The sequence below is a fragment of the Mustela nivalis genome, assembly GCF_964662115.1.
Source record: "Mustela nivalis genome assembly, chromosome: 14".
In the NCBI taxonomy this organism is placed as follows: domain Eukaryota; kingdom Metazoa; phylum Chordata; class Mammalia; order Carnivora; family Mustelidae; genus Mustela; species Mustela nivalis.
In genome coordinates, this window is record NC_139033.1 from 42723659 (window position 1) to 42776965 (window position 53307).

The window sequence follows — 53307 nt, forward strand, 5'->3', positions numbered from 1 at the left end:
GGTTCAATACTAAACTAGTCCATCATGAAGGCTTACGAGTCTGGGTCATTTGCTGCACATTTTCACCTTTGATCCTGGCCTTTCCTCCCCAAGTTTCTGTTCATTCAGAAAGCATTTTTAGAGTGCCTACTTGCTTTCACACAAAAAACTGCCATCTAGGCAGCTGTGTGAGTTCCAGGCAGGCAAGAGGAAAGTCTGACTGGACACTGAGGAGGCTGTGAGGTGGACAGGGGAACCGAATGAAGGCCTGAGCTGAGACAGTGGTACGGACAAGGCAGAGGGGACAGAGAGCACTTCAGAGGTATTTGGGGGGTGAAGGAGCCAGTGAAGTGAGGAGGACCCCCCAAGGCTTCTGGAATAGCTCCCTTGCAGAAACGAAGCCACCAGCTGAGAAAGGGAACAGAGGAATAGAAGCAGGCTGAGGGGAGAGATAACAAGGCCCATCTGTAGCCTGTTTCCTTCAAGAACTACCAGGGTGGAGCTTTCTAGTCCCCAACTGAAGGGACAGTGCATCTGAAGCTCAGTCAGAGGTCGGCACTGGGTGGGCAGATCGGGGTGTCAGCACGCACAGGTGGTGGTGGGAGCTGTGAGAGCTCAATCCTAGGAAACTGAGACCACTCCCGGGAAGTAGACTGAGGGAGAAGAGTGGACCCAGGGAGGAGCCCCGGCTGGTCCTTTGTGCCCTGTCACTCAGCCTCCAGTCACCCTCTATGGTGCTCTTAGAGGCCATGGCCAGAGTGGCAAGCGGCTTGCTCCCTAGTCTCCCTTGCCAGGTGGATGCCCTCTGGCTTCTGCCCACAGAGCCATGAAGGGAAAACAGGAAGGTATGAGGAGGACAGAATGGACTCTCTTCCTGCTTCTAATTGTTGTCATTGTCACTCAAGTCACAGAAGATGACCACAGTGCCAGCCTCAGACTTCTTCACTGACTCCCAGCCCTGGCCGATCAGAACTACCAGCATCTACAGGCTGAGGGCCATGCGTGAGGGTCCAAGGACCGCGCAGCAGAGCAGGGCTTCCTGAGAGCCTCTCGTCACCGGCGTCGGTGGTGAGGGTCATCCTCACTCTTCCTTTGTTGCCCAGCCCTGTGGGAGCAGCGGCAGTGACTGACCGCGCAGTCACTGATTTGGGCTCCCTCAACATTCCCCTTCTTACTCTGTCAGCTTCCCAACATCTGTGGAGCCAACAGCCCACTGAACACCCTCTCTTTGGAAGGTGGTTTCTGTTTTTCTAATTGGATGCTGATGGACACAGACCGCTAGGGCAGGCGGAGGGAGACCTTGGAAGGAAGGAAATGGAGAAGGTGGGAGAAGGAAGGCCCCAGCAGGAACCGGAGTGAGAATGAGGACAGTACCTCGTGGCAACAGTGTAGCAGAGAGCCTCAGGAAGGAGGAAGCGATAAACTTTAAAAAAACGAAGGAGATGATATGATCCAGCAATGCTGCTTCTGGGTATGCCTCTGAAAGAACTGAAAACAGGGTCCCAAGGAGGGGTTTGTATATGTGTGTTCATAGCACACAAGTGTCCATGAACAGATGAGTGGAGACACAGAATGCGGCCCATCCCTACGGCGGGATGTGATTCAGCTTTAGCGAGGAAGGACCTTCTGACACATGACAGGATGGATGAACCTTAAGGACATTATGCTTATGAAAGACAAAAAGGTACGTAGAGCAGTCAAATTCATGGAAACCAGAAAGTAGAAGGTGGTTGCCAGGGCTGGGGAGAATGTGGTATAGAGTTAGTTTTGGAAGGTGGTTATGTAACAGTGTGAATGTACTTAACCTTCTTAAACTGACACTTAAAGATGGTTAAGACTGGAAATTTTATGTGACATGCATTTTACTGCAAAAAATAAATAAATAAATAAATAAATAAAGTAGAGCAGAGAGCTCCGGGAAAATAAAAATTAGACATATCAATTTGTAGGAGAGAGGCTCTATGAGTTAGTGGAGGAGAAAGTCCGACGGCTGTGGGTTGAGGAGCAAGTGTGAGATGAGGCAGTAGAGACTGACTCTTCTGGGAAGTTTGGACAAGCAGGGGAAGAGAGGTTGGACAAAGGCTAAGAGGACTGTGAGGCCAAGGGAGGTCAAAAAAGAAAAGGTGGAGAATGTTTAGAAACTGAAAGCAGGGGGCGTGTAGAGGAGGAGAGGTGACCTGTGGTGCTATGAGGGAGCAGAGGAAGATGGGGCCTGGCCTTGGGGCCTTGGGCAGAAGGGATGGCTGATTCTCTGTTGTGGGAGGACAAGCAGGGAGGAGGGGGGCATACTGATACATGTATAGATGGCAGGGACATGGGGAGAGCATGTGTGATGGTCTGGAGGTTTTCTCTACAACGTAGGAGGCAACAGAGAGGGACCCTGGGCAGGTGAGTTTGGGATCACAGGTCTGTAAGTACTCTCTGCAAGGCTGAGAAATTTTTCTCTGGAAACTAGCTAAGCATGAAGGTGGAGGATAATATTGAGCCAAGGTTGGGGTGTTGTCTGAGAGAGGTTACAGAGAGAGAGAATACAGGGGAATCAGAAGTGCTGGTAAGAGCAGGATTTAGATGATCAGCCACGGAGTCTAGGGTGACTTAGGGAGATGGAGAAACCTGGGAGAACTAATAAAAGGTTGAAAGAAAAGAAAAAGATCATCGGACTGATGTTTCCAAAAGGCCAAAGTCATTTGTAATGGGAGTAAGAGAACTGGAAGCTGGGGAGGCTGAAGAATCACAAGCAGAAAGTGGGCTGGGGAGGGGCAGAGCACTTGTCTGAGATGGTAGGATTGGTGCCATTCAGGGGGACAAATGCACTGGGGGTCACAGGCCCTATTGAGGGGCTGCGTTAAAGAGTTGGGATGGAAGGCAAGACGGAGCCAAGTCCGCAGAGAACATCTCCCACTGGATGGATGTCTCACTGTGGCTCATATTTGTGGGTCCAACATCAAGCCCAGCATACTTCCCCTCCATGGGCCACTCCTCTCAACTGTGCCACTTCTGTAAATGCCTCATCTCTCTAGAGCCATCGTGTCATGAAGGAAACACGGGTCTAGGAGTTAGGACAGCTGGATTCAAATTCCACACTTATTAGCCGGAGACCATAAATGATTCTCTCAACATCTCTTATAGAACTTAGCTCTGCCTGGTTGCTCTGAAGACCAAACTAAATGGGCATGTGAGAGCACCCAAGTGTGTAATTAGAAATCTGATAAATGCTCAGTAGATAACAATGGAACCTGAATATGATTTTACCTTCACCCCCTACATTGAATGCATCACCAAGGAAGACCCAATCCCTGCCCTTTTCGACCCTGGCCCTTATGAATTATCTCCCCTACCTTCTCCACTGCCCCCCCCCTCAGCTAACTGGTCACGTTTTTGTCTCCCTCCTCTTCCAATGCTCATCATTCTTACAAATGGCTGCCTAACTTATCTTTCAAAAACAGCACTGATGTCATATCATGCCCTCATGTCAGGGCAGTGGAAGGAAGCAGTCACCTTCAAATCAAGAGTCTAGCAAACGTTATTTCTCTCATTTAGGTTCTTTATCTGCTGGGATCTGGGGAGGTGCCGTAAGAAACCAGCGCTAGTGAAAAGCCAGCATGAATTTCAGGAGCTTTTAGTCCAGAAGGGGCCTAGAATCTATCCCCTATCCAGATTTATAGTTGGAACATTATAGTTGGGGGCCCTGAAATATTTTATTTAACTCTAGTGAACCTGCTCACTGTCTCTATATGTCACCCAACTCCTAGAGTCCTCACTGGGAGGCTCAGATGAGGTAAGGGAGGTTCTGCCCTCTTATCCCTTTCCTCTGTCAAGGTGAGATTTCACAGCCTGACTCCCCAGACTCTCCACGAGGTCGCCTCATTTTATTCCTTCCCTATTTTATTCCCCAACCTAGATATTAATTTTCTTTTTCAGGTGTGTTAATTTTTCCCTCCCCATTTGGGCTCCAAGCTCTTCCCCCCCACCCTCTTCCCAGGGAGGCAACAAAGGTACTCACTCAGTGTGTCCGCTCACTGAGTGAGTGAATTCCTACAAATCACAGCCTTAGAGCCAGAAAGAGCCTGTGGTTCCCTAAGTCTGACATCCTTACCATTCTCTGGAGGTGCAGTAAGACTCGGACAAGTGAGTGAATGAGTCCCCTGAGAACCCGCAGTGGGCAAGACCAGCTAAAACCCAGCTGTCCTGACTGCTGGGCCAGAACTCTCCCTTCCACTGCCCACAATGACAGGCCGGCCATCTGCCCACGAGCTAGCTGACTTTGGCCTTGTGTGTACAATGCTGGCTGAATCTTACTGTTTTTTTTTTTTTTTTTTTTTTTAAGATTTTATTCATTTATTTGACAGAGAGAGATAACAAGTAGGCAGAGAGGCAGGCAGACAGAGAGGAAGGGAAGCAGGCTTCCTGCCAAGGAGAGAGTCCAACTCAGGGCCGATCCCACTGAGATCAGGACCTGAGCCAAAGGCAGAGGCCTCAACCCACTGAGCCACTGAGGCGCCCCCTTACTGTGTATTAATCAGCACCTTCATGGCTGACTCACCAGCTGCTCAGAGAACCCTACCCCAGGGACTCACCCGAACCTTTCCCCCAGCCTTGCAGTGTTCTCTATCTAATCTCTGCCCTCATTTACTGGGGACCTTGACTGTGTTCCTCACCCATCTGGTCTCCTTCCCTCCCCTGACGCACGAGGAATACCAAGGAGTTGGTTCTTAGGTAGAGGGTTAAGTAGGCGTGACACAGTTATCTGGACTAGAACTCGCTTGGATTTGTAATTAAAGTCCATCCCCATATGGACTAACCTCTGGACTGAGAGCAATGATTACATAAGAAATGATTAACATAATTTCCTGATATAATATACATAAATTCAAAAAGGTGGTAGGTGGAAATTGAAGCTACCTACCTATGAACAAAAGTTGTTAAGTAAATTTTATGAGGAAATGTGTGAGGCATTGAAAGGGATATAAAAATCAATACACTTCCCTTGACCTTATGGAGTTTGTATTTTACAGAGGAGATAGAATGCGTGCGCCGATTACTGTAACACTAAGCGTGAGGTGACAAGTACTGGGGAGGAGGTGTGTGGGAGTGCCGTGGGCCCCCCGGAGTTCAGGGAGAGCATTCCAGACAGGGAAAAGCTAAGAAGGTTTGTGTAGCAGGCTTCATTTTATCGGAGCCTTCAAAGATAGCTAAAGGTTTTTGTTTGTTTTTAATGGACTATTGTTTTAAGAGCAATTTTTGGGTGGGTCTGTTGGTTAAGCGTCTGCCTTCAGCTCAGGTCATGGGTCCTGAGATCGAGCTTCACATCCGGCTCCCTGCTTGGCAGGGAAACTGCTTCTCCCTCTGCCCACTTATGCTCTCTCTCAAATAATGAAATCTTTAAAAAAAAAAAAAAAGAGCAGTTTTAGGTTCACAGCAAAATTGAGAGGAAGGTACAAAAAATTCCCATATAAGCCAATCCCTTTACCGGCACAGTCTCCACCATTATCCGCCATTATAAATAACACGTGGCACATTTGTTATGGTCAGTGGTCAGAGGTCAGACCTCTGTATCGACACATGACCAGCACCTGAGGTCAAACACCATGGAGGAAGTTCAAAAGATTGGCGTGGACTTCCTATGGACTCAGACAATAAGTAACATGCACCCCCCATCATAGTACCATATAGAGTTACTTTTGCTGCTCTTAAAATTCTCTGTACTCTTGCCTAATCATCTGCTCACCCTGCCCCACCCCATCTTGGCAACCACTGATTTTTTTACAGTTTCCAAAGTTTTGCCTTTTCCAGGTTGCCATATAGTCCGAATCATACAGAGAGTAGCCTTTTCAGATTGGCTTCTTTCACTGGGGGACATGGGTTTAAGTTTCTTCCATGCCTTTCATGGCTTGATAGCTCATTTCTTTTTAGTGCTGGATAGTGTTCCATTGTCTGCAGGTACCCGCTGATCTACCCAGTCGCCTACTGAAGAACGTCTTGGTTGCTTCCAGGTTTGGGCAATTATGAATAAAGCTGCTGCCAACATCCGTGTGCAGGTTTTTGTGTGGATGATTGCTAGGGTGTTACTAGGTAGACGTGCATTCCACACAGAGGCGCGTTTAAAATCTCAGAGCTTGTTCCATTGGCAGGAATTTAGAGTATGAGAACGTAAGAGTAGACTGGCAGGTTGGGAGCAAATGTGGAAGTTTGACTACCGTGCTAAATAATTTTGACTCTGCTTTGTGAGTAATGGGCAGTTACTGGAAGTTTGGGGAGGGAGTAAGAGTAGTGACATGACCAAAGTGTGCTTTAGAAGTATCATTCTAGAGCGGTATCAGAAATCAGGTGACCAGTTACGAGGGTAGAGCAAGAGCCTGGACGAGTTAAACCATGAAGAGGGCCAAACCCGGGACAATGGGATGGGAACGGAAAGAAAGGGGCAGAGAAGAGAGCATTACAATTTTGAGAGGAAGAGGGAAGAGTTATTCTAAAGTTTTAAGAATGGTTAGTTTTAAAAAAAAAAAAAAAAGGTGCTAAGAAAATGTAAAATGATCTTTACTGGTCAAGCAGAGTCCCAGAAAGAGAAGAGTCTTAGAAATACAAACCACCTGCTTGAGAGCGGGCAGTTCTATTCTGTGAGCCTTGCCCACTCTGGGCTGAACGTCAGGCCAGAAGAAAGGGGAATGGTGAGGTCTGGGGAGTTTTACTTTTGAAAACAGAGATTGGAAGCCCCTTTAGACTATGACCTTTTGAATTCTATAAACTATGTGTTGCTTTCTTACAATGAACTCTTTCCTGTGCCATGGGAGTAGCTATAAAACTCTTCCGAGGAACAGTCATTCACTTTTCTTTGACTTAATTGTGGCTTTGGCGACAAGCCTGGCATGAGGAGGGGAGCCCTGCCTTCATGCCTGGAGTTTGCAGCAAAGATGCGAGAGGATTGCCGTCTCTGAGTAAGCCCAGGAAAGAGGGAGCCTTGGGGGCTGGGCAGTAGAAAGATCTGAGACTTCCTGACCTGGGAAATTGGTATGTTTAGCAAAGACTGAGAAACCAGGAAGAAAAGCATACGTGGTTTGTGAGGAGGTGAAGGGTTCCATTATGGACAGCTTGGGTTTGAGGTGCTGGCTCTAGGAGGACAGTCTAGTCATGGGGAGCCAGATCTGAACTAAAGGGCTCAGTGGTTGAAACCAAGCTAGGGACAAAGGAAAATAAGCTCTGCATTGGGAGGGGTGGCCAGAGAGGCCTTGTGTGAGCGACGTGACTTCTCACCCAATCAGAGAAAGAGGGTTTGCCTACCGCCCCTGCTGACTCAGGCTAAGTTGATTTGACAAGACAGTGTCCCGGGTTGGGGAGGAACAGCCTGGCAAAGGTTTCCTTGATGAAAAAGGAATTTGACTGAACAAGATGTTCCAGTGATTTCATTGCAGGAACAAATCTGTGCATTTGCAGTGGAGAAAAGTTTCTGCTTCTGTCAGTTGATTGCTCTCAGAGAGATGATGCTTACATTCTAGGGAAGGAATTAATCTGTCTTGTTGGAGTTTAAGCCTGCCTGTGGTTATAGCATCTCGCTACCTCTCACCCCCTTCAGGGCAGCAAGTACTCATTCAGCCAGTGGACTTGAGAGCAACAGGTTAGGGAAGAAGGAAAATCAGATTATAAAATAACCCCCATAACGATAACACATTTCCAGACAGCCCCTCACCCCAACCTCTGCCCCTTTGCTTAGGCGTAATCCCTTTCATTCATGGGTTGGCTTTTAACTCAGATCACTTTCATTTTCAGTTTCCCTTTGTCTTGAACATTCCCTTAAAGGTCTTTTCCAGGTAGGAAGGCCTCTCCTATATATCACAGACTTTTTTTTCCTTCTTCCTTTGCTTCCTTTCCTTTTTTTTTTCATTCTTCCCTCAATATACAGGGAATCTGATTCCCGCAGGATACTCTGCTAAATGTGTTTGACCTTAGATGAACAGTCCAAGACAGCTCTGGACACCAAGGACATTTGCAATCAAATAGAGGAAATAAGATTTTCACATATTTTACCATTACACAAAGGTAGAAGAAACCAGAAAGTAGTACCATAAGACATGGTCAAACACCATGGAGGAAGTTCAAAAGATTGTTTCTGGCAAGAGAGATGGGGAAGACTTCCTGGAGGAGAGGACATTGCATTGAACCTTAAAAAAACAGAGGCAATTTCAACGTGCAAAAATGGGGCATTTTATCTGTATTACGTCAAATGTATACACTTAACCACTTTCATGTTTCTCAGTCTCATTTCAGAATGAGTAAATCACTGATAAGGGATTTGTAAAAGGGAAGCTGTTGGTAAATAAGCATTTGAAAGCATAGCACAGAGAGAGAACTGCCCAGTTGTCAGCCGTCAGTTTGCATAACTGTCTATAGTGATGTAGTAGAAAGAACATAAATATCTTTCTGATGGCTGGCTGGATCCAATTACCCTTACTTCTGTTTAATATACATTCCAGTGCTGAAATTTGGGACTTTATCATCCTTGTGGATGATAAAATGGTGGATTTACTCATATCCCTATGTTGCAGTTGGGGAAGCTGGGTTTATTACAACCTAGGTCACACAGAGGAATCAAAATGATAAGTCTAGATGACAACGGATTATCAGTCTGTGACAAGGTTGTCACCAGTCTGTGGGGGAATGAGAAAAATAAGGAGGCTGCAATGAATTTGGTATGAAACACAAGGATTATCTTTTACCCAGAGATTAAATTGCTGGTCTTAAAATGGCTTGATAAAATGAGATGATGGTAATAGTTGGTAGGATGGAGGTATTAAAACTAAAAACCTTCTTCCTTGTCAAAATAAAAGGCTCTTCTTTTATGAAGAGTCCACAGAAAATCAGGGGAGACAACAGCATTTTACTGGCCCATGAAATCTTAAGACTAAATGCTCCAAGTAATAAACTTGCTGCTTTAAGGAGCAAAGGGGTTTTTGTTGTCATTGTCATTTGCTTGTTTGTTTTGTATGTAGAATAAAATAAGAATTGAAGGGAACATGGAAATCATCTGCTTTGCGTAATCTCCTCATTTTACACACGAGGAATCTGCAGCTCAAAAACATCCAGTGGCAGGTTGCCTGCGTGGCTCAGTGGGTTAAAGCCTCTGCCTTCGGCTTGGGTCATGATCCCACCGTCCTGGGATCGAGCCCCACATCGGGTTCTCTGCTCAGCAGGGAGCCTGCTTCCTCCTCTCTCTCTGCCTGCCTCTCTGCTTACTTGTGGTCTCTGTCTGTCAAATAAATAAATAAAATCTTTAAAAAAAAAAAAACATCCAGTGGCTCGCCCAAAGTCACCCGTCCTGGTATTTTTATGTTTTCAAGTAGCCCTATTTATAGTGTTTCTGATCTCTGCGTAAGTGTTCATGATAAAAAAAATAAATAAATAAGGTCCATGGGCTCTTATCAGACAGGATGTTTATAATAACCACAAATTATGTATAGTAAACTTTAAGACATTTTTGACATTGATTCCTTGAGTCTAGCTGCTATTTATACATACTCACGAAATAATTGTGCTTTATTGTTCTCACTCAAGAAAGATCTCAAGAGCTTACAAGATGAGGCAAAGCATTGACCTGTCAAAATGCCCTTCCCATGCCTTCTCACCTGTACAAAAGCAAAACATTCATACCACTCATTAACTACTCTGCCCTAATAGTTATTTTGAAATGGGTGATATAACCGGCTCCATGGGCTTCAAAGTTGTTGGTTCATTTGGCTGGAATTTACTTCCTGCCTCCTTCGTGTTCCACACTGTGCCAGTTCACCATGGGGATCAGTAAGACCAGCCTTGTCATCTAGAAAGTGGAAGGCTAATGGAGAAATCTCAGCGGTGGGTTATAGATGTTGGGGATGCGAGAGGGCTGCCATTCTTTGTGTTTGGCCTGAGGAATGACCCAGTGAAGATGGCATTTCAGGGATGCCTGTCTGTGATGTACGAAGCAGATGGGACAGAGAGGACCCAAGGGTAGGGGTTGTCATAATCAGCACGTGATTACTGAGCACCTGCCCTGGCTGAGGACAGAAGGGAGGATGTGAGAATTTGCAAGGAAGCAGTGCCTAGAAATTGACAACTTCGGCGATAAGGGACATAAGAACAGTGAGTCAAAGATCACCCCCCCCCAAGTTTTGGAATTTTAGGTGATTGAGAACTGGTGATAGCATTAGACAAGACAGAGGAGTTGGGAAGCAAGCCTCCACCTTGCTGAACCCGTTTGGGTCCTAGTACAGCTTGCTTCTTGGTGTAAATCTGTCTGTACTTTCAGGATCCTATATGTCAGTGAATTCTTCTGAAAGCCGATACCAGCTCTTTTTTTTTTTTTTTTAAGATTTTATTTATTTATTTGATAGACAGAGATTACAAGTAGTCAGAGAAGCAGGTAGAGAGAGAGGAAGAAGCAGGTTCCCTGCTAAGCAGAGAGCCCAATGTGGGGCTCAATCCCAGGACCCTGAGACCATGACAGAGGCTTTAACCCACTGAGCCACCCAGGTGCCCACCGATACCAGCTCTTATATGGTAGCTTCTTTTTTTCTTTTATTAATTATAGACAATTGCATCATAGAGAAGCAAAAATGATGTTGTCAATTTCTGCATTATCCTTTTTGACTGCCTCGGTCAGGAGTCGACAAGGTTTACATTTGTTTTGGCCGGCAGGAGAGGCCTAGAGCCTGCGTGGAGGCAGGGAAATTTGCAGCATCCAAGTCTCTTTCCAGAATGAGGGTGGCTCACATCGCTAGTTCTATTCTTGGACATAAGAGCTGGAAATTTGGGTGTGCACTGCCTTGTCAAGCCAGAAACCGCATGTACTGGAACGGGGCTATAACAACAACTTTGACCGTGCTCTGACTTATGACTGAAGAGATGTTGGGCCTCTTTCCAGATTTTAGGCCTGGAAAATCTTCGCACTGCAAAGCAAAGCCAGAGTGTGATGATCGTTCTTTCTCACTGGCAGGTATTGGACTCTGATAATTGGGCTTCATTCAGCCTTCGTTCTATAACCCTTTGATGTGTCTTAAACGTTCTAATATAGTCAAAGAAGGACTAACAAAGCATAGTTGCATTTATGATAATGCAGAATATATTATTCCTAATTTTTTTGAGGCCCTTATATCTAGTAAACGAGGTTCCACAAAAAAGACATTAGCTTGGTTGAAAGGCACTCACTTTCACTTTTATCAACATTTACCCCACACTGAGCTGTGAACAGCGTTTCCCATATCTTGTAATTTTTGTCTCCTATAATGCTTTCTTTTATGGGAAACCCTACCACCCCAGAATTAACCTTACTCATTTGTTTCATTTGTTTATTTTATAGAACAGTCGTATACTGAATACGCGTCTTCAAACCACACGGTGATAATGCTTGAAATTTATAGGACTGGAAGTCTGAAGGTAGCCACTGACCCCTCTGCTTGAAGTCACTTTAGTGAAAGTGAAAGTAAGAGTAACTAAACGTCAAAAGTAACCAGCAACTTAGGGACTCACATAACTGGAAGGGAAATCCCCCTCTCCTTGTGTTTTGCTTTTTCAACCCAGGAACCATATACCCGTCACATACTTTGTCTTGACATTTCCCACTGTCTTTTCTAAATAACATAAACAAACAAGTTGATTTGTCTCTTCCATGTGGGGATATTGTGGAGGCATTTCTGAGCAACTGATATCGTAGTTATTTGCTGGCATTCGTGTTAGGAGCTAAACCTTAGGTGTATGGGTGAAAAGTGAAAACTTCTAGCTTGGATAACTTCACTCTCTGAGAAGGGCGTTCTGCGTCTATTTCTCAGGGGTAATAAACATTATGCCAGAATATCAGGTAACATGCTGATGAACTAGAATAGAAGAAGCACATATCTAGCAGCACAATCATCCAGTTGGTTCAGCCGTGAGATTTATTCACAGACGGGAGCATTCTTGGGGATATTCTTATTTTGGCACTTTAAAAAAAAAAAAAAAAGCTGTCCACTCTGTGGTACCTTGATATGTATGGCAGCCTGCGCTGGTTACTTTTACGTGTCCACTTTGGCTGGACCACAATGCCCTTGTATTTGGTCAAACGTTATCTCGAACATTTCTGGGAAGGTGTTTTGGGGATGAATTAACGTTTGAATCCTCGGACTTTGGGTAACCTCCTAGTGTGGGTGGGCCTGGTCCAGAGAAGCCCTGCGGAGAACAAAGACTGACCTCCCCTGTGGGAGAAGGAGTTCTGCCAGTAGACTGTCTTTGGGTTGTAATTCTTCCCCAGGTTTCCAGCCTGCTTATCAACTCTGCAGATTTCGAACTTGCGCCTCCACAGTCATGTAAGCCAATTCCTGAAAATTGATATATACTCAATCAGAGAGACACACACATGTCTGTTGTTTCTGTTTCTCTGTGGAGAACCCTAATATACTGTCCTAACAAGCTAATACTGTATGTTTATTATATCTCAAGAAAGCTGTTTAAAAAAAATCAGAAGATTACCTTCAAAATGTTAACAAGAATTACTGATTTGGAGTGTTTTAGGTTTATTATGAGGTCAAGCTCATTCGGACTTGTGATTTTTTTTTTTTTTGGTGACTGTGTTGTAGAGGCTGCTTTTAGGCAATGGGCTTGACTTATGGAAACTTGAGCAAGGGACATGGGCCCCCAGCAACCCCCCAGCTGAACACAAATAGTCTCATTAAGTGCCCTACCTGGAACTAGCCAGAGGCCCTGACTAACCAATGGGCTACTTACAACCAGGCAGTGACCTGTGGACTGGGATGCTCTTTTCCTGACCCAAGGTGGGAGTGAGCTCACATGAGAGGCAAGCACGGAGGTCCCTGGGACTCTGGGGGTCTGGGGCAGTCAAGACAGAGGGGAGGAAGGAGACCCAGCCCTCCGCCAAGGGTTTGATTGGGGACGAGGGTGGACGAGGCTGAGATATACCCGTATGGATCCACTAACCTTCGTGTAAGGTGGATCTGGTTTAGGGCATCGGAAAAGATGACTTTCAGAGTGTTGATTGTTTACTGTGAAAGCATTCACCCCTTGCCTGTGCGCCAGAGGGCCAGAGAGTTCAGGAATGGAACAGTCTAGAGCTAGCTGACCTAAGCTTCAGGGCTTATGGTGATATGACCTTCAAAGGCAGAGTGGGGATGTGATAAGCCCCTGCTCCAGCCAGCGCTCGCAGAGGCTGTGGCAGAAGCTGTGAAGCCTGAGAGCCCTGGTCTCTTCTGGTGGGCACAGGTGTGTACATCTTTTAGAGGGGGGAGGATGGGGTGGGGAGCCCTGAGAGTCTTGCCTACCCCCCAGGTTGCTCACATAACTATGGATCATCACGATGCCATGCCCTCTGCCAGGTGCAGTCGGGTCAGAAACTATGTCGTAGTGGTCACTGCATTCTTAACACTCGATGCCTCTGCCACCACTGGGCCTGCTTGTTTGCAGCAGGCGGAGGCCTCGGGCACCTGCCGGAGGATTTACCACGTGCAGGCAGAGAGATGGAAGAGCAGATGGTGCTGGGCCAGATCTGACAAGCTCTAGTCTCCTGGGCACACACAGCACGGGACCCTCGGGGGCTCATCTTTTTTTTGTTTTTTTTTTTAAAGATTTTTATTTTATTTATTTGACAGAGAGAAATCACAAGTAGTTGGAGAGGCAGGCAGAGAGAGAGAGAGGAGGAAGCAGGCTCCCTGCTGAGCAGAGAGCCCCATGTGGGACTCGATCCCAGGACGCGAGATCATGACCTGAGCCGAAGGCAGCGGCTTAACCCACTGAGCCACCCAGGCGCCCTCGGGGGCTCATCTTGAGCACCGAGAACTTCGATGGCTCTGGACAGTGGGGGCTCTGCCCACAGAGGGACAGCAAGGATGTGGCTTCCAGGAAGAGCAAAGCCTCTGCTGGCAGTGCTGGTGGGCTGGGGAGTCATTATAGCCAGAAAAGGTAAGCACTCAGCACCCAAGACCTGAAAAAGAGCACTGGGGACAGGAATCTGTGAGGTCATCTCGGCCTGGGGCAAGGACACTGTGCAGACCGGCCCCAATTGACCTTGATGGAAGGGTTTGGACAGATGAGGCTCTGAAGGCTGTGTTTGCTAAGGCCATTTGCACCTTCTGTTTTCATAACATCTTTTTTGACTATCATTTGGAGGCTTTGGGGTCTATTTTGTACAGTAGGTGGGGGTTAAACCAGGTTAAAGATTATGAGGCAGTCCTAGTAAAAAGAATAGGCAGCCCATTGCAGGGCTTGAACTCAAGACCTGAGATCAAGAATCTGACCCTTAACTGACTGAGCCACCCAGGTGTTCCCAGTAAAAGGAATAACTTATCCCTGAAAAAAGAGCATTTATGGAATTTTAATGAAATGCTAGTCAGAGAATGTGGGACTTACAAAAGTAATTCATTTACGCCCAGAATAAAAATACAGTGTCCCCAGATCAATGAAAAAAATACATACAGGTCATCCTTTAAGAATCACTGAAATGTACAGTAAAATGACAACTCACAGAAAAAGGAACTCATGTTTACTGTGTTTTGCCACTGGCCTGGCTCTACACCACAAGTCTTTCTTTACATGTACTCCACGCAAATCTCACAAGAGGTATTCTCTTCTCTATTTTGTGGATCATAGGCCTGACCTTTACAGCTGCTAAAATAACTGTGGCCCAAGGTCACACAGAAAATTTTAGAGCCAGGAATTAGGCATAGAGAATTATTTTAATGATCTCCAAATGAATAAAATTTTATTTATTTTGCACTAAATTGAAGGGGATCTGAATGAGAGGGAAAAGTTCACTTAAAAGATACGTAAAGGAAATGGATTTTGATTACTTAGAAGTATGTATGGGATACCTCAGTGAAGGTAATAGAAGTCTTAGCAGATTACCTTATGAATCTTATTTTGATAAATAGGTAAGATTTGTTTCTTAATAGTACACCAGTTAGGGATGCCTGGGTGGCTCAGTTGGTTAAGCAGCTGACTTCGGCTCGGGTCATGATCCCAGCGTCCTGGGATAGAGACCCACATCGGGCTCCTTGCTCGGCGGGGAGCCTGCTTCTCCCTCTGTCTCTTCCTGCCTCTCTGTCTGCCTGTGCTCGTGCTCTCTCTCTCCCTCTATCTCTCTCTAACAAATAAATAAATAAAATCTTTAAAAAAATAGTACATCAGTTATTTTTTGGTAAAGGGTATCCCAGGCATACTTGAAGGTGCTCAAAAAACATTTGAGTTTTAAGATATTTAAACCTCTCCCCATTCAATCTGCTTGTCTATTAACTGATGGTATTTGTCAATAGCAAAAGTCAAACTTCAGATTCACCCTTGTCTCCTTAAGTTCCAAATTATGAGCATCAATTAAGTTTTACTACACACAAAAATATACTGTCTAGATAAAAAGGAGCATATCTAAAGTGAAGAGACAGAAGCTAATTAGCTCAGGACAGCACAGGACATCTTTAAAATAGGCTTTCATTCTCTAGAGCCATCTCTTGAACGTAAAGCCTTGTGGACGGGTGCCATTGTGATGATGATCTTTAATGAATGAACAATGACAGGGAGGCTGAACCAAACAAATGCCATTAGAGTGATGGGGAGACCCCTGGGCTGCCCAGAGTAGGATTGGGTCTGGGGGGAGATGGAATGTGTACAGAAAATGGACCATGGAGATAAGGTTGGAGAGAGAAAATGGGGCAGAGCCTGGAAAGTTTTGGTCCTCAGTATGAGGATCCTGAACTTGATGTTGAAAAGTTCTGGAAGGTTCTGGAGGATTAGTTAGAGTCACACTGCGGGATTATGGGAAGTGCACAGAGAATGAAGTCAGAGAAATTCGTTTTGATTTTTGAATCTGTAAACTTCTCAAAAGCAGAGGCTTCATCTTTATGTTATCTGTATGCTATGTACTTTATGTACATCTATATGTTATACATATGTGTATAAATCACATTGTGTCCAAGATATGCACTCAAAAACTGTTCCTCAAAATTGTTTATTCAGCCCAAACCAATGAAGTGACAAAGAAACACATGCTCAAGGCAAATTGCAAGGTGATTTTGGAATTTTTTGCAAACCTTTGTAGGAGATCTCCAAGAACACATGACCAACAGTTGGGATGGGTTACTTGGTGGCAGTTGACCTGTACCTGGCAGTTACTCTTAATCTAGTAATTTTGTGATAATCCTAACTTTGGGTTGTGAGCCCACTGAGGCAAAGAATAATGGAATGTGTGGTGGCAGAGACAACGTCCAAGACAGGGGGCGAGCTCATCTTCTTTCCGTCATTACCAGTTCAAATGAGGGACATCTGTATAGATTCCCCTTTATCACCTTCTCTATGGCTCAGGTCTGTATTTAGGAAATCTGAGGCTTAAAGAACTAACTGGCTGGTTGGCTGGCTGGCTTGCTTGATTATTTGGTGTTCCAATCCAACTTTACTAGTGGACACTGAAATTTAAGTTTCTTAGAATTTTCTTGAGTCAATACTCCTTTTTTTCACTACATTCATCCATTCCTCTCTCTGATTTCTTTTACTCAGCAAAATGGCCCTAAGGTCCATCCACATTGTTGCAAATGGCAAGGTTTCCTTCTTCCTTTGGATCAATACCAAGATGTGAAATGGGTCATGTAGTGGTTCTCTTTTTAATTTTTTGAGGAACCGCCATACCTTTAGAAAGCCCTAAAGTCAAAACTTGGAAGGCAGATAAAATCAATGATTCTTCACTTATATTTCCTTTAACACAGTCAACTCCCCCATTAACTAATTTTTTAAAATCTCATTGATCTGACAGAATTTCAGTGTTTGCCCAGCTAGCTGTCCAGAAGCCTAGACACAGAGTAGTGTGAGTTTCTCTTCATTTACCCTCTAGCTACAACACAGCTGCATTTCAAGTCACATCTCCTCAGTGTATGCCTGGACTTCCAAGGTTGAAACGTTCCTGGTTGACAGTGTCTGCTTGGATTGCAGTAAAGTCACCACAGACCAGAAAATCCTGCCATGTTCCACCTTTAGCAGGTGGAGCTCATTCTAACTTTTACACATCTGAAGTGGAGGGGGTTGACGCCTGCATGTGCAGGGAGGAAGTAGAAGAAACATATCACAAAGGGCTTTGGTAAGACCTTCCAAGAAAGATAAGGGTTCATTCAGTACGTTGAATTTACTTGAAATGTTTTACTGGAGTTGCTATAACTCCAAGCTGCTTTGTGAAATCACACCATGAAGACAAGTCTCATACAACAGGTCTTTCAGGCAAACAGTAAGAAGAGGGAATGGCTACTCCCTAGTTCCAGTGATTGGACAAATTTAAGCTTTGGCCATAAAATCAGTTCCAAGGTGGATTTCACCAATGCTTAGGGTGAGGTTGATCCTGGGACAGTTTTGATAGATAATCTCTTCCATGGCCTTGTATAAAGCAAATGGAAGTAAAATTATGCTAAGTGTCCCAGGCCACGGACTCCTCTGGGAGACTCTTGGCTGTCATTAAGACTTGCCTGACTTGAACAGGGTCCACAGTGTCAGCCACTATCAGAAGTCATTCAGAAGCACTGTCGCCTGAGGAGTGGCTGTGTAGTTCTTTACCCAGTGATTATCTTGTATGCAGAGAAGAGAAAGCCTATTGTCATTACAATCGAACCACAACCTCCTGCCCTCCCCCTGCCTCCCCTGCCTCTTGCCCCGGCCTCCTGCCCCTGCCTCCCTACACACAAACAAAATTAGTGCTAAACGAAATGTCCATTTACTTGGGCTACTACTGCACTTAATTAGCTGCTGGGAAATACCAAAAAATAACCCCCCCTTTTTTAAAAAAGTAAACTAACTCATTGTAATTCTCATTTTGCTTCTGTATAGTTAAATTTGAGCATCGTGAATGTCTCCAACCAATGTTTGCTTTTGTTAAACACTAAAAAAATGTGCTGAAGGCTATAACGATTCAGGTAAATGGGGGAATCATTTGCTGAAAGCCCACTCAACGGACGAGTGTGTGTGTTCCCCCCAGAATTCCTATATTGAAACCCTGGCTAAATGCCTTTGGGAGGTAATGAAGTCCTGAGGGGGGGTGGCTCGGGAACAGGGTTAGTGCCTTTACAAGAAGACTCCGGTGAGAGCACCCTTCCTCTCTGCCTTCTGCCCTGGGAGCACCCAGCCAGAAGACAGCCATCTGCAAACGAGGAAGTAGACCCTACCAGACCCTGCATCCCCTAGCGCCTTGACCTTGGACTTCCAGCCTCCAGAACTGGGAGAAATACATGTCTGTTGTTAAGCCCCCCAGTCTGTGTTTGTTTGTTCTAGCGGCTGCAGGGACTAGGACACCCACCCTGTGCAAACACTGTGCTGGGTTTGGAGTGACATTCCACAAACACTCACAACTGGGGGTGGGGGGGAGGTGGGTCCCTATATAATATTTTGAATACTAACAGGCCAGTGAAAAAGGTCGTAGCAGGAGTGCACGAGCGTGGGAAGAAATGGATCAGGCGCTTGGGTCTGGGGCAGACTTTCCAAGCGGGGCTGGGGGGGTTGGGGAGTGGGGGGGTTTTGAACACTGACCAGGATGGCTTAGAGGGAGAGTTGCATAGCTCTAGGCATTAAAAAAAGACCCCGAGGGCAGACATTTTCAGGGAAGTGCAAGGAGCTGAGCTGAGGGCGACCGTGTCAGTAAGTTGGAGGAAGGGCAGGGGAAGAGAAGAGGGGGCCATGTGCGAGGCCAGGCGGCCAGGCTAGGGGACTGGCAGGCCAGGAGGAGCGTGCAACCAGGAGCCCTAGAACTCATCATTTGCCGAGGCCCTCCCTCTCAGTCACCCACCTGCACTGACATACTCCCGAGAGGGAAAGTCTCCTAAAATTTTGTCCCACATTTCTCTCCCCTTCCTTTAGCCCAGGCCTGGATTGTACTGAACAAACCTCGGGATGGACGTTGGACGAAAGAGCCCATGGCCTGGCAGCTTGTGAGCTCTCTGAGTGCAGGGGTCATATCTTTTTATCCGTATAGCTATCTTTATATTCCCTCATGCCCTAGTGTTGGGCTGAGAGCCTGGCACTGAGGAGACTCTCAATAAATGTTTATTGAATGCATTAATACTTGCTTAGTGACCCAGTCAGGGCAACCAAGGCAAACAGCAAACAAGGTAAGCAAACAAATACTGGGGCTCTAAATAATCAGTCTCCAGACAGAAACTCAGCGAGGTATAGAAGGGTATTTATTACATCAGTAATAAGAGAAGACCTTGCCCGGGAATCAGCTCAGTATTTAAAACCCATTTCCCAATGTGTGGAAGAACAAGAACGCACGTAACTTATCATCAAAATATGTATAACTTGTAATCAGAATCAAGGTCTAGTACCCTTGACACTGGAACAAATGCATGATTCAAAATACAAAGCCCCACAGTAAAAAAAAATACTCTGTAAAATTTATAACATTCAGAGGGCTCTCCTCCTACATCCGTTCCTGAAAGGAATTTTTTTCTTAAGAAAGACAAATAGTTCTTTTTTCTTTTCTTTTCTTTCTTTCTTTTTTTTTTTTTTTTAAGATATCAAAGTCCCTGTACTGTTAGATTTGGGATTGCTATGTAACTTAATTAAATTAAATGTTGTTTCTGCTCATCAAAGATGAAATCTTTCTTTTCAGACTCTTGTTTTCGGAATAATGTATGTGCAGCCTAAATCAATATTCATTTGTGGGAATAGATTCTTCTTCTTCTTCTTTTTTTTAAGAAGAATAGATTCTTTTTTTAAAGATTTTATTTATTTATTTGACAGAGAGAGAGATCACAAGTAGGCAGAGAGGCAGGCAGAGAGACAGGGGGAAGCAGGCTCCCCGCTGAGCAGAGAGTCCAATGTGGGGCTCGATCCCAGGACCCTGAGACCATGACCTCAGGAGAAGGCAGAGGTCAACCCACGGAGATACCCAGGCACCCCAGGGAATAGATTTTTAACATAAAATTTGTCACAACAAATTAAGCTTTACTTTTATTCTAACATGTTTAAAATTTTAGGAACAAATAGAAAGCTAGAATTTGCTTTTCTCTAGGGATCAAAACCAAAGAGAAAGACAGCTAATCTCATTCTTCTACCCCCTTTAAGTACCATACGGTGAAGGAAGCACACAATGAGAAGCTTTCTAACAGATCCCTGGCAACTCCGGACGGCCTGAGTTTATACTCAACTAGACCTGAATCAATAAAAGAAGATGAGATTCAAGATACTCTTGTTCTGTGATTAGATACATTAGTTGTCTAATGGAAACAAATTCCGAACAAGAACTGAAAGTTGGAAGCGCACCGAGAGGGCTCTGCTCTGCTGCTTCTCCGCCAGCGCTCTTCCTTCTCCTCAGCCCCTTTGCTAGAAACAAACAAAACCAAACAACAACGACAACAACAAAACCAAAGAAGAAAAAAAAGGAAAAGAAAAGAAAAAAATCACCACCGCCACCACCGACAAAACAACCCAAAACCCCAAACAACCAAAAGCCAAGAAAACTGCGGTTTATTTTTAAATATATTCTGTTGGGAGATGTGCACAGCAATGAAAAAACATTTTTTTAAATAAAATAAGATAAAAACAGAAAGGGAGGCAAACCACAAGACTCTTAAATATAGAAAACAAACTGAGGTTACTAGAAGGTTAAGGAGGGCACTTTTTGGGATTGTACTGGGTGTTATATGTAAGGGATGAATAAATTCTACTCCAATACTACACTATATGTGAACTAACTTGAATTTTTAAAAGATGTAAAAAAAATTTCTTGGATTTTTTTCATGCTTAAAAGTGCAAGGGAAAAAAAAGATTATTCTGTTTATCTCTATTCTTTTTTTTTTTTTAAGATTTTATTTATTTATTGACAGACAGATCACAAGTAGGCAGAGAGGCAGGCAGAGAGAGAGAGGGGGAAACAGGCTCCCTGCTGAACAGAGAGCTCCATGTGAGGCTCGATGCAGGGTTCGATCCCAGGACCCTGGGATCATAACCTGAGCAGAAAGCAGAGGCTTTAACCCCACTGAGCCACCCAGGCACCCCTGTTTATCTCTATTCTGATTGTCCCTGTTGATTGTTTAAACTGAAAGTAATAAATGCTTTTGGTAAGAAAATTCAAACAATGCAGAAAAGTATACATTTGAACTAAAATCTCTCCTTCTTACCAGTTACTCTCCTCCTAGAAGATTCCTATTAATGATTTCTTGAATGTCTTTTGAGAAAAAAATGTCTTTTGAGAAAAAAATTGCTGATAGAGCCAAATTTTCCTCAAAAGACATTCACATACATTGAATTATTAATATATTCTCCTCTGCATCTTACTTTTTTCATTTAATAATATACCTCAAATATCTTTTTGTATCAGCATATATAGGCCTACTCTGTTTTTTTAATACAGCTCCCTAGTATTCCATTGTATAAAGGTACCCTACTATATTTATTTAACCTGTCCCCTGAGGATGGACATTTGCAACAATTTTTTGGTATTACAAATAATGGTTCTATGAATACTTTTTACACATATTTTGATGTCATCCTTCATATGTATTCATAAGGAACTGGAGCGAACATAGACAGTTGCATGGGTTGTACATTGAACAAAGCACTTCATCTATGTGGGCAACAGTATCTTTGTAGATATCATAATTTTAAATACTTATTATGATAATTTTCTGGCAGGTAGTATAAAGTGTCTTAAGGAAGGGTTTCTTTTCCTGATTTGCACAAAATCACCACAGCACCTGGGGCTAGATGACTATCAACAGAACTACTATGTCAAAGGGCATATCCACAAGGACTTTTGATAGATATTGTCAACTTTCCCTCTAAAATGTTTGTACTAATAGGCATCAGTTTTGACAGAGAGAGCAGTGGATCCTTTTTTTTTTCTTCTTAAGACTTTATTTATTTGACAGACAGAGATCACAAGTAGGCAGAGAGGCAGGCAGAGAGAGAGGAGGAAGCAGGCTCTCTGAGTAGGGAACCCGATTCGGGACTAGATCCCACTCCCAGGACCCTGGGATCATGACGGGAACTGAAGGCAGAGGCTTTAACCCACTAAGCCACCCAGGCGCCCCTGAAAGCAGTGGATTCTAAGGTCAAAAACTTGCTGTGTTGTTTTAAGCCATGATCAATGTTCATTTACCTGAAATTATAAGAAAGAATGAGAACAGGAGCACTTAAAAGCTACCCAAAAGGAGTGCCTGGGTGCCTCAGGCACTGAGTCTGTTAAGGGTCTTCGGCTCAGGTCATGATCCCAGGGTCCTGGGATTGAGTCCCGCATCAGGCTCCCTGCTCAGCGGGAAGTCTGCTTCTCCAACTACCTGTCCCTCCTTCTCACTCTCTCTCAAATAAATAAAATCTCTTAAAAAAAAAAAACAAACTACTAAAAAAAATCCCAGTGGGTATTAGGTGATTTGCTTATTACCTACTTTCCTTTCTTCTCCGGGGACAATCTAACGTCTAGTCTCTGAAAGGCACGGAGAGATCAGTGGGAGAGAGAAGCAGCTGCTGGAGACCGAAGGCCCACAGAGTGGATTCCTGTCTGTTGACAAAACTGTCTTCTCGTGTTCGTTTCTGGAGGAATTAAATGAGCCATGCTGGGAAGACACAATCAGCTGTGATGGACTCGCGGTGAGAGGCGGGGATCGCAAGATCAAAGACGGGATTGGGAAGCGGGCTGTGTCCAAGACGTCCTAGGACCACAGCCTCCTCCCATCGCTCCAGGAAGCGCCGGCGCTCCCAACCACAGACTGCGTTTCTCATGACAGAAGCACACATTGTCAAGCCCTTCTGGACATGGGCGCATTGTTCTGTCGGTAAAAGTGTGCCTGAAATCGTGTCATAAAATGCTTGACACATTTGTCACTCAGTGGGATTCTACTGTAAGCGTAAATGCAATCCCGAGACTGCCCAGTTTCAGAAGAAGGACTATACTAAGCCGTGTCCACGACGAACCGAAAATGGACACCAGAAAGGGACGGCAGGAAAGGATGGAAGCCGTCCCGGAAGGAAGGCCACGGAGAATGAGTGGCCTCTAGAGGTGAGTGGCCAGACGCGCGGAGCTGCTAGCTGGTCAAGGCAGGCGAGGAAGCCAAGCATGGAGTCTCCAGTCCCACCAACTGGCTTTGAGACTTCGGGCAAGACCCACTCACTCTGCCTGCCTCTCAGTTTCTCTGCTGGTCAAGGAGGCATGAGAATGACCCCCCTTTCCCCCAGGACTGTGAGGACAACACGACAAATAGCTTAACAATGCCTCGGGCCGTTAAGAGCAGGGACAAAGTGACACCCAGTCTTACTAGTGGAACGGATTTGGCCTCTCACGGTGATGTCTGCTGTTCCGGTTCCCTTCGCCAATAGGTAGGCACACGTAGCTTTCTCAGGGGGGCCCCTGAAAAATAGGAAACTAACGTAAGAATCCTCAAAGTTTGCAAAACAGCACGGCCCGAAATGTATCTCTAGCAATTATCGGGGAGTAGATAGCCTAAAAAGGTCTTATTATGTATTTCCCTCTCGTGATAAAACTCCAACTCATTCTATGTTTCATGTTCAAGGACAAAACGCAGCTTGGCCCGCCCCACGCTTGGTTAGAGGACTGGGATGTTCCTGGGATTAGTTACATTCACCTCTGGTCGGGATGAGGTCTGAGGCAGAAGCCAGTCCCGCAGCACTGCTCACCACCTAGCTCAGGTAAGACCGCACAGAATGTCTCCTGTATTCAACCGATTCCAAACTCTACAGTTCTATGATTGCTGTAGATTTAACCAGTTAGCTCGAAAGATGTTTATGTATATTTATGATTATTTTTTGGAAGTCGGGGCATTGGTGATGATGTGGGCATAATTCATGAGTCAGGTAGGAAAAATGTTTACGGTTGAACCTTTTTTTTTAAACCTTTAGTGGCATTTATCTTATGCTGAATTTACTCCTGGGCCATCAATTTTTGTTTCTCTAGTTAATTCTGCGGTTGTCTTTTTCTTCGGTGCAATAATCTGCTCTGTTTCAGGAAGGGTCATCTCGGCGGGCAGACGAGCTTATGGGGGGGTTCATCTGACCGGGACTTCTGAAATCCCGAGGTGCAGCTCTGGGGACTTGTTCATTTAGATGAGCCCAGTGACTGATGAATCAAGGTCTAAATTCTATTTTTTTAAAGATTTTATTTCTTTATTTGAGAGAGAGAGAAAAAAATGAGTGGGGAGAAGGAAAGAGGGAAAGAGGGAGAAGCAGCCTCCCCACTTAGCAGGGAGCCTGATGCAGGGCTCGATCCCAGGACCCTGAGATCATGACCCGAACTGAAGGCTTAACCAACTGAGCCACTCAGGTGCCCCTCAACATTTAAATTCTTAAGTTCAGCATTACTCTCTCCATTTTTAAGCACGTGCAGCCAAAACTCAGCCCTCTTTTGGGGCCACTGACCCTGTGCCTAACCCCATTGTTTGGCCGGAGTCCCACACCATTGTAATGATGCAGGGTGCATGCATGGCTTCTGTAATGTGACATCTTTCAGAGACTTGGTGGCTTTTCAGAGACGCATACCTTTGATCTTCTGGGCTGTGTCGTGGATGTTCTTAAAGTAAACACAGAGAGTTGAACCTCTTGATTTGCATGATTGGTCAGGGTTTTTGGGGTCGAGTAGAGAACAATTTTCAGAGATCATCTCAGGCTACGTAGGGAAGAGCTGGAACTTTTCTCACATTCCGGTACTAATAATGCCTGTCAAGTAATAAAGTCCAAAACAGAAGGCAGGGCAGCCAGAAGTGGGTTAGACAAGCAAATGGCTGACGGCAAGTTTCTGATTTTCGAGGTTGTCGGGCTGGAGAATCTTCACTCTACTCCCCCAACCTGGGTATCAGGAGGCTTCTGCTTCCCTGTGCAAGAGGGTATTTGAAGCCAAGGAATAAACTTGGTGCTTCTCCCTATGGCATTTACTTATTCAAAGATTTGAGACAAAAAGACCATGGTTTTTATGCGGGGGAGAAAGAACCCAGATGCATAGTAGAGTGGGAAGCATCCAGTGCTGAAGTTTGAGAAGAGCCTCTCACGGGATAGCTGCTTGCAGCAGGAAGCTCTGGGCTCCAACACTGCTGCAGGTGGCTTCTGGAAGAATCTGAAAAGGTGAGGTTCCCTGGCTCATCTGGTTTGTCCATCTGGGCTCCTAAACCCATGCCGCACCTGCCTCCTAGAATGCCTTTCTCTTCTGTCTGCCTCTGCTAATCTCTGTTTTCTGGCAAGCCCTGGGACAGAGGCTCCTTCCCTTACAAAGGACATCCTGATGGACTAGGCTTTGACTCCGTCTCCTTGTCCGCTCCTGTCTATGGCACATACGGATTCCTCCGAACACACCAGACCATGTCTCCACTCCTCTCTCGGTTGGCTCTCCTGGAGAGCACAGCCTGAGAGTTGTGCCACCTGGAGAGCACCGTGCGGTGTTGAGAGTAGGACCTCCGTAAACATTTGAAGAACGAACAACGGATGAGTGAGAAGTGGGTATTGTCCATTAGTGACTGAGCAAGCAGCTGATTTTATTTCTTTCTGGAAGTGAAAACCAAGGGGACAGGGGTTGGCCTGAGCTTTAAAGGATGTCCTAAAAGAAGATGAGAGGGAAGAAATGGAAAACCATCCCTTTAAGACAAGCTTCTCACCTAGACAATGCACTGACACAGAAGGAGGGAACTCTGAAAATGCTCACACTGGAGAAAAACCATTAGATCGTGACGATTTGTCCTCATTTCCCAAGTCTAAAGGGAAGGTGAACTGTTGCTGATTAATTTAGTGCTCCCTATTGCCCTTTTCATTAGTAATGCAGGCCAGGTCATCATCCTCTTTGATTTTTTGGTTACATCAGCCCCAGTAATGGACTTTTGCTGATAAGGAAATATTAGTTGAGAAGGAAAATGGAGTTGTTTAAGCAATAAAATTAAGTAATGATGGCGCGGGAAGGACATTGTGTCATCAGTGTATCAATATGTTGCAATCAAATTATCAGATACTTCCTCTCTCTAATTCCCTTTAGAACTGTGCTATGTCCTAAGGCCACGTTAGGAGAAGCTTAGCTCTGCTGGGTACGTTAGGAGAAGCTTAGCTCTGTTGGGTAACACATCCTAATGCGGAGGTTTCCCAGCTTTGTGCTGCGTCTGGAACTCGCCGAGCCTATTAGCTGCACCTATGCCCTTTGTGGGAAGTGTTTAATAGAACTGGAGTTGGATCAGTGAGTTTCCTGGGCACCGGTTCTGTTTCTGCCTGTGATCTTCTCTGTGGCTTTAAGCCAAACAGGGAGAACTCAACTGCCTTTTAAGTTTCCCCTTTGGCAGGCAACAAGGACAGTATTTATCTGGCAAATGTTTTAAAACCTGAATAGAAAGCAAACTTAAAATGTAAGGGGTCATGCATTGTATCCGCTGTGTTCCTGTCCGTGCAGTGGGTAAATTTCAGTCCTGGTTCCGGGGCGAGATTTGGCAGGGAATCCGCACCCTTACAGGGCAGTTTCTCTTCTCCAGCCACCTCCATTGTCTGGTTTAATTTTCTCGGCTTTTTGGTCATTCTGAGCTCTCTGTGGATTTGTTCACCAGAAGAAAATGTCCTCCCAAGTCTTATTGCCACTCCTGGCAGATAACCCGACTCTGGTTTTACTGAGAAGATTAAGGCTCACTTGGAAGAATTAAACTTACTCATCTCTGTGGCTGCCTCCCAGTTTTGGATGAAAGGGGGGACCTCTCTCTCCCTTTTCTGCAGAGCTCACCCTTGCCCCTGTGTCCTGGACTGACCTCCCCTGGGTTTTATGGTGTTTTTTGGGGGGTGTTTTTGTTGTTTGTTTGTTTGGTTTGGTTTGGTTTGGTTTTGCCTCTTCCTCTTCCACTTTCCAGTACTTGCACGAGCCGGGTCTCCCTTGCAGCCGCTTTCAAATCCGCCCAGTCTCCATTCTGTTCTAAAAAGCACACAAACACCAGAACGCCTTAGCTTGACCTTGCTCTCTCTTCCAGTCTATTTATTGCCTTCTTCCTCTAGCAAGACATCTCAATTTCCTCTTCCCAGAGGTTAGTGCTGTGGCTTCCTTTCTCTTTCACTGCTGAAATTGCATTCTCAGAGGTCACCATGGGTACCCGGTGGGCCCAGGCCAGAGAGGGTTTTGTGTTAGCCTCATCCTTCTTGTTTTCTCAAAAGCATCACTTTTCTTTCCCTCTACTTTTTCTTTCACACTTTCACTCTGACCTACTTCTCTGCTTACACTGTGTGTGTCAACTAATGGTGTTTCCTAAAGTTGTCCACCACACAGCATCGTGGTGGAGTCTGAGCTCCGACATTAACCTAAGGTTGAATTCTGACTCTGCCACCAGTTAACTGCATAACATTTGGCCAAGACATCTCCCAGTGCCTCAGTTTCCCCATCCTTAATATGGCGATCATAATTAGAGTACTTACCTTAGATTTGTGGTAAGAATCAAACACGATAGTCTACAAGATATTTACCTGAACGATTGGCACGTAGAAATACCCAATTAAACATTTATTAGCATAACAATAAACTCCAAGAGCTTTGAAAATGTGACTTCTTTTCTCTTAGGACACAGAGCCTGCCCACTTTGCCAAACACACGGCCAGACAATAAATAATTAGGGATAAATAGATTTATAGGAAGTCCAGGGACGGAGAAGTGAGGGAAGGAGAGGAGGTCTCCAAATTTGCAAGTACAATTAATTCCCAGTTCTCTTGTTTTGTTTTACCAATAAATCAACAGTTTTGTTGAGAGTTTAAATCTGTCCTCCTAGCACCGATGGTGTTTGTGGAGCAGAAGAGGGCGTCAGCGTTAAAGCTGTAGCTGTGGGTGCACCAGCCAATCACAGAGAAGCTGCTCCGCCTGGAACACAGTGTCCCATCCCTAGATTAATGCTGCTGGAACTGGATTAGGGAAGGAGGTTTTGCAGCTGTGCGCGGAGCCTGGAACCCGTCCATTGAGTGATGCTGCCATCTAGTGGTGTCATCGGGGAACTGCTCTGCGCAGAGCCCTTCCTTTGGTGCAGGGGCAGAGCCTCGGAATTGCAGTCCTTTCCTTACAAAGTGTGGGTGAGACCCGAACCGAGGGAAGAATAAGGGGGAAAAGACAGCAAGGGGAAGGGGGAACGACACCTCAGCACAGTCTGGGAAAGTAAAGGACACAAGTGATGCTTGCAACCACTAAGAACAATCTCGTCGGTATTCGAGCGCAATTCCCTCCCCCACCGCAATGCGGTCATCTAAACTTTGTTTCCCCGCCCTGGGATTCTCACTTTCCAACACTCTGTGCTGACCCGTTATCCCGAAAAGATCTTTCACCTTCTCATTCCCCTTCTTCCACGCTAGGAAGTCAGGGCTGGGAAAATTGAGCCTAGTCACCCCACCTGGCGACCACAGCGGATCCGACCCGGGCTCCAGCCGCACCTGCAGCCGCTGACCACGTGACCGCCGCCAGGTAAGGGCCCGCGGGGCTCCGGGCAACCCTCCCAGCGCCCAGAGGAGGCCAAGGTCAATCGGGATTTCCCGGGCGGTTTTGGAATGTCACTCATGTCACTAACATCAGGGGCAGTTGACATTGTCTTTGTAAAACTGAAGTGGGCAATGTTGGCCATAAAGCCAATCTTTCTTCTGTTCGCAAACTGTGTCAGTCCACCTCTGTCCAACAGGTAGATTATAGGTCATTATATCAAGTCATCAAAGAGCTTTAGGAAGCGGGAGGGGCACTGAAGGGGAGATGTTAGTGCCAACATGTGGACCTAGCATGTCCAGGGCGCTGTCTGGGGACCGGACATCTGCCTTACACACAGTGACACCCTGCACGCGGAAGTACAGGTCATGGTTTCTGCTGTGTCCTTACTAGCGATTTGACCTGAGTTGTTGACCTTACTTTAAGCATCATTTCCCTCTTTTCTAAAATGCACATAATTAAACTGACCTCTCAAGATTACTTCAAAGATTAAATCAAGTGCAAGAAAAGCCCCTCATTTGGGAGACTGGGACTGGCTTAGAGAGAGCTAATGGAAGAGGGTCCTTAAAGCAGAGAATCAGAGAAGGCAATACACGCCTCACATAGTTTACCTTAAAATATAGACTTCCCTGGTCTTTAATGCAGAGCCGTGGTCTTTTCTTTCAATGTGGATCCACGAGCTGATGGCTTTTGAGGCACACACATCATCTGTGAGTTCTGGTTTGGGTTTCATTCAGTGGAATGAGATCTGAAAGGCACCAGGGGAGACCCGTATAAAGTCGCTTCCACACGGTCATTCAGATCCCAGTCATGGTTCCATGAAGACTCTTCCCCAGTGCTTACTGTCCACACCATTTCTAAGTAGACAGCAAGATCCTTCTCATTGTTGGATCTTTCCAAAACATTCCATTTTGATTCATAGAAACAACTTCCTTTCTCTGTGTATTCATTTTTCATCAATTTCTTGAATGCTTAAATGCCACAGTTATGATAAGAAGTACAGGTGTCAGAAACTGGTTCTTGGTCAGCATAAAAGGAGAAGTGAGGAGTGGGCACCATCAGCCACACTCACTGGTTGGTGCAAGTCATGAGGGTATGGAAAATACGGTTCCCTTGGCAAGTTGGCTCAGCAGAGGTCAGCTGAAACGGTTTTCCCTGCAGTGTGTACAAAGCGCTAAATGTGGTACCTAGCATACACAGTGCCCAGTATGTGGTAGATGTTAATATTTTTATGATGATTAATAAGGTCAGTATTGGGAGGGTTTTTAGAAATCTACCAGTTTGGGGGCATCTGGGTGGCTCAGTCAGTTAAGCACACAACTCTTGATTTCGGCTCAGGTCATGAGTCGGTCCTGAGATGAAGCCCTGCGTCAGGCTCAGCACTAGGCATGGAACCTGCTGGAGATTTTTTCTCTTCATCTGCCCCATCCTCCCCCTTCCCCTCCTAAAAAAGAAAAAACAGAAATATAACAGTTTCTTCCCCTTGTTTTACAGAAATGATCAAAGTGTTTTATAATGTTGGCCTTCATAATATACCTTTTGGCTTCACTGAATAAAAAGGATTATTGACCATAAACCTAATATTTTGAGTCAGAAGGATTTGAAATTACAGAGGCATTTGGGAGTCAGCCTAAAGCACAAAGCAGTTTTCTAGGTTACCCTAAATCCATGTTTGTTCAGGAAGACCAGGAAAAATCACACCATAGTGATGAAGACAAGCTCCAGGCTCTCAGAAATAGTGAAAACCAGAGCGCAAGGTCTTAACACACCCAGGGAGGACTTCCTGGAGGAAGAATGCACATGGGGATGAACGAAACTATAAGCAGAGCCATGCCTTTGGCTTCATTGTGGCCAGGTGGCCTCCCAGACTCCATCACACCCACCTGGGCACCTGGGATGACTCTAGCAACCCACCAGAAAAACCTAATCCCTCAAAGCAAAGTGTGGGGGTGAGTGGGCTTTGCAGCTCCAGTTAGAACACTTAAGAAATCTTTGACTCCATAGGCCGGCGTTTAAAATCCTCCTCCCCGAGATCCTGCGTGACAACAGACGGATATTGTCCTTTTGTTTGGTTGCATTGGGTCTAAGGGAGGAGGACACCGCAGGCAGGAAGGACGGGGAGCAGCAAGCTCACAAGCCACAAAACTCCAGGTGAGGGTCTCTGGGACCCCAAGCTAACTTTTATGCTTCTTTTCGCTTTTAAGGGAGCTTTTTATTTGGGAATAGTGTCCAAGAAAAGGGTACAAATTGTAGCCTGGACAGCTCAATGTAATTTTTATTGTGAAAGAAATTCAAGGAGCTTCATGAACACAGGATGTCAATACCGTGTCCTCAGCAAAAACCCCGACACTCTCTCCTCTCTTATCCCCTTGGCCCCAGCTGCTCCTCTGACTTCTGGGGTCTCTCCCGAGGTGTGGGGTATGTCAGTTCTGGAGTTATTTAAGTTCCACTGTAGAGGCAGGAGAGAAAAAAAAAAAAGAAAGAAAGAAAGAAAGAAAGAAAGAAAGAAAGAAAGAAAGAAAGAAAGAAAAGGCAGTGCTGGGGTCGGGTCCTGTGCCCTCTGAGATTCCGATCCAGTAACAGTGGGTAGGCCTGGGGTCAATACCCAGCACTGTGGGGGATTCTAATGTCGGAGGCTGGGCTGATGCCGTGAGAAACAGCTTTGTTTTTCCTGCTCCAGAAATGGAGATGAGCCCTGACAAGCTGTGTGACCCAACTAGCTCACAGTTCTCATCTTGTAATGAGAAGGCAGGGCGGTAGGAAGGGCTTGCTGGCAGAGGTGGTGAGCTAGACGCGGAGCCTCGGGCGTTTTCCTAACCTCCTACCGAGCCGACCAAGAATAGCACTAAGCCCTCCCGGACTTAGCACTGCGTGAGAGCCTCCCAGCGCCTTAAATTTCGACCTGACTACGAAGAAGTGACGGGGCTGGAGGCTTGGCCTCTGAACCCTGGAGCAGACGGTTTGGATGGCTAAACCCCTTCCCTGCTCTGCTAATCCGACAGGAGAAGTCCAGCGTAATGAACAGGGAACCGGCTCTGCTTTCCTTCTCCACGGAGAGAAGTCTCAGGTGTGATTTTCATGCATCAGAACGGAGATACCAGCTGTCTTATAAGGAGGCCTCCTTAGTGAGCAGCCCCCAGCTCGACCATTTTCAGCTCCCCTACCCACAGCCAGGTGCTTGTCAGCTCTGATCAGGAACATTCAACCCCGTGAGGGGCGGGATTCTACGGAAACAGAAGGTTGTGTGGAGAAGAGCCCCAAAAGAAACAGCCAAGCCTGTCTGGCATCAGTGTGAATTTTAAAATCCCTTCATTTTGGAGAAGACGGGCATAGGAATAGTGTCGTTTCTTTCTCTTAATGCAGTGGTTTTCGAAGTGCGGTCCCCAGACCAGCAGCACGAAGGTATTCCCCGGGAGCTTGTTAGAGACGTGGATCTGGGGCCCTGCTTCAGACGCACGGAATCAGAAACTCTGGGGATCAGGGCTGGGAATCTGTGTTAGAACAAGTCCTCCGAAATAAATAAAATCTTAAAAAAAAAAAAAAAAGAACAAGTTCTCTGGGTGATTCTAGCCCATGTTCAGGTGTGAGAACCGCCGGCATTTAATGGAATGTAGAACTTAGGGGAATGCCTTTATGCAAACAAAGAAAATATTGCTGATGGGGGGCAATTTTTTTTTCTGGGCTTTTGTTTGAGATCCCCATTGTGGTAGTGAGGGCAGCTCTGCTGACCAGAGATGAAGAAGAAAAAGAGCCCAAGGGGTGGAAAGGAAGCGGTGTTTTCATGGACCTCTCCAGTGTCTTCTGACCAAGAGAGCATCACCGGAACCTGCAGAGGGGGAGGGGCAAAGAGAGTGGAGGAACCAATCTCCTTGAACCTCCAGGTCAGAGTCAAATGTCCCAAGCTGTTTAACAGGGCTGGGTTTTGTCAGCGGCCTGTGCTTAAATAAGTTTGCAATTCAAGTACAGTAAGTAGGGTGGCCAACATGTCCAGGTTTGCCTGACACCTCCCTGGTCTTAGCACGCAAAATCCCACATCCCAGGAACCGCGCCCCCTCTCCGGGGCCAGGCTTCAGGTTCTTCTCCCACACCACCAGTCAAGTCTCCAATTCTCAGCAGATACCTACGGGGCATCTCATAATTCAGTTCATTTCTGACACCGGCAGGTGACCAACGACCAACCAGCTAGACTGGACGTTCCCTCAGGTCTCTCCTTGGGTTTGAGGAATTTGCCAGAACGGCTCACAGAAATCAGAGATACACTTTACTTACCGAGTCACCGGTTTATTATTAAAGGATGTAATTCAGCAAAAGCCAGGTGGGAGATGCATAGGGTGACGTATGGGGAAAGGGTATAGAGCTGCTGCACCCTGAGTGTGCGACTCTCCCCAGATCGCCACGTGTTCAACAGCCCGGAAGCTCTCTGAACCCCAACCTTTCGGGGTTTTGTCGAGGCTTCATTTTACCTGTACACAGTTGATTCAATCATTGCCCGTGGGTTGCCTCCAGCCCCTCCCGCCTCGCAACAGGAGGGGAGGGGACTGAAGTTTCCAACCCTCCAGTCACGGGGTTCGTCCCCCTGACAACCAGCGTCACCCGCTGGTAAGAAAAGGTTTTCAGAAAGTCACCTCATTAACATGACAAAGATTTCCTGATCGCTGTAATCAGTTGGGAAATTCTAACGGGTTTAGGAGCCCTGTGCCAGAAACCGGGACAGAGACCAAGTATATATTTATTATAAGTCACCATACTGCGGGGCAAACCGAGGTGAATGGTCGGCACTCACCCTCGTTCAGTGACTGCCCATTGGAATTACTGGGTGAGCTTTAAGATTACGGATGGCGGGGCTCACCTCCAGAGATGGTGATAGACTTCCTCCCAGGCACCACCAGGACATCTGGGAGATGGAAAGTTCCTCAGGGGACTTTATTGTGGCTAGCAACCGACAACCCCTGCAGCTCCTTGCGTGTCATTTCTCCCACTACTTTTTTTTTTAACCAAAACAAAAGTCAGTGGTTCTGATGAAGCGAGACTCCTATCACATACCACATACAAAAATGGACTCAACATGGATCAACAATGTAAATATAAGAGCTAAACTCTAAAAAATTTTGGAAGAAAACATAGGGGGATTCTTCATGACTTTGCATCTGGCAATGGATTCTATTATCCTAGTTCAGACTAGTTTACACTAGTGTACCTCAACTCACACGGTAGATCAGAAATACTTTGTGAGCTCTATTTACTTATAATATGTATTTTAAGCAATATATACTGGCAGTGAAATTACAAAACTGTAGATATAAAATAAGAAGCATGGTTGCTCAGATTTCTACCCCACAGGCAATTTTTGTTAAAATTGCTTGGGCATTCTTCCCTGTTCTATGCACATGGAAGCATATAGGTACAAATATGTTTCCCTTTCTCATCCTAACAGTAGCATACTGATTTTCACTCAACAGCATGTTTTGGAGATCATTTTAGCATGGGTGGGCCTGCCCAATATTCTTTTTTTCCTTCTAAAAAATTGTGTTTATTAACATGTTATCCATATGGATTTTTCTTTTTTTCAAGTATGTTTTTAGTGGGTTTCCCCCCCGGTATTCTTCTCCATGACAGCATTGCGGTCATCTGTAGTTGTGTAGTTGTAATATATAGTTCTAACTTATTTATATTAAATAATTAGTCACAACTATCAAAGGACATTATAGATTGTTCGCATTACAAAGTGGCAGTGTCTATCGTATATGTCTGTGTCTGAGTAAATGATGTGCCGTTGTCTCTGTGGGGTCCCAGAGTGGCTGAAAGATATGTACATTTCAGAATTATAGTTGATGATATCAAGATCCCCTCTGAAACGCAGTACCAATTTACATTCTTGGGGAACTTTTGAAAACACAGCGTTTCAGGCTACTTGTTACTTTAACTCATGAGACTCTGAGTGGGGCCCTGAATCTTTGTTTTATTTCCTTGGTGATTCCGATACAAGAAGGCTCCGGGATAGAATGGGAGCCATGGGACGGACGGTCTGGGACGGACGGTCTGGGTGCTCCTGCTGCACTTCCTCCTGCTGTTTATCTACTGCTGGGACAGCTGCGTCACCTCACCAAGGGGACGGGGTCCTAAAGGACAGGCCTCAGTGAAGTTGCTTCTTTGTGTTCTTACCCTGGCACCATGTTTTGTATGACACTGCTTGTCGATGACAAATCTTGGAAGAGTGTTTGTGGCTCATATGACGATTCTGTTTTCTTCTAGTTCCATGGATCAAACACAGAGAGGAATCCTGAGCCAGCCCGGGCCGGTCCCCACCACCCAGCCCAAGAAGAAAAGGACGTCAGTGATGTCTTTCTTTTCCAAGGTCTGTCACAAAATATTATGAACAGAGGTCCCTCCCCAACCACCACCTGTAACAGCGACTGGTCTGCATTGGCTGTGGTCGCTCCACTGAGATGCTTCTGGAAAAAGCTTGATGACGCTTCTCATAACACAGACCGCAGGTTCATAGGGTAACGAGATAAGCAGGGAGGAATTTAGCTTACTGCAAACTTAATCATAAAAGTATAGAAAGAGCTACAACGCATGCTGAGAAATAATGATGAGACCTGGTAATCACCCAAATACCAAATAGGACTGTGGGTCCAGTCTGCAGCCCCTCGTGCCCCAGGACAGTAAGGAGATGGCTTTTCCTGGATCTTGTCTGGATTGTCTTTGTTCTGACATCAGCATATGTTGCTGTGTTATATGAGGCACAGAACACTGCGCCCTGCCTGGCCTCATAGGCTCACCACAGAGGGGACCCGGTTCTTGCCCTGCAGTGACAGTTAGTCCCTGATGTGGCTTCCTGTGCTAGTCACACGGTGTTTCCCATTTGCTTTACTTATGCATATCTGTTCCTAATCTTAGTTGCTCATATATATGTGTTCTGGGGTGGGACAGCCTTTAGGTGTCCTGAAATGTTTGTAGGTGTGCTTTGCTAGTCGGGCCAAATGCTGTTAAGAGGTTGAGGAAGACGAGCACTGAGAATTAACCCTTGGATGTAGTGGTGTGGAGGTGGGGGTGGGGGGCATCAATCTGACTGCAGAAGGTTCAAGAGATAAAGGAGAGAGGAATTGGAGAAAACAAGTATAGACACATCTTTCAAGGTAGAGCAGGAAAGGGGAAGAGCATTTCTCATCCTGTGAAGGATCCCTGGTCTCAGCTCACACCAACTCTCTAAAGCCCCCTTTATTTATTTATTTTTTTGTTAATGATTTTCTTTATTCATTTGACACAGAGCGAGAGAGAGAGAGATCGCAAAAGAGAGCACAAATGGTGGGCGGGGAACCCAATGTGAGACTTGATCCCAGGACCTGGGAACCATGACCTGAACCCAAGGCAGACACTTAACTGACTGAAGGCGCCCCTGAAGCCCTTTTTCTTCTGAGTTCTAGCACACCCTCAGTGATCCTAGAGCACCTGTCCCCATATTTCCCCCAACCTTTCTCAACACCAGCCCTGCATTATTTGTCTCTACCTAGTTCCTCATCCACCAAAATTCTTCATTATGTAGATCAAACTAATGTATTTCCAGGAATAATCAGGTGATTTTTTTAAAAAAAGATTTTATTTATTTATTTGACAGAGAGACACAGCAAGAGAGGGAACACAAGCAGGGAGAGTGAGAGAGGGAGAAGCAGCCTCCCCCTGAGCAGGGAGCCCAATGCAGGGCTCGATCCCAGGACCCTGGAATCATGACCTGAGCTGAAGGCAGTTGATTAATGACTGAGCCACCCAGGTGCCCCAGATCAGGTGTCTTTAGGTGGAGAAAGAAGGGCTGAGCTGAGCAGGCCACGCAGGATTTTATTTAGAGGGAGGGATTGGGGTTGGAATAGGTATGACTCTGAACACTCCCCAGATCAATACATTTTTTACTTACTACACAGGTCTCTTGGACACTGAGGTTCCAGAAGCGGGAGTCTCTGAAGAATGTGTTTTCCATCTTGGCAGAAAGAGCCCAGGACCCCAACGCTAAAAAGCGCCACATGGCAATGAGAGGCCTGGGAACCATGGCCTGTGAGACCCCTGACAAGGTAGGAGAGGAAGGTGGCACCCAACTGGCCCTCATGGCCTGGAGTCCCCAGGACCGGGAGATGGTGCTCCATGTACCAGTTATCTGCTGCTGTGCGACAGATCACCACAGACCTAGCATTCATCCTCTTGTAGTTCCCTTAAGTCAGGAGTTTAGGTACAGCATAGCTGGGTTCTCTGCCCAGCATCTCACAAGGCTACCACCAGGTGTGGGTCAGACTGCATTCCTTTCTGAAGCCTGCGCTCTTCTTCCAAGCCTCTGTGGCCGTTGGAAGAATGCAGCTCCTTCCAGGTGTAGGACCAAGGTCCCTGCTCACTTGCTGACTGGCTACCTCAACTCCTTGAGGCTCTTCTCTCACAGCATGTGAGCTTTCTTCTTCAAGGCCAGCCCAAAAGCTTCAACCGCTCATGCCTGCTCAGAGGAACTCTTATGTAGTGTGATACAACCATGGGAATGATATCCCATCCTTGTTGTCATATTCTAGAGGCTAGAAGAAAAGTCACTGCTTCCTTCCACATTCAGGAGAAGAAGAGTGGACAAGGGTGTGACTCATTTGGGGTTATTTGGGGGATCTTCACACCTCAGTAGTATCAGCCTTGGGAAACAGAGTGGCAGATGGGATTAACACACACCTGGACACCACCCTCTTGGGTGAATTTAATTTATTTTTGAGTAATTTATGCCTGTGTAGTAAAAGATGTTTTCCCTACCTCTTTTAGCAACTGTCAACTTCAGTGATCATTTCATCTCACCCCCGATAAAAGTATCTGCTGTGCCCCAGAGGCCTAGATCATCCAGCCCACCACACTCCTTGATGCTCCCTTCCCGCCCTCATCTGCTCCTAGGCCAAGCTCCAGACTGCTCTTCCTGTTGTTCTTCCAAGATTGAGCTGGATCTTGGGTCAGGTTAATGGAAAGCATTTGTATTTCAATGAGTGTTGTTGCCGTAGTACCTGAAGAAGCTGCGCTCTCAGTCCAAGTCCTAGGTTACTGAAGGATTAGAAGTAGGATTGCTTTTCAACTTGCAGGGAGCAATTTCTGAACTACTCATGCTCTTCAAACTTGTTAACAGGTGAGAAAGTATAAGAAAATTTTCCTAGACCTGCTGGTGCATGGATTGTATGACCCTGTGAGTGCTGAAGTCATCCACGAGAGCTTGAAGACACTGACCATCATTTTGGGCAAGATCCAGGGGAAAAGTCTAGGCTCTTTCTTCGTAGACATCACTCTCCAGACCAGGACTTTATTAGATGATGTAAGTGAGACAATTCGGAAGAATTCTGGATTATTAAAGTTGAGGTAGGATGAGATATATATAAGCCCTGGCTGGTGTGTTGCTCAGAGACCATGGTCTGTATTATTCACTTCTTTATTAAGAAATCATTGAGAGACTAGTATCGTACTGGCAGTTATGGAAGACATATAAAGAAGGAGGTGTTTTTGTTGTTCTGGAGAAGTGAATATATACACACCGATGATGACTGGTGATGAAGATGATGGTCAAGGTGATGGTAACAGTGCTGACATGTATTGAGTGCTTTGTTAAGGTGTGACGATAACACTAGTTAGCATTTAGCGAGCCAGTACTGTGTGCCAGGCACAGTGCTAGGCAGTTCTCATGGGTTATCCCATAGAATCTTCTCAATAACCCAGTGAGGTAGGCACTATTATTTATCTTCACTTTATAAATGAGAAGAAACCAAAGTACAGAGAAGTTAGGTGACTTGCCGAAGACTCACAGAACCAGTGAGCAGATATGACCCCAGACTTTCTGACTACAGGACCTGGGCTTTTTACTGCCACGGGACAAGGTGGGCTAAGTAGAAAGTGCACTGATACGTTGTTTGCTCTGAAACTGTGGAGACTCTGAGATACCTTCCTTTCAATCTGACCAGTTAGCCTGCTGCAGATACACACACACATACACACACCCTAACAGAGAGATAATACCTGTAGAATAGGAAACAGACCTACAGACCTTTTATTTACTCACAAAGCACGTTGCGTGAGTTCCCCCACTGAATTCTCTTGATGGACCGGAGCCACATGAGAGGAACAGAAATCTTGAAATTATGAAACTCAGAGTTTATATAGGAACTTTTGACCCATTTGCCTCTCCTCCTGCTCAGAGAGACAGAAGAGACCTTTGCTCTGGAATGCAAACCAGTCATCTCTGTGGGTAGCAAGGAGAGGAAGGTCTCTACCTCCCTGGAATGTAAACAAATATCTCCAGAGAGATGTCTAAATCTCTCTGCAGGGCCTATCTTAATTTCCAGGGCTTGTTTGCCATGCAATCACTTTTTTATACCCAGATGAACTATAATTTTTGACCAGAAAGCCCTGGGTGTATAGTAACCTGGAGATACTTGTGGAGAGTTGTTTCCTGACAGTGTATATCTAGTGGAGCCTTCTTGACTGCCCATCTCACCCTGTGCTCTCTCATGCATGTGTTCCCTGTCATATGATTATCAGGCCCCGAGCAGGCCAGGCACCCATCTTATGTGTCTTGTACCTCTTAGAGTGGAAGGGTAGCAATGAATTGAATTATGCACATACACATACACACATACACACACTGGTAGAACAGCGAAGAAAGTGCACCACTAAAGCAATTTGTGTAAGTGTCCCATGTGCTAAAAAATATTTTTCAGTTCTTTATGAAATGGTCAGTGGTCTTTGGTCTTGCTGAGTGTCTGTGACCCCCAGTTCTAGGTGCTCCTTGCCCCTGAAGAGGCTCAGCCCAGCTCAGTTCCTCCTGGTTTGCCTGGAGATTTCATGGGACCAGGAAACACTGATATAAAATCCCTTTGCCAACAGTCAGGAGACTGGGTGCTACCCCGGTTCTTTGTCACCCAACAGTGAGACTTCCACAAGTCACTGAAATGCCCTGAGCCTTGATCTACTCATCAGGAAAGGGAGATACTTGGACCAGACCTCTCACCTTGGAGCACAAGAAAGGACTGCACCCCCTGAGACACCCTCAGAGACCATTCCTCTAACTAAAAGCAGGGAGAGTTGGCAAGGTGTCAGGAAAGAAACAATTGTTATTTCTATCACAGAAGTGAGAAATTCAGACCAGAAGTGAAGGAGATGCCCTATTAGAAGCACTGGGAATAATCAAAAGGAGATGGGTCAAATGAATGAAAATTACAGCTACCCTAAATTCCTTTAGGTAGTGACATGGGATGAGCTCCCAGATAGATCATTTGATGAAAAATCAAAGTACATGACAGTGGGATGGTGTGCTTCTGTTTGCCTAAAAATGTGAGAAAGGACTATATGATACATATTTTATTCTTTTTCTTCTTAATTTTTTGGAGGGATATGCACAAAATTTATAACATTGTTCATTCATGGGAGGGAAATTGAGTGGCAGGCAGAAAGGGGTAAGAAGGAGACTTACTTTTGTTAATAAAATGAATTGATTATTTTGAATTTTGAACCATACAAATGTATTCTATCTCCAAAACTTTGAGTAATAAAGAGCAGAGTTGGGAAGCTTGGATTAGCACAGTGATTCCCCCAGTCTGCTTGTCTTGTTCTCTGGAGAAGACAGTCGGTCAAGACTGTTGTTCAAGCCAGCTAAGTGCTTTAGACGGGATCTTGTGATCCACACCCACCCATGCAACAAAGCGCAATGACTGTGATGTCCTCTGATGCAGTGGCCTTATGGTCATGACCTGGGTTCTGTTTTGTTCGCTGGGGATCTGCAGGAGAATGACAACATGAGATACTCAGCCTTCGTCTTGTTTGGCCAATTGGCGTCCTTTGCTGGGAGGAAATGGAAGACATTTTTCACCAGCCAGGTCAAGCAGACTCAAGATTCCCTCCTGATACATTTACAGGACAGAAATCCCCAGGTTGCCAAGGTAAGTCTGTGAGAGTCCCATCCGCTTCGCTAAAGCTCTGGCCGTTTCTGAAAGGGGCTGCGGTGGTGCCCTGTTGCGCTGAGCCACTAGACCTCTTCCTGCCGGTTCCGTTAGGGACACTCAGAAGTGTATCCACGTGGGGTGCCTGGGTGGCTCAGTGGGTTAAAGCTCTATCTTCGGCTCAGGTCATGATCCCAGGGTCCTGGGATCGAGCCCCGCATCGGGCTCTCTGCTCAGCAGGGATCCTGCTTCCCTTCCTCTCTCTCTGCCTGCCTCTCTGCCTCCTTGTGATCTCTGTCTATCAAATAAATAAATAAAACCTTAAAAAAAAAAAAAAAGAAGAAGAAGAAGAAGTGAATCTTTGGAAAGGTCCCTGCCCAGGGACTCATCTCTCTCTGAGCCAGCGGGCTCTTTTCCATCTGCTCCTGCCCCATGGGCCTGATCCAGTGCCTGCCAGAGGTAGATAAACTCAGGTTACTGGAGTGTTGGGGGCAGAGAGGCCCTAACTTGGGTCTAATTTGTGGGGCGGTAGCCCACATGACGAGGACATGAGCTCATGCCAGCTAGCTTCTGACAGTGCGTATGTTCCCCACCCCTGGCTTCTCAATCCCCTCTAGAGCTTTTGTTTTATTCTTAGAGAAAACATGTCCTAACAGGGTTGGATCTATGTAGGTTTTCAAAAACCACCGAGAGTGAAAGGTTCCACTAAACCACTTGTCTTTTTTAAATTGGTGCACACGAGGGGGCACCTGGGTGGCTCAGTGGGTTAAAGCCTCATCCTTTGGCTCAGGTCATGATCCCAGCATCCTAGGATGGAGCCCCGCATCGGGCTCTCTGCTCAGCGGGGAGCCTGCTTCCTCCTCTCTCTCTGCCTGCCTCTCTACCTACTTGTGATCACTGTCTATCAAATAAATAAAATCTTTAAAAAAAAGTTAAAAAAATAAAGAATTTAGTGCACACAAGAGAGACAAAGAGAGAGAATTTGGGAATTTAGGAATCCAGAACTACTTTTGATGGGATGATAACCGGTGGTAAACTATAAAGTGTTGCTCTCCTCACCAGCCCCAACTTCTAGACACGGTCATTTTAGAAGAAAAATCCTTTAAGGCTGACGTCTTCAGACTTTCTGGAAGTTACTTTCATACCCTCAGTAGCCCCCAGACCACACATCCGGTGCAGTGCTCTTCCTCAGTTGGATTCTAGAACTCTCTAATGTTTTTGACAATAAGATGGTAATATTATTTTTCTCAGGCTTGCAAAACAACATTTCGAGCCTGTTCTCCATATCTGAAAGAAAGAAAGGAAACCGGCTTCCAGACTGAAGAAGATCAAAGGAACCCTAAACTCTGCCGGCAGCTGGTGAGTGAGAGAGGCGGGGAGAGAATTCTCCCAGAGGTCCCCCGCTCCTGGTGTCAACCCAGAGGCTGGGCAGCCACACTTGGGGGTTCCTCCCCATAAAAGAACTCAGGCCAATTGTGTTTCCCTGGTAACTAACCCGTCAGGCAATGTAAATGACAAAACGCCCAGAGGATTACACACAAAATCTATTGGCACTCCTAGCGTAGACTATTAGATGAACACAGGCCATGATCTGAGAGTCTGAAGACTGATGGTCCTCACGCTCTGCCTTTGACAACGGCCTACTCATCGTAGAGTCAAGGAGCTGTGTTGAACCCGTCCCTCACGAGCGCTTTTGCTGATTTCTTTCAGAGCCACTATCATCCCGAGCTCCTGCAGTTCTTCTATGCAAATAAGATTCTGTAAACACAGAGCCACAGGGAAATTGTTCCAGTGAGCACCTTGCTGGGGAGCTGATAGTCCCCCCTCTTTTAACTCTTCGGATGCTTCTGCTTGCCTCTTGGGATTGTACTAGAAAACGGGATGCTGGGAGAACAATTGATGGCAATTGCATGGAATTGTCTGATTCTATCCGAAGTAAATTCTCAATTGCTTTTATGTATCTCGTTTCCTCCCCATGCAAATTTGATGAGAAGGTACCTGCTTTGTTGAAAACATTGAAAGCTTACGTAGATTCGGTGCTTATTGTTCTTTTTGCTTCTTAAGTTAGTCTCTGTCACCTATCTTGTATTTTTTATTTTATTTTTAATTTCTGAGGTTTAGGAGAATATTACCTCAAGTGATTTTTTTTTAATCGGTCATTGATACTTTGCAATTTGTTATGGATGACTTTATTGGCAGGATCCATTTAAAGTTGGTGAAAGGCCCAAGAAGGGGGTTTGGAGACTACCTTTAGCTTCTCATAATCTTCAACAGTCATTGCCTCCAAGATCATCCCTAACACAAATTAATAAAGAGAAAAAAGAATCTAGAAAGTGTGTGTTGAAAAACCTCAGGCTAACAGTAATGTATGCAATAATAAGTAACATTTATAGAAAATGTTTATTGGACACTAAGCGCGTTGCAAGTATTATTTCATACTTACAACAACGCTATGAGAAAGGTACTATTGTTATCCTCATTTTCCAGGTGAGAAAAACTAAGGCACAGGGAAATTAAGTAGCTTGCCCCAGATGACCTGGTGAGAGACAGGGCTGGAATTTAAGCCCAGACAGTCTGACTTCTGGAGCCCATATTCAATCATCATATGATTCTGCCTCAATGTGGAATAATTGACAGATGGTTAGAAACGTAAAAAAACAAAAAAACAAAAAACAAAAACCACACAACAACAAAAAAAACAAAAAGAACAAATTTAAAAAAAACACTCAGCTTCTGCTCTATTTAACTCAGTTAACTTTTGCTTTTATATGTACTAAGTACACATCTCTATTAATTTAATTGGTGGTCTAAGTATATAGTTTTACTTGTCACCTCTTGGCTAATTATGTCAATTTTTTTGGGCAGTCAATTCTAATTCTAGGAGGGATCACATGGCTCATATAAAAAGTTTCAAGAAAAACCTCAGCCTCTACTTTCCCTCCAACCAGTTTACCTCCCAAGCTTTTCCTGTAGAAATCCTGATATTATCACCAAACTTGGCATTCAGGCCATACGGGACGATTGTGTCCAGTTTGGGAAATGGAAAACACAAGAGGGTCATAAGTGCTGCAGAGGGATCTTAATATTGTTCTGAAAATTGGGAACTCAATCTTCCACTCTAGCTTTCTGGGGACGGGATTGTATAACACAGATGAGGGGTGTCTCCCAGGGGAGACAAGAATGTGGCAGATGGCAGAAGGGGAAGCAGGAACCAGAGGCATGAATAGATTTTCTTCCTTCCTATTTTGAGGCTGGGGTACCTGAACCAGGGACTTGGGAATGGCAAAGACTCCAGAGCAGGTGGGATGCTTCTGAGCTGAGAGCCTTCTCCCTTCCCAGATGTTGGCCTGTTTGAAACTATGTTGCAAGGTCCCAGTAGAATCTGATGCTTTCTGCTAAGCGATCAGTGAGTGGCCTGAGAAGCAATTGCATCTGGCCAGCATTCGGACAAAGTTGGAGGTGGAATGGAGCACGCAGGTTATATGCACTAGAGCAGAAACATCCATGTACTTAATGCCCCTGAGTTGAATAAAATTGCGGAAGATGCTATTGAATTGGCTTTAAGATCTGTGGTGGACTGTTCACTTGGGTGGCCTCCAATGAATCATGTCTCCTAACACTCGTGCCCTCTGTAGACCCTTCCCGTTGCATCTGGGCTGGCTTTGTGGCTCACTTTAACCATGAGAATGTGCTGAAAATACCAGTATGCCAATTTCAGGCTACTCTGTAAGGGCCCTGGCAGCTTCCTTTTTTGTGCTCCAGGTGAAGCCAGCCGCCATGTAAGAAGCCAGATTACCAGGAACGAAGAAGAATGTCTGAGATCACCGTTTTGGAGGAAAGACCAGGCTAACTGCGTGGGATGCCACGTGGAGATCTGAGGAACCCAATCCACAGTGAAGTCTGAGGTCCAGGCGCATGACGCACGTTGGCCGTTCCAGCCAGACGCCGGCTATCCACGTGACCCAGCTAACACCAGCTGTCTCCATGAAGCCCATCCCAAATTGCAAAATTGTAAGCAAGGGAATCAAGTGATTGCTGTTTTAAATCGCTAACTTCTGGGATAGTTTGTCACTCGGCAATAAGTAACCAAAAGAGGTTCCTAATCACTAATTTTGTCATTTGGCCAGTTTTGTTTTGCTCTTAATAAGTCCTCTTTGAGTTTAAACTATATTTCTAGAAAGTTGTATTATGATGGAATTCTGCGGTGAGAGCAAGGGATGCCTTTTTTGGACGTTCTTGGACCTTTGGATGCCTTGTTCTCCTTTTTCTAGCTCACCCTGTGCATCACAGCGCCCAGCGCGCAGCAGCTGATCCAGAAACATTTGCTCAGTGACTAAATAGTTGCAAATTGTAGCGGGAACAGCGTCCAAAGTAGTTTGCTACTCTGGGATCTTAGCCAGGGGCTCACACTCTTCCTTTCCAGCTTTTTCTTCTGTTACTCTTTTTGCTTTAGCCAAGTTTGGCTCCTCTCTCTTTAAAACCTTCTTGGTCTCTTATGCTCCTTTGCCTTTGTTCAGTCTCTTCCTTTTGCTTTGAATTCCCTCCCCCCAGCCATGCATACTCCAGGCACACCCCCCCCCCCCCCCCACATCTCAGGTGTATATCTTCTCTGTACTTTAAGACTGATCAGGGCTGCCTGGGTGGCTCAGTGGGTTAAAGCCTCTGCCTTCAGCTCAGGTCATGATCCCAGGGTCCTGGGATCAAGCCCCACATCAGGCTCTCTGCTCAGCAGGGAGCCTGCTTCTCCCTCTCTCTCTGCCTGCTTCTCTGCCTCCTTGTGATCTCTGTCAAATTAATAAATAAAAAATCTTTAAAAAAAAAAAAAAGACTGATCACTGCCCGATCCCCTCAATCAGGAAAGAGCTCGCATTTCTGAATTTCCAGAACATTCTAGCAGTTTTATGCTGCTTGACATGTTTGATCTCTTTGAAAGTTTTTTACCTCCATGTCTTTTTTTCCCCTGGTTCAAGAGAAGCTGCTGAAGGAGGGATCCTACCCTGTGTAGCTCTGTCACGTGACCTCAAAGGTACTCAGTAAGTGCTTAGTAAATACATGTGGATTGGGGAGGAAAAAGTCCGAAAGTCATCTGAAGCTACTCCCCCTTGGGAGAAGCCCATTTTGTGAAATGAGGACCATCATTTCTCTCCTTATAACCCATCTGCAGGTGACTTTTATGCTTGTGTACTTAAGTAACCCTTTCCATGTAAGATGCCTGTTAATTTGCTAATCTAAAGGTAAGGCTTTGACTTTTTTTTTTTTTACTTTTAAACACTAGATATGCAACAGTTGAGTGAATTAAAGAAAGAAACAGGAATATTCAGGTGCTACCATGCTATGAGCTCAGGGTACAGATCCACATAAAACATGGTCCCTACTTTCCCGTTGCCCACATGATGGACCTTTCTTAAAGGGAAGGAGAAAGAAGAGAAAGACAAAGAAGGAAGTAGAAAATCGAACAAGTAATCAGTACTGGAACTCACTGTGAAGAGAACCCAGTGGAATTCTGGTCCGTAATGTTGAGTTATAAAAAGCACGAGTGTGTTTTACAAGGAGAGAAATAGTAGCTGTGTGGACAGCTAGCAGATAGTGCTAGAAATAAGGCAAATATGTATTTGTGCTTTTCTGCATTTTCCAGGTTTTCAGCAATAAGCATGTATTACTTTTGCAATCATAGAACACATGCAAAAATTCTCTTTAAAATAAAAATGGACTCTGTATTGGTGTGTCAGGGGCATGCTGCTTATTGGTGTGTAAGGCGTCATGCTTCGGAGAGCCTGGGATGGTTTTCGCTCACTCTCAGTAGTATGTGTTTGTCTTTGTCCTTTTGTGACATTGTCGTTTTAGCCTACTGATGACAAATAAAGTGACTTATGGTTGATTGTCAGTGTATTTATGTTACTGACTTTACATTCTTTTGGTATGACCATAGGAGAATAAGTCTTTTGTTCCTGTTTTTATTTATGTGTTAAACGCTCTTAGAAAAACCTCGGGTTCTAGAGAAACTCAGTGCATCCCAGTTTACTGAAGAGAGAGAGTTTGATATTGCAAAGGCCCCTTTAAATTATCGAGTTAAGCAGACTTCCAAGCCTGACATGGAAGATTCTTCATAACGGACACCAACTTATGATTTCCCTCGGCTCTTCCTAAATTCCTCCTACCTGGAATGCTTCACCCTCCATTTATTTGTTTCTATCCACCATTCACTGGGTGGATAGACCATTCCAAGTGTCCTTCTTTTTCAGAGGTAGAGCAGAGCACTTAGGAAGATGGGAAGATGGGTCCTGATCAGGCCCTCCTCATTGTGATTCTGGTTTTGCCATTTACTGGCATAACCTTGGGTAAGGCAGCCTTCCAAGCCTCAGTTTGCTGATCAGTGAAATGGACATAATAATCCTACCCATAGTGGTGGCATGCTACAAAGATTCAATTGTACAACATCAAACACTTTGCATAGTGCTTGACACATAGAAGATGCTCAGGAAATGTTGGTTAATTTTGCTCCTGACCTCCAACCAGCTCTCCAGTCCCCGTTCCTTCTTTTCTCGATGCTGCCCAGATCTCCAGCGAGGCCCATCCTGGCTTTCCGTGTGGGATCGGAATGTCATCTTGATCCTCCCCAATGAAAGATTATAGTCCTAGAGTCAGCTCTGCCTCTTTCTCCTCCCCATGTGCTGAGGACTGTAGCATTGAGCCTTGCCCTCCAGGGGGGCTCAATAAAGAATATTGAATTTGTGGAGTTGCTAATACTGGTGTCTTGCCTGAGCATGAAACTAGCACCTCGCAGTTGGCTTTAGAATGGCCCAATATATTTCCATAAGAATGAGAATCGTAACTGAACGAGAAGAGCTAGTCATTTTCTCCCACTGGGCTCTTGTCTGGGTGTGTTCAGAGCAAGAGCAGTGGCTTTTTATGCTCCAGAGCCAGCTTCAATAGGTTCTTTTCATTCTGTCTGAATGGCCCCGGTGGCTCCGTTAATAATTCTGTGTTGTATCTTTTGGGCGATCTCTTGTTAATAATTAACACTCCACCTTCTGTTTCTGAGTGTGATTACTGTAATCATGTTCCTTTCAAGCTAATGAATTTCCAGCGGCACTTTGCAAATGTTAACCAGGTAATGGCCCAAATGTCTCCCTGCAAGAAGAAAATGTTTTTCAGAAACGTAGATCAGAGAGTTAAAATGTCATTTCCTAAGCCATGCGGCTAGAGGCACATGCCTCTGCCCGGGCGAAAATGCGATAGGAAATTCAGGGCCTTTCGACATGCTTGCATGGACTGACTACATCAGCAGGCATGGTCTCCTTGGAGAAAGAAAGCAGCTCAGTCCCAAAGGTGACATCACGTGTGCTGGAAGGACCCATGAGCTGGTGTCAGGAAACCTGACACGCCAGGTACCTTCATCAAGTCACGTAACCACTCAACGCCTCAGGGTTTTCATCTGTGAAATGGGAGGAAGAAGCTACCACCCAAGGTCCCGTGATGGTAAAATGAGACAGTGGGTGGAAATGGTATGGTGTTAGCCCATGGTGAGCTGTGCTCGTGGGCACGGTAGCCACTGATCAATGGAGCCTTTAATACAAGGGAATTTGTGGGAAGAAGGAAAGACAGCACTAACAGAGACCCTGATTTAAAAGTAATATGCAATATTAAAAATCTTAAAAATATAAAAACAGTAAAACTGAGTATAATACATTGTTCTATATATCAGGGTGCTTCTCCAGATAATAAGTACCCCTGTCACAATGTGAATTAGGATCGTTTACAAGTTTAACATGTAAACACCCAAACTTTATGGATAAGAAATAATGACTAACATTCAAAAATTGTGGAAACCTTGGCAACTCTTTCTTTGGACTATTCTAATATTGGGGTCAAATTCGATTCAAGATACTTAGGACTCTGTTAGGGAAAAATGAAAATCTTGATCTGTTTGGATTCAAAACTCTCAGAGTGACAGTTTATTTACTAACCCTTTACAAGCCTGAGACTAAACCCAGGGATCTGCGATTTTCCTGACCAGCAAGAAAATCTAGACAATGTGCAGAGTCCTGGATTAAATGAACTCAAAGCAAATGAGCTTATTTTCTGACTTTAGTGAGCAGATTCAATTTCATAAACAAAAATTGTATGACTTAAGAGAGCAAACCCAATGTCCTGTATTAAACAGGGGTTACTTGTTTAGATGGTTAACCTATCTTATTTGTAAGTGTTGCTTCTCATTAACTCTCAGTAAACAAAGAAAGGATTTTATCATGAAGATACTAGAATATGCACAGTTAAGTCTGTTTAATCTTTTTCTTTTTTTTTTTTTTTAAGATTTTATTTATTTATTTATTTGACAGAATGAGAGACATTACAAGTAGGCTGAGAGACAGGGCTAAGCAGGCTCCCTGCTGAGCAGAGAGCCCAATGCAGAGCTTGATCCCAGGACCCTGAGATCATGATCTGAGCCAAAGGCAGAGGCTTAACCCACTGAGCCACCCAGGTGCCCCCAAGTCTGTTTAATCTTAAAGGCCCTTTGACCTACCTAGATCTGTGTTTATACTTCAACATAACTCTTGGTTGACCTCCTTGCTCTTACCTTTCCCAAGAAAAGGAAAGGCTGGCCTAGCATTTTGGATTTCACATGACTTTTTCTTAAATCTGATTTAAACATGTATGTCAATAAATGAAGTCAGCCTAAGAAATCAAAGCCTGGTATCTTTCGGTTTCCCCAGTGTTGGCTCAGGATGGTCCCCACCTGGCTTCAAGGAAAGCCCTTCTCTTCTGACTAGAATGGGGAGGAGTCTGAGGGGGAGGATGGTTTATGTTCTCTCTCAGGGGCATCCAGATCTCACCCTCTCTGCTTCTAAGTGTTCCTAGAGCTGGAGCCTTCGGTGTAGCCTGTGGGAGGCAGCTGAAGGCAGAGGGCTCAGCTTCCGGATGTCCTTCCCCCTCAGAGTTCTTTAGTAAGAGATCATTAACGGTGATCTCTCTCAACTAATGAGAGCAACAGTCAGTAAAAATTTTTTTTCATGGCTGGGCAGAAAACAACCAACCAAACAAACAAAAAAAACCACCAACTGACAGCCCCCTTGCCTCATTTCCAGCTCACACACCCACTCTCCTTCTGGCCCTTCCCCGGCTGCGCTGAGGGAATACGTGCAGCTTAGCGAGGTGTGGTATCTTGTAGAAAAACACAGTGGGCAAGGTGTCACGCGCAGCTTACTGTTAAGGCAGGGGTTGGCGACTGTGGGATTTTCCTGCTGGGTATGTGCTGTGAGGTGAGGGAAGTTATTTCTGGCCTCAAAGCTTAACTCCTCCCTCCGCAGGACGAACACAGCCCCCGCTAGGGCCCCACCAGGCACACTCCCTTGTTCTTCTGAATGCGGCCCTTTCACCGGGAGGCTCGGAGGCTCGCTGGGTCAGGGCACACGAGTCACTCAGCTGAGCTTTCGCCCTTCTCTGCTGGGTGATTCGCCGTAGCCCGTCACCTCCTGCAGCAGGTTGGAAGGCTGCCTCCAGGACTCTGGATCCCTCCTGCTGCCCTGCCCTTTCTAAAACTATCCAGAAGTGTGGCTGGTATCATCAGGGCCCAGAATCTGCGAGGAGGGCAAGTGAGGTCAGCCAGGATCACTGTCCCCGGCCCCTCACGCCATCGAACTGTCATTTCTAACCAGACGGAAGCACATTGCTTTGCTTGACTTCTCAGACACTTCAACCAAAGGACGTTCATTCTGAAAACCTGTGGAGTGTGTGGTGTGTGTGTGTGTGTGTGTGTGTGTGGTGAGTGCACGCATTCAAGTATGTTTGGGCAACTGCAGAGAGAAAACCTCTTCCAAGAACTTATCACTTATCAAAGAACTAGGGTTTCAAAGAGGTTGCTGGAGAGTTCGGTGGAGCTGTTTATAAACCACCACCATCCCACCACCACAGAGAGCCCAATATTGCCAGGGTTCCTTTTATTGTACAGATTTTTTTTCCCTGAGGCACTTGAGATTTTAACCTTTAGGCTCTAAGAACCAATCCCTTCTCTGATCCATCCTTACAGTCTTCAGAATGCAGGGCCCTTAGAGACCCGCCAGGTCCTTTGTGTTCTTTTGATCTCTTCAAGAAGGTGTTCTCTGTTCAGATCTGCCCATCTCTTCCCGGGCCCCTCTGGAAGCGCTGCCTGACAGATTCTGCTTCCATAGCATTCTGGTGTAATAGCCTCTGTGGAATGTTCCTGGGAGGAGAGGTGCTCTGTGTGGGATTATGGCTCACAGAGATGTCAGCAGGCAGCCTCAGCCGAACGGGGAGGAAGGCACACGTGACGTTCTCCTCACTTCTCTGTACGGCTCTACCACACCCCTTCTCACTTCCTTCTTCTCAAAGTCCTGCTCACCAGCGGCCCTCGGTCCTGTATAAATACCCTTAGCAGCCCCCTAACCTGCTGTCCTGGACCCCGGACCCAGGCAGAGAGTTTGTAGTGTGGGTCCCCTGCTCAGCATCAGGTGGTGGCAGCAGCCCCATATGAGTTTGAATTTGCTTTTCTGGTCCTGGCCTTGACTTCTCTCTGCTAAGATCAATAACGAATCATTGCATATCCTGTGAAAATCCCGTTCTCTCTGACCTTCAAGGGGTCAGAGTTGGAGCAACAATCCCTGAGCAGGGTTGTGTGGTAATCCTCTTCCCAGGGATACTTGCATTGTGTCCTGGGCCCATCATATGTGCCATACAACATGGTAACCACCAGCCACATAAGACTACTGAATACTTTAAATACGGTTCATCTGAGGGGCACCCGGTGGCTCAGGTCATGATCACAGGGTCCTGGGATCGAGCCTCACATCACAGGGATCCTGTTTCTCCCTCTCCCTCTGCTGCTCCCCCTGCTCATGCTCTCTTTCTCTCTCTCTCTCTCACATAAATAAAATCTTAAGAATAAGTAAATAAACGTGATTCATCTGAATTAAGATGTGCTGTATGTGGAAGACATACTGGATTTCAAACACCTCGTATGAAAAAAAGAATGTAAACTATCTCATCTCAATAATGTTTTCTACTGATCACACCTTCAATGACAATATTTTAGCTATCTTGAGTTAAATACAAGATACTTTTCAAAATTAATTTCATTTGTTTCTTTTTACCGTCTCTTCGTATGGCTGCTCGGAGGTTGAAAGTCATCTCTGGGGTTTGTGTATGTGGCTCACCTTCCCTTTCTCCTGGACGGGGCTGCCCTAATAGACACTTTCAAAGCCAGGCAGGCCAGGAGATGGTTTTGAGCCAGGGATTCCCCCCAAGCAGATTTTGGGGACGGTCACCTGTGCTCTCTAAGAGCAAGGTTGCTCTGATGGGGGTTGAGTGTGTTTGGGTTAATGCAGCAGTCTCTGTATCATAACCTGTGCGGCCGCAAGGAGGGAGGGAGGGACAGAGGGAAGTAAGCCATTGGTAGGGGCACCAGTTCCCGAAGCTGGAGAAGATGGTTGTAGTCGAGGCTCATGGTGGTCCTCCTTGACTAGGAGCCAGGGCTGGGAAGCCAAACTCAATTTGTCCCTCTGCCTCTGGGAAATACCAACTAAGTCATTTTGGCAGCTGGGTGGTGAAGAGCCAGGCTGGGACATCACTGCCCCTGACAACAGCTCTGTGACTTTGGACGAGTCACTGGGGCTCATTTCGCAGATCTGGACTCAGGGGAGGTGTTAATACAGGACCCCCTCTCGTCCTGCACCCACTATTCTCTTACCCGTCACAAGTTCGCCACCTTAGTGGTGTCCCCCAGAGTGACTGATCACCCCAGTCTGCCTGGGATAAAGGGGTTTCCTGGGTCAGAGGACCTTCAGGGTTAACCTGGGACAATCAGGGTCACCCTGCCTCGGAGAGCTCAGCTGGGACTAGAAAGTTAAATAGCTACTAACTGGCCAATGTGGGGGAGGGTGGGCGGTGCATGGGAGGCGGTGAGTGGGCGAGTGAGGACGTGGGCGGATGAGACCACCACTCCCTGGTGCCTTCCCTCAGCTTCCCCTGGAGCAGCAACTGTCCCTGGGGAGGGACACAGGAGTGGGGAGAGATTGTATGGGTTGGTGTTCTGGACAGTGTATTTATTCCCACTCCTCTCTCCGCCCTCAGGCAGCTGGAGGTTGACACCAGGGCTGCTTCGATCCCACTCTGAGGAGGATACAAGAAACAGAATGTCTGCTCCTATAACCTCCCTCCCCAAATCGGATCATTTCAGAATCGAGTCTATCACAGGAACTGTGAAAATGATCATTCTCACTATAAAAAAAAAGTAGGAACTTCTCTCAGCTTTCTCTCCATAAATAGTCTATTTTCCCCATTCTGTTTCCACAGTACCCAGGCGGGACAGCCCCCATGCACGTCAATCCCTGATGCGGGGTCCAGGCAGCATGCTGAGTTCCCACACTCCCCAGGCGGAGTGTGATGTGGGAGAATGCTTCCCAGAGGCTTCTCAGCTCCAGGATGTCTGCTGGGAGTCACTCAGAGTGTTGGTTAAAACAGCATATTCCTGAAAACTCTGACTAAGTCAGTCAGAGGTGGGACCTGGGGTGTCTGGGAGCATCTCAGGTGAATCTGATCTGGGAGCATGCGCAGTCGGGCCAAACATTAGAATCCCCTGGAGCATCTGAAAAACCAGGTGACCTTGAAGTCGGGCTTCCTAGGGGGAAGACCTGGGCATCAGTGTTTCTTAAAAAGTTCTTCTGGTGCTTTTAAAGATAGAAAAATGTATCGATGAAGACATTATACAAAATGAAATAAACCAGAAACAAAGCCACAAATAACTGTATCACTGCACTTACATGAGGGACCTAGAGTAGTCAGTTTCATAAGGGTCAGCTGGGTCTGGGGGGCGGGGATGGAGAGCCAGTGTTTAATGGGGAGAGAACTTCAGTTTGGGAAGATGGAAAAGTCCTGGAGATGGATGGTGGTGATATTGCTCAGCAATGTGAATGCGCTTAACGCCGCTGAAGCATAGGCTTAAAAATGGTTAAAATGGTAAATTTTATATTATATGCATTTTACTACAATTTA

General features: G+C 45.7%; 1 protein-coding gene across 2 annotated transcripts; it reads left to right on the top strand.

Moving 5' to 3' along the window:
* The first annotated feature begins 22660 nt into the window (after positions 1-22660).
* MRO (maestro) lies at positions 22661-46177 on the top strand. 2 transcript variants are annotated; one of them, XM_082699476.1, is made up of 9 exons: positions 22661-22951; positions 23463-23598; positions 28246-28354; positions 34619-34721; positions 36286-36432; positions 37503-37685; positions 40144-40299; positions 41551-41658; positions 44062-46177. In XM_082699476.1, the coding sequence occupies exons 4-9, from the start codon at positions 34623-34625 to the stop codon at positions 44080-44082; spliced, it is 714 nt and encodes a 237-aa protein (XP_082555602.1). In that variant the 5' UTR covers positions 22661-22951; positions 23463-23598; positions 28246-28354; positions 34619-34622; the 3' UTR covers positions 44083-46177. The 2 variants fall into 2 exon arrangements, with proteins under 2 accessions (XP_082555602.1, XP_082555601.1); XM_082699475.1 differs by lacking the exons at positions 22661-22951; positions 23463-23598; positions 44062-46177 and adding exons at positions 27836-27965; positions 42010-43007.
* Positions 46178-53307: the final 7130 nt, after the last annotated feature.

What these genes read in the sequence shown, in the direction of transcription:
- MRO (XM_082699475.1), top strand. Translation starts at nt 34,623, where the DNA reads ATGGATCAAACACAGAGAGGAATCCTGAGCCAGCCCGGGCCGGTCCCC. An exon ending in TGATGTCTTTCTTTTCCAAG is followed by an intron (nt 34,722 to 36,285) that starts GTCTGTCACAAA and finishes CTTACTACACAG; the next exon opens with GTCTCTTGGACACTGAGGTT. An exon ending in CCTGTGAGACCCCTGACAAG is followed by an intron (nt 36,433 to 37,502) that starts GTAGGAGAGGAA and finishes ACTTGTTAACAG; the next exon opens with GTGAGAAAGTATAAGAAAAT.